Genomic DNA, 72,089 nt, shown 5'->3' with positions numbered 1-72,089 from the left:
GGTCAAAGGGTGAACGTGGCGTGACGTTTCACCACACGGGGTCAAAGGGTGAACGTGTCATGACGTTTCACCACACGGGGTCAAAGGGTGAACGTGTCGTGACGTTTCACCACATGGGGTCAAAGGGTGAACGTGTCATGACGTTTCACCACACGGGGTCAAAGGGTGAACGTGTCGTGACGTTTCACCACATGGGGTCAAAGGGTGAACGTGTCATGATGTTTCACCACACAGGGTCAAAGGGTGAACGTGTCGTGACGTTTCGCCACACGGGGTCAAAGGGTGAACGTGTCATGACGTTTCACAACACAGGGTCAAAGGGTGAACGTGTCATGACGTTTCACCACACGGGGTCAAAGGGTGAACGTGTCATGACATTTCACCACACGGGGTCAAAGGGTGAACGCGTCATGACGTTTCACCACACGGGATCATAGGGTGAACGTGGCGTGACGTTTCACCACACGGGGTCCAAGGGTGAACGTGGCGTGACGTTTCCGCTGAATTCCACTTGATGAGTCAGTTTAGTGGAAAAAAAGTGTTTGACCCTTTCAAACAAGATGAAATATGATGAACAAAATGCAGGCGTGTTTATCTCAAAACGAAACAACTGTATATTTTCATGACTAAAGAATGGAAAAATGTGCTGAACTTCATTTTAAAGTGAAAGATTGTGTTTCCTCGGCCTCGTCTTCTCCGCGTTTGGCTCGCACACAGTTCTGTCGTATACGCACACAAACGTTACAGCTGTGAAGAGCTCATTTATGTAATGCATAAATCCACATTACAGTCATCTTTGTAACCGTAGCAACTCGACTGGTCAGCGTTTGTGGTTTTGTGGTATTTATGAATACTATTCATAAATATTCTTTTGTATTTCACAATGTCACTGTCTTATTGTTATGAATGTTTTAGAGTGTGGAAAGTCCAGATTACACTATAAAAGCATCTTCATCGTCATTGTTTACTCCTTCATTGTTTACTCCTTCATCGTTTTCATCGTTTACTCCTTCATCATTTACTCCATCATTTACTCGTTCATCATTTATTCCTTCATCCTTTACTCCTTCATCGTTTACTCCTTCATCGTTTACTCCTTCATCGTTTACTCTTTCATCGTTTACTCCTTCATCATTTACTCCTTCATCATTTACTCCTTCATCATTTACTCCTTCATCGTTTACTCCTTCATCGTTTACTCCTTCATCATTTACTCCTTCGTCGTTTCCTCCTTCGTCGTTTACTCCTTCGTCGTTTACTCCTTCATCATTTACTCCTTCATCGTTTACTTCTTCATCATTTACTCCTTCATCATTTACTCCTTCATCGTTTACTTCTTCATCATTTACTCCTTCATCGTTTATTCCTTCATCGTTTACTCCTTCATCATTTACTCCTTCATCGTTTACTCTTTCATCGTTTACTCCTTTGTCGTTTACTCCTTCGTCGTTTACTCCTTCATCAGGCGTATCAATGTTCATAACGGCATGTTCTCTCTGTCCAGTACCCAGACTGGGACAGCGCCGCCCTGCTGGCCTCAGACTTTGAGCGCGGCGTGGAGGTCGGTTGCTCCGACGATGAAGACGACGGAGACGGACTCTTCGGCTCCGAGCTGCTGTCGCCGAGCGGTCAGAAGGACGTCCAGACACTCGCCATCATGCTGCAGAAGCAACTGGAGGCTATCAACAAGGAGATCAAGTGAGGACTGGACCAGGACCGGGACTGGACCTGGACCTGGACCTGGACCTGCCCTGGAACCGGGGACCAGGACTGGGACCTGGACCGGAAAATTGGGATTGGACCGGGACCGGGGAATGGACCTCGGACTGGACCTCGGATTGGACCGGGACAAGGACCTCGGACTGGACCTGGGACCTGGAACTAGACCTGGGACTAGACCTGGACTGGTGGTCGGTCGGTGGTCGGTCGGTGGTCGGTCGGTCGGTGGTCGGTCGGTGGTTGGTCAGTGATCTCGTACGTCTGTCCCGCTCTCAGGTTGATCCAGGAGGAGAAGGAGAACACGGAGCTCCGGGCGGAGGAGCTCCAGAGCCGGGTGAGCGTGTCCCTGGACAGTCCGCCTCAGGCGCCCTCGTCGTTGGGCAGAGATGCGGCGGGACGAGCCTACATGTCGTCCTCCATCACCTCGTCCACGCTGGCCTCGCCCTCTCCGCCCAGCTCGGGTCACTCCACGCCGAGGCTGCCACACTCGCCCACTCGGGAGTCGGACAGACAGGTAAAAGAGAGACGGACAGGTAAAAGAGAGACAGACGGGTAAAAGAGAGACGGACGAGTAAAAGAGAGACGGACGAGTAAAAGAGAGACAGACGAGTAAAAGCAGACGAGTAAAAGAGAGACGGACGAGTAAAAGAGAGACGGACGAGTAAAAGAGAGACAGACGAGTAAAAGAGAGACAGACGAGTAAAAGCAGACGAGTAAAAGAGAGACGGACGAGTAAAAGAGAGACGGACGAGTAAAAGAGAGACAGACGAGTAAAAGAGAGACAGACGAGTAAAAGCAGACGAGTAAAAGAGAGACGGACGAGTAAAAGAGAGACGGACGAGTAAAAGAGAGACAGACGAGTAAAAGAGAGACAGACGAGTAAAAGCAGACGAGTAAAAGAGAGACGGACGAGTAAAAGAGAGACGGACGAGTAAAAGAGAGACAGACGAGTAAAAGAGAGACAGACGAGTAAAAGAGAGACAGACGAGTAAAAGAGAGACGGACGAGTAAAAGAGAGACAGACGAGTAAAAGAGAGACCGGTGCCCAGGCGGTATAACATGTGTATTCAGTAGAGTTTCACCCCTTTGACCTCTGACCTTTCGTCCCGTGCGCTGATATAAACAGAGGGAGGACGAGCGCTCTCTGGCACTGCTGGACTCGACTCCGCCTCCCACGCCGCGAGCTCTGCGCCTGGACCGAATGACCCTGACTCACCCCGGGGCCCTGCTGGACGACCCCAGAGACTTCCGCAGGTAACAACCTTTCAGGACACTGTGCACAAAGACACCCGGCAACCAGAAGGTCACAGGTTCTGTCCCGCCCATCCCCCGATCTACACCGAAGCACCAAACGGCACAGCGAACGCGGAGGAATAACCTGGCATATGAATGTGGTCGGACGATGTACAAAACGGCAATGTCACACGTGCTGTTGTCTTATTTATGAGAACATAGATCAACAACAACAAGACAACAACAACAACAACAACAACAACAACACAAAGATAAAAAAACACACAAACATACAAAAAGCACATAAAGAACACACAAAAAACCCACAAAGAGCAAGCTGGACCAGTTAGAGCATAAGGCAAGTAAAGGAGTAAAATTAGAAAATAAGGGCGTGGCATTAGAAGAAAAAGAAAGAAAAAGAGAGGAATTAAAGCCTATTCATTTCTGAATAATTGTGTCTATTTTTGTGTTTTTGTGTGTGTATTTTGGCTGTTATGACATGAGTTTTCAGTTTCAGCGTCTCTAGCTTTTATAGCAGAAGAAACACACACATTAGACATTAGATTAGTTTTGGCCCAGTGTTTGCTGGGTATTTTCCTAGTGTGATGTCATCAATTACAAACAAGAAGTGAAATCATAAACCTAAAATCTGTGCTATTCTGTGTCATATTTTAAAGCGAAATTCTTATTTATCTTAACTGCATTTTAGTTCAATGAGTCGTCCGACCTGCAGGGGGCGCTTTAACCTCACACAAGGCTGGAGCGGTCTGAAGCTCCTGTTCTGCACCTGTCGATATTGTGGAGGGGGATGATGATGTCAGAGCCTCTGACCCCTCTGTTCTTCTTCTCTGTTCTTCTCTGTTCTTTTTCTTTGACGCTCGCAGTCTCTCGATGGACGGCAGCGGCACCAACATCAGCACGGACTCTCTGCACAAGAAGAAGAAGAGCATCAAGTCCTCCATCGGACGCTTGTTTGGGAAGAAGGAGAAAGGACGAATGGGGCAGCCGGGCCGCGACGGGGCGTCCTCTCTGGGTGAAGGACACTTTAGTCAAAGCAAAAGGACTCAGACATACGTGAGCGTCCTCCAGGGGGCGGCGTCACACGTGAGCGTCCTCCAGGGGGCGCGTCACACGTGAGCGTCCTCCAGGGGGCGCCGTCACACGTGAGCATCCTCCAGGGGGCGCCGTCACACGTGAGCGTCCTCCAGGGGGCGTTGTCACACGTGAGAGTGTCCTCCAGGGGGCGCTGTCACGTGTGAGCGTCCTCCAGGGGGCGCTGTCACGTGTGAGCGTCCTCCAGGGGGCGCCGTCACGTGTGAGCGTCCTCCAGGGGGCGCCGTCACACGTGAGCATCCTCCAGGGGGCGCCGTCACACGTGAGCGTCCTCCAGGGGGCGTTGTCACACGTGAGAGTGTCCTCCAGGGGGCGCTGTCACGTGTGAGCGTCCACCAGCGTGTCACATGTGAGCGTCCTCCAGGAGGCGCCATTACACGTGAGCGTCCTCCAGGGGGCGCCGTCACACGTGAGCGTCCTCCAGGGGGCGCTGTCACATGTGTGAGGGTCCTCCAGGGGGCGCTGTCACACGTGAGCGTCCTCCAGGGTGCGCTGTCACATGTGTGAGCGTCCTCCAGGGGGCGCTGTCACATGTGTGAGCGTCCTCCAGGGGGCGCCGTCACATGTGTGAGCGTCCTCCAGGGGGCGCTGTCACGTGTGAGCGTCCTCCAGGGGGCGCTGTCACGTGTGAGCGTCCTCCAGGGGGCGCTGTCACATGTGTGAGCGTCCTCCAGGGGGCGCTGTCACGTGTGTGAGCGTCCTCCAGGGGGCGCTGTCACATGTGTGAGCGTCCTCCAGGGGGCGCTGTCACATGTGTGAGCGTCCTCCAGGGGGCGTTGTCACATGTGTGAGCGTCCTCCAGGGGGCGCTGTCACGTGTGACCGTCCTCCAGGGGGCGTTAGGGGGCGTTGTCACATGTGTGAGCGTCTGAGAACTGTTTTCTCTCTCGTCTCCTTTAACGTGACTCTTTCTGTCCCTCAGCCTCGACTCCGTCCGAGGACATGGGCCCCGGGGACTCCATGACCCTGAGTAAAACGGGAACTCTGGGACCGGCCGACAAAGACCGACGCAACAAGAAGAAGTGAGCTGCTTTTCCCGTGGGGCGTTTGTGTTCTGCAGGACCAGGTTCTTTCAGATCTGGTGTTCCTGCCCGTTCAGCTGGGGTCAAAGGGTCTGCGTCCTGTCCCGAATGCCCCTCTCACTGCTCTGTTGTTGTTGTTGTTGTTGTTGCCACAGACACGAGCTGCTGGAGGAGGCCTGTCGACAGGGTCTGCCCTTCGCCTCCTGGGATGGCCCCACCGTCGTGTCCTGGCTCGAGGTGAGAACCACTTCAGCGTTTGAAGGGGTTTAGAACGTTCTAGAAGCAAAGAACATCTGAGCAGCGTTTGGAGGAAAAGACCTGAGCCAAACGGGCTAAACGTTCACTAATAATAAAGTAATAATTAGACAAAACCAGCGACTCAAATGTGACGTTTGAGTCTAATGACCTCTGTTGTGCCCGTGCCAGCTCTGGGTGGGACGTTTGAGTCTAATGACCTCTGTTGTGCCCGTGCCAGCTCTGGGTGGGACGTTTGAGTCTAATGACCTCTGTTGTGCCCGTGCCAGCTCTGGGTGGGACGTTTGAGTCTAATGACCTCTGTTGTGCCCGTGCCAGCTCTGGGTGGGACGTTTGAGTCTAATGACCTCTGTTGTGCCCGTGCCAGCTCTGGGTGGGACGTTTGAGTCTAATGACCTCTGTTGTGCCCGTGCCAGCTCTGGGTGGGACGTTTGAGTCTAATGACCTCTGTTGTGCCCGTGCCAGCTCTGGGTGGGACGTTTGAGTCTAATGACCTCTGTTGTGCCCGTGCCAGCTCTGGGTGGGACGTTTGAGTCTAATGACCTCTGTTGTGCCCGTGCCAGCTCTGGGTGGGCATGCCGGCCTGGTACGTCGCCGCCTGTCGCTCCAACGTGAAGAGCGGCGCGATCATGGCGAACCTGTCGGACACGGAGATCCAGAGGGAGATCGGCATCAGTAATCCTCTGCACCGGCTCAAGCTGAGGCTCGCCATCCAAGAGATGGTGTCACTGACCAGTCCCTCTGCCCCGGCCAGCACGGGATCGGTGAGGACGGGGGGACAGAGGACGGGGGGACAGAGGATGGGGTACTGGGGATGGGGACAAGAGACAAGAGGGGACTCGGGGACAGGACAGGGACTGTAATGGGGAAATAAAGCAGAGACTAAAACTATAACTAAAACTGTGGATAATCTAGGACTAAACCCGGTCTAAACCCGGTCTTTTTGAATGCAGACAAACCCAGTCTAAACCTAATCTAAACCAGGTCTAAACTTGGTCTAAACCCGGTCTAAACCCGGTCTAAACCCTGTCTAAACCCGGTCTAACCCGGTCTAAACCAGGTCTAAACTCTGTCTAAACCCGGTCTAAACCCGGTCTAAACCCGGTCTGAACCAGGTCTAAACTCGGTCTAAACTCGGTCTAAACCCTGTCTAAACCCGGTCTAAACCCGGTCTAAACCCGGTCTAAACCCGGTCTAACCCGGTCTAAACCAGGTCTAAACTCTGTCTAAACCCGGTCTAAACCCGGTCTGAACCAGGTCTAAACTCGGTCTAAACTCGGTCTAAACCAGGTCTAAACTCGGTCTAAACTCGGTCTAAACCAGGTCTAAACTCGGTCTAAACTCGGTCTAAACCAGGTCTAAACTCGGTCTAACCCAGGTCTAAACTCGGTCTAAACCCGGTCTAAACCAGGTCTAAACTTGATCTAAACTCGGTCTAAACCCGGTCTAACCCGGTCTAAACCAGGTCTAAATCCTGTCTAAACCCGGTCTAAACCCGGACTGAACCAGGTCTAAACTCGGTCTGAACTCGGTCTAAACCAGGTCTAAACTCGGTCTAAACTCGGTCTAAACCAGGTCTAAACTCGGTCTAAACCCGGTCTAAACCAGGTCTAAACTTGGTCTAAACTCGGTCTAAACCAGGTCTAAACTCGGTCTAAACCAGGTCTAAACTCGGTCTAAACTCGGTCTAAACCAGGTCTAAACTCGGTCTAAACCAGGTCTAAACTCGGTCTAAACCCGGTCTGAACCAGGTCTAAACTCGGTCTAAACTCGGTCTGAACCAGGTCTAAACCCGGTCTAAACCCGGTCTGAACCAGGTCTAAACTCGGTCTAAACTCGGTCTGAACCAGGTCTAAACTCGGTCTAAACCAGGTCTAAACTCGGTCTAAACTCGGTCTGAACCAGGTCTAAACCCGGTCTAAACCCGGTCTGAACCAGGTCTAAACTCTGTCTAAACTCGGTCTGAACCAGGTCTAAACTCGGTCTAAACTCGGTCTAAACCAGGTCTAAACTCGGTCTAAACCAGGTCTAAACCCGGTCTAAACCAGGTCTAAACCGGGTCTTGAAGTGCTCAGTGTGTGGATGACGACGTCTGCTTTTCTTTAACAAACATCTGAAAGTCGTGATCAGACGGTTTAAATCTGCTCCAAAAGAGTCTGTTCAAAGCAGCTTCTGCATTTGACCCGTCTAAACCTTTCTCCAGATGAAGAACATTTGTAACAAATCATGACTAATAATCCACTAAAATAATTGTTTCATTAATCATTATCTGGACCGAACAGACTCTAAAACACGACAAAGACACTTGGTGTGTTTACATGCAAAAGAAGAAACCGAATCGTTGCTTTAATGCGATACTATCAGACATCTTACTCCAGGAGAAATTGGCCCAGATTATGCGGTTGTGTTCGGTTTCCTCGTGGCATGAAAACGCCTTAATCGTACTAAAACTAGACAAGGCGCATGCTCCACGGCCCCCGCTGACCTATGACCCCGGAACAAAACCACACAAGGAAGAACACAACAGCAGGGTTAGCGCGCACTTTATCTGCACAAGAACTAACGCGGACATTACATACATCTCGTATGTAATAGTTGTTTATATGTGACACAACATGAATGGGGGGCATCATGAACGAGGCATATCGCCCCCTAGTGTCAGGAGGACCACACGCTCTCGTCTCCTTTACTTGGACAAGGACAGAGCTTGTCCAAGACCTCAAAACCGAATGTTATAAATAACGTTTTTTTCGTAATCATGTGAACGCACTGAATGACATGATCAAAATGTCAAAAAAGAATAAACACTTTGAAATAAACTGATTTTAATCAATAAAACACTTTATCTGTAAATTACCTCTAGAAGCCTTAGGTCACCACATTTACACCTGAATCCTGTTTCACTCTTCAATAGAAATAACCCTTTGGCCTTCTTGGCTCTTCTCTCACTCTTCTTCCTCTCACTCTTCTTCCTCTCACTCTTCTCTCACTCTTCTTCCTCTCACTCTTCTTCCTCTCATTCTTCTTCCTCTCACTCTTCTCTCCTCTCACTCCTCTCTCACTCCTCTTCCTCTCACTCTTCTACTCACTCTTCCTCTCACTCTTCTCTCTTCCAGTCGACCAGTAACGTGTGGATGACTCACGCTGAGATGGAGTCTTTGAACGCTGCCACCAAACCTCCCGTAAGCCCCGCCTCTTGCTCCTCCTCTTTTGATCATCATTCTTTTATTGTCATTTATGATTTGGAATGATTTTGATTTTTTGTGCGCTCTCATTTCTGTTGTCTCTTCCTCTCTCCTCCCTGCCCTGCCCCGCCCCGTTTTTACTTTCTGTTTCTCTTTTTGACTCAGCCCTGTTCACTTTTGTGGCTTTGTGTTTGTGGCACGACTTTAAACTGACACAATTCACAGTGAATTCTGACGTGAGAAGGATTTACTTTATTCACACATGTGACATCAGAGCTCAAGACACTGGATCTGACTTTCATTTAACCCACACACTTTCACCTCACTTATGTGACTTTACAAGATAAACCAGGTCCTGGTCCTGGTCCTGGTCCTGGTCCTGGTCCTGGTCCTGGTCCTGGTCCTGGTCCTGGTCCTGGTCTTGGTCCTGGTCCTGGTCTTGGTCTTGCGTTTGTTGTTGCAGATGTTTCGAACAACAACTAACTCCTGTGTCCCACACATTCTGCTCTTCACCTCCTTCTCCTGGGACATTTCCTCTTCTTCTTCACCTCCTGCTCCTGGGACATTTCTTCTTCTTCTTCTTCTTCTTCTTCTTCTTCTTCTTCTTCTTCTTCTTCTTCTTCTTCTTCTTCTTCTTCTTCTTCTTCTTCTTCTTCTTCTTCTTCTTCTTCTTCTTCTTCTTCTTCTTCTTCTTCTTCTTCTTCTTCTTCTTCTTCTTCTTCTTCTTCTTCTTCTTCTTCTTCTTCTTCTTCTTCTTCTTCTTCTTCTTCTCTGTGTCTCTGCAGGAGCTCAAGGAGTTCAGCTGGGACCAGGTAAGAAAGGCTTTATGTGTTAAACGTTTGATGGTGTGTTCTGCTGGTCTAAAGTGCGTTCCTCCTCAGAAACATCCCTGGAGTCTTGTGTTTGTTTCAGTTTCCTGCCGATTAGTCTCCCTGTCTCTGGTCTGGTCCTTTTCTTGGATCTAAAGTGGGCCCTGAGAGGTTCTAGCTCCTAAAGTGCTCTGGTTCTCATTGGCTCCAGGTAGACTTCAGCTCAGGAGGAGGAGCTTCACAGCACGCCCAGATGATTGGACCAGAGAGAACACAGACTCAGGCCAAAACAAGAGGCAAAAAGCAGAGAATAACACAAAATAATCATTTTTCACCAAACAATAAAAGCAACAAAAATCTGATTAAGAAGAGATGAAAACATAAGGACTGAGACTATTGCCGTTATTGCCGTTTTCTGTTTATGTCCGCACGACACTTGCTTTGTCAAGAGCCACAATCTGATATTTCCAGGTCATAATGCGTCTCACAAGAGAGGTTCAAACTCGGCGTAGAAGCTTTGAGAGAAGTCAAAGAAATGAGGCAAAACTGTTCCTGTCCACGCTAGCTTTAGCCACGCCCTCACACACGCTAGCTTTAGCCACGCCCTCACACACGCTAGCTTTAGCCACGCCCTCACACACGTTAGCTTTAGCCACGCCCTCACACACGCTAGCTTTAGCCACGCCCTCACACACGCTAGCTTTAGCCACGCCCTCACACACGCTAGCTTTAGACACGCCCTCACACACGCTAGCTTTAGCCATGCCCCTCACACACGCTAGCTTTAGCCACACCCCTCACACACGCTAGCTTTAGCCACGCCCTTCACACATGCTAGCTTTCGCCACGCCCCTCACACACGCTAGCTTTAGACACACCCTCACACACGCTAGCTTTAGCCATGCCCCTCACACACGCTTGCTTTGGCCACGCCCCTCACACACGCTAGCTTTAGCCACACCCCTCACACATGCTAGCTTTAGCCACGCCCCTCACAAACACACTTGGAATTACTAAATGTCTTTTTATGAACCGCTGAGATCGGATTCATTCAGGTCTGATTTAGAAGGATGTTTTTGAGGAAAACACCACATATTAATGAGCAGAGTATGAATGACCACCAGTTTATGTCCAGAAGATGTCCTTGTATGTTCTCCTATGTCCTTGTATGTTCTCCTATGTCCTTCTATGTTCTTGTATGTCCTTGTATGTCCTTATGTGTCCTTGTATGTCCTTGTATGTCCTTGTGTGTCCTTGTATGTCCTTCTATGTCCTTGTATGTTCTTGTATGTCCTTGTATGTTCTTGTATGTCCTTCTATGTCCTCGTATGTCCTTGTATGTTCTTGTATGTCCTTCTATGTCCTTGTATGTCCTTCTATGTTCTTGTATGTCCTTGTATGTCCTTCTATGTCCTTGTTTGTCCTTGTATGTCCTTGTATGTTCTCGTATGTCCTTGTATGTCCTCATATGTTCTTGTACGTCCTTCTATGTCCTTTTATGTCCTTGTATGTCCTTCTATGGTCTTGTATGTCCTTGTATGTTCTTGTATGTCCTTGTATGTTCTTTAATGTCCTCGTATGTCCTTGTATGTCCTTGTATGTTCTTTAATGTCCTCGTATGTCCTTGTATGTCCTTGTATGTTCTTTAAAGTCCTTCTATGTCCTTGTATGTTCTTTAATGTCCATGTATGTTCTTTAATGTCCTTGTATGTCCTTCTATGTCCTTGTATGTCCTTGAATGTTCTTTAATGTCCTTCTATGTCCTTGTATGTTCTTTAAGGTCCTTGTATGTCCTTGAATGTTCTTTAATGTCCTTCTATGTCCTTGTATGTCCTTGTATGTCCTTCTATGTTCTTGTATGTTCTTTAAGGTCCTTGTATGTCCTTGAATGTTCTTTAATGTCCTTCTATGTCCTTGTATGTCCTTGTATGTCCTTCTATGTTCTTGTATGTTCTTTAAGGTCCTTGTATGTCCTTGAATGTTCTTTAATGTCCTTCTATGTCCTTGTATGTCCTTGCATGTCCTTCTATGTTCTTGTATGTGCTTTATGTCCTTGTATGTCCTTGAATGTTCTTTAATGTCCTTCTATGTCCTTGTATGTTCTTTAAGGTCCTTGTATGTCCTTGAATGTTCTTTAATGTCCTTCTATGTCCTTGTATGTCCTTGTATGTCCTTCTATGTTCTTGTATGTTCTTTAAGGTCCTTGTATGTCCTTGAATGTTCTTTAATGTCCTTCTATGTCCTTGTATGTCCTTGTATGTCCTTCTATGTTCTTGTATGTTCTTTAAGGTCCTTGTATGTCCTTGAATGTTCTTTAATGTCCTTCTATGTCCTTGTATGTCCTTGTATGTCCTTCTATGTTCTTGTATGTGCTTTATGTCCTTGTATGTCCTTGTATGTTCTTTAATGTCCTTGTATGTCCTTGAATGTTCTTTAATGTCCTTCTATGTCCTTGTATGTCCTTTTATGTCCTTCTATGTTAATGTCCTTGTATGTCCTTGAATGTTCTTTAATGTCCTTCTATGTCCTTGTATGTCCTTGTATGTCCTATGTTCTTTATGTCCTTGTATGTCCTTGAATGTTCTTTAATGTCCTTCTATGTCCTTGTATGTCCTTTTATGTCCTTCTATGTTAATGTCCTTGAATGTTCTTTAATGTCCTTCTATGTCCTTGTATGTCCTTGTATGTTCTTTATGTCCTTGTATGTCCTTAAATGTTCTTTAATGTCCTTCTTTGTCCTTGTATGTCCTTTTATGTCCTTCTATGTCCTTGTATGTTCTTTAACGTCCTTGTATGGTCTTTAATGTCCTTGTATGTCCTTCTATGTCCTTGTATGTTCTTTAATGTCCTTGTATGTCCTCATATGTCCTTGTATGTCCTTTAACGTTCTCGTATGTGGCGTGCTCCTTAGATCCTGGCGTACGGCGACATGAACCACGAGTGGGTGGGGAACGAGTGGCTTCCGAGCCTGGGTCTTCCTCAGTACAGGTCGTACTTCATGGAGTCTCTGGTGGACGCGCGCATGCTGGACCATCTGACCAAGAAGGAGCTGAGAGGACAGCTCAAGATGGTCGACAGCTTCCACAGGTGAGACCCAAACCCTGGTGTTTAGTCCTGCTGGTTGTGACCCCCGCGTGACCCTGTGTGACCTCTGACCTCCGCAGGGTCAGCATGCATTACGGCATCATGTGCCTGAAGCGGCTGAACTACGACAGGAAGGAGCTGGAGCGTCGGCGAGAGGAGAGCGCCGCCGTGAACAACGGTGAGGAACCAAAACTCACTCACACTCAAGTATCAAGTATCAAGTATCAATACTGACAAGATACTACTACTCAACTAGAGTATACAGAAAGTACTATCACTTTGTGGTGAAAAGTACAATTGTGTCTTTATTATTTAATGTAGTTATTTTTCACAATAGCTCCAGAAAAAAATAAATCAGAACAATCGTGACTAGTCGACTATTAAAACATTATAATTATATATTTATAACTGATTTTGTTCTCTGGACTCAACTGACTCTAAAACACAGTGACAGCAGCAGTATTCAATCAAAAACAATACAACTATCTCTGATTTTTCTCAGTCTTTTATTATTTATTTGTTTATTCCACAGGAACATTATTAAACATCAGTAAATGAACCAAACTTGGCCAAAGTTTCAACATGTGCGGATCATAAATTAGGAGATTTCGTCTGAAACGTATCCCGTATATTTTGCTAAACAGATTTATATCTCTCACTTCAACAGTGTTTTTATGTTGTTTCCTCCTCAAAATCTGACGTGGAGCAGATCTAAGTTTGAGTAATCCTGTAGATCTAAGTTTGAGTAATCCTGTAGATCTAAATTTGAGTAATCCTGTAGATCTAAATTTGAATAATCCTGTAGATCTAAATTTGAATAATCCTGTAGATCTAAATTTTAATAATCCTGTAGATCTAAATTTGAGTAATCCTGTAGATCTAAATTTGAGTAATCCTGTAGATCTAAATTTGAATAATCCTGTAGATCTAAATTTGAATAATCCTGTAGATCTAAATTTGAGTAATCCTGTAGATCTAAATTTGAATAATCCTACAGATCTAAATTTGAGTAATCCTGTAGATCTAAATTTGAGTAATCCTGTAGATCTAAATTTGAATAATCCTGTAGATCTAAATTTGAATAATCCTGTAGATCTAAATTTGAATAATCCTGTAGATCTAAATTTGAGTAATCCTGTAGATCTAAATTTGAGTAATCCTGTAGATCTAAATTTGAATAATCCTGTAGATCTAAATTTGAATAGTCCTGTAGATCTAAGTTTGAGTAATCCTGTAGATCTAAATCCTGTAGATCTAAATTTGAATAATCCTACGGATCTAAATTTGAGTAATCCTGTAGATCTAAATTTGAGTAATCCTGTAGATCTAAGTTTGAGTAATCCTGTAGATCTAAGTTTGAGTAATCCTGTAGATCTAAATTTGAGTAATCCTGTATATCTAAATTTGAGTAATCCTGTAGATCTAAGTTTGAGTAATCCTGTAGATCTAAATTTGAGTAATCCTGTAAATCTAAATTTGAGTAATCCTGTAGATCTAAATTTGAATAATCCTACAGATCTAAATTTGAGTAATCCTGTAGATCCATGTTTGAGTAATCCTGTAGGTCTAAATTTGAATAATCCTGTAGATCTAAATTTGAGTAATCCTGTAGATCTAAATTTGAGTAATCCTGTAGATCTAAATTTGAATAATCCTGCAGATCTAAATTTAGAACCCCATTGGTCACAAAAAGCACCGTCACTGTTTGAAAACTCATCTAAAATGTCTGGAGGCTCATTCTTGGCTCTTTGTCTGAGAGCGGTGGGCGTGTCTCCAGGTGGGCGTGTCTCCAGGTACTTCAGGACATAAATCCTTCATGTGTGTAATTTAACTGTTTGCTCTAAAGACTCTAATTAACGCTGTGAATAAAAGTCGCAAGAATGTGAAGAATTTTCAGTTTTCTGGCTTCAAGAAGGGGATTTTCGATGTGCCGCCCGGCCCTCACGTTACCCTGGGTTTTGGGCACTATAAATACTGTAAACACTGTAAACTCTGTAAACTCCTTATTAGCGTGGTAAAAACACCTCAGTCGTCACGGCTGGGATCAGCCCCGAAGCGTTACATAATTCCTGGTGCATTCCTGGAGAAAGCAGGTGTTGGGCCGCAGATTTATGACGAGCGGCTCATCCCCGGGAACCAGGCCAAAACTGAACAGCTGCAAGTGTCCGACACGTGTTAGCGACGCAGGCTAACGGCTAACAACACTCACGTCTGTGTAATGCCAGAGATTTGACATCCCCACTCTAAACGCTTAGCATCAGTTTGACGTCTCCTTTCTGTATATGCACAAAGAATCTTATTTAAATAATAACTAATAAAATATATATGTTCTTATAATCATAAAAAATAATGACTAATAATTGTTTTTAGTCAACTACCGATTAATCAACTAAACGACTAAAGAACGTCAACAGAAGACATTTTTTAAACAAATTAAACTACATTCAGTGAGTTAAAGGTGTACTGTGTAACTTTTCTGCTGGAGGGTCGGCCACCTGCTTGTCTCTGCAGGTGTCGCCACAGTTACAGGTCAGATCTGTGAGGAGGCAAGCCCACTCACAGTAGGAATATGTGTCTTTTAGGGTGTTTTTGATTTGCAATACAAACATCTGTAATAACAGTTTAATGTCATGCTGCGAAACATTCAAGACAAATCAATAACCTCAAGCAGGAGGTTAACTGTCAGAAAAGTTACATAGTGCACCTTTAAATATAGATGAATATTCTTGTCCAGTTTGTTTTCAAGTTTTCTTATTGATTTGATCTTGTGTATTTGTGTTGAATCCTCAGACGTGATGGTTTGGTCCAACGAGCGCGTCATGCTCTGGGTGCAGTCCATCGGGTTAAAGGAGTACGCCGATAACCTCCGGGAAAGCGGTGTCCACGGGGCCCTCCTGGCTCTCGACGACACGTTTGACTTCACCGACCTGGCCCTGCTGCTGCAGGTCCCCAACCAGAACACACAGGTGCGGTTAATGCTAATGCTAAAGGCTAGAAACACGTCCAGAACACACAGGTGCGGTTAATGCTAATGCTAAAGGCTAGAAACATGTCCAGAACACACAGGTGCGGTTAATGCTAATGCTAAAGGCTAGAAACACATCCAGAACACACAGGTGGGGCTAATGCTAATGCTAAAGGCTAGAAACACAACCAGAACACACAGGTGCGGCTAATGCTAATGCTAAAGGCTAGAAACACAACCAGAACACACAGGTGCGGCTAATGCTAATGCTAATGCTAAAGGCTAGAAACCCAACCAGAACACACAAGTGTGGCTAATGCTAAATTTGAAGGCTAGAAACACATCCAGAACACACATGCTAATGCTAAAGGCTAGAAACACATCCAGAACACACAGGTGAGGCTAATGCTAAAGGCTAGAAACACATCCAGAACACACAGGTGAGGCTAATGCTAAAGGCTAGAAACACAAACAGAACACACAGGTGGGGCTAATGCTAATGCTAAAGGCTAGAAACACATGGGTGCGGATAATGCTAATGCTAAAGGCCAGAAACACACGGCTGCGGCTAATGCTAATGTATAGAAACAAATCCAGAGCATACTGTGCGGCTAATGCTAAAGGCTAGAAACACAACCAGAACACACAGGTGCGGCTAATGCTAATGCTAAAGGCTCGAAACACAACCAGAACACACAGGTGCGGCTATTGCTAATGCTAAAGGCTAGAAACACAACCAGAACACACAGGTGCGGCTATTGCTAATGCTAAAGGCTAGAAACACAACCAGAACACACAGGTGCGGCTATTGCTAATGCTAAAGGCTAGAAACACAACCAGAACACACAGGTGTGGCTGCTAATGCTAATGCTAAAGGCAAGAAACACAACCAGAACACACAGGTGCGGCTATTGCTAATGCTAAAAGCTAAAAACACAACCAGAACACACATATTTTTCGGCATTATTTTTTTTATTATGCGCTGTCTTTGCCATAAAACATCTTTTGGTACAGGTCATTTTTCCTTGCTGACTGGTCACGATTATTCTGACTAATCTTTGCAGCGTGTGTTAAAATGAAAACCTAATGTACATGACAAAGACACAGTTTGAGCCTCTGTCCTTCTGCGGTGGAGCTGATGGAGCTGGTTGGAAACGGTCGGGACGTTCTGACCTCACGACCATCAAAGCCGCCGTTGTCGCCGTCTCGTCTGAGCAAAGCCACATGTGGAACACGCCTGAAACGTGGAGTGCGACGGGTGAACTAGAGCGAGGAAGATGTTCACACTCAGATGAAGAGGAAACCACCGTTAAAACCCTGCGACGGACAGGGCCTGTGAATCAGATGCCCTCAAGGGAAATAATATGTAAATGATATATAAGGATAGTAAAAACAAATGGGAAAGATGAAGAGTGGGAAGTGTGTACATCCCAGAGGAAGAGCTCAAAATGACACGTCTGGAGGGAATTTTGCGTGAAAAATGTGTCACGTTTTTCCATAACACAGTGTCAAATGTAACTGTTGGAGAAAGTGTGGCACCAGGAGGAAAACCACTGGGTCATCACTAACACAAACATCACCAATGGTCAAGGACTGGACTGACATCGGAGCAGACATCAGGCAAACTGACTTCGAACTGAAGTTAAATTTAAGGTGCAGCTTTAGGGCTTAAACTCCTCCCCCCTCTCTGTCCTCAGGCTCGTCAGGTGCTGGAGCAGGAGTATAACTCTCTCCTCTCGATGGGCACCGAGCGGCGACCCGACGAGGTGAGCACAGCAGGGCAATACCAGGGGTAACACCAGGGGCAACATCAGGGGCAACACCAGGGGCAACATCAGGGGCAACACCAGGGGCAACACCAGGGGCAACACCAGGGGCAAATCAGGGGCAACACCAGGGGTAATACCAGGGGCAACACCAGGGGCAACACCAGGGGCAATACCAGGGGGCACATCAGGGGCAACACCAGGGGTAATACCAGGGGCAACATCAGGGGCAACACCAGGGGCAACATCAGGGGCAATACCAGGGGCAATACCAGGGGCAACACCAGGGGCAATACCAGGGGCAATACCAGGGGCAATACCAGGGGGCACATCAGGGGCAACACCAGGGGCAATACCAGGGGCAATACCAGGGGCAATACCAGGGGGCACATCAGGGGCAACACCAGGGGTAATACCAGGGGCAACATCAGGGGTAATACCAGGGGCAACATCAGGGGTAACATCAGGGGCAACATCAGGGGTAATACCAGGGGAAACATCAGGGGCAACACCAGGGGCAATACCAGGGGCAATACCAGGGGTAACATCAGGGGCAACATCAGGGGTAACATCAGGGGTAACATCAGGGGCAACATCAGGGGCAACATCAGGGGTAACATCAGGGGCAACATCAGGGGTAACATCAGGGGCAACATCAGGGGCAACATCAGGGGTAACATCAGGGGCAACATCAGGGGTAACATCAGGGGTAACATCAGGGGCAACATCAGGGGTAACATCAGGGGCAACATCAGGGGCAATACCAGGGGCAATACCAGGGGCAATACCAGGGGCAACATCAGGGGCAACACCAGGGGCAATACCAGGAGCAATACCAGGGGTAACATCAGGGGCAACATCAGGGGTAACATCAGGGGCAACATCAGGGGCAACATCAGGGGCAACATCAGGGGCAACATCAGGGGTAACATCAGGGGCAACATCAGGGGTAACATCAGGGGCAACATCAGGGGTAACATCAGGGGCAACATCAGGGGTAACATCAGGGGCAACATCAAGGGCAATACCAGGGGCAATACCAGGGGCAATACCAGGGGCAATACCCAGGTTCAGACCCGGTTCAGACCCGGATCATATCCGGTTCAGACTCTAACCTGCTGCCGCTGCTTTTCCCCAGGACGGGGCAAAGTCCTTCACGCGCTCGCCGTCCTGGAGGAAGATGTTCCGTGAGAAGGACCTGCGCGGCGTCACGTCCGACTCGGCCGAAACGCTGCCGGCAAACTTCCGTGCCTCTGCCCTGGCCACGCCCTCGGTCACTCTGAGGAAGGTCAGCGACGGTGAGTTCTGCTCCAGGTGTTCGATCATGACAGCGTTCAGCCTGTTCAGTTGAGTCGGGTTGAGTCGGGTTCAGTTGAGTGAGGTTCAGTTGAGTTGGGTTCAGTTGAGTCGGGTTCAGTTGAGTCAGGTTCAGCTGAGTCAGGTTCAGGTGAGTCGGGTTCAGTTGAGTCGGGTTCAGTTGAGTCGGGTTCAGTTGAGTCAGGTTCATTGAGTCAGGTTTAGCTGAGTCAGGTTCAGCTGAGTCGGGTTCAGTTGAGTCGGGTTCAGTTGAGTCGGGTTCAGTTGAGTCGGGTTCATTGAGTCAGGTTTAGCTGAGTCAGGTTCAGCTGAGTCAGGTTCAGTTGAGTCAGGTTCAGTTGAGTCAGGTTCAGGTGAGTCGGGTTCAGTTGAGTCGGGTTCAGTTGAGTCGGGTTCAGTTGAGTCGGGTTCAGTTGAGTCGGGTTCAGTTGAGTCGGGTTCAGGTGAGTCGGGTTCAGTTGAGTCGGGTTCAGTTGAGTCGGGTTCAGTTGAGTCGGGTTCAGTTGAGTCAGGTTCAGGTGAGTCGGGTTCAGTTCAGTCGGGTTCAGTTGAGTCGGGTTCAGTTGAGTCAGGTTCAGCCTCCAGGGCAGTTTCTGTTCAGACAAAACACTGTGGAATCTGAAGAATGACCGGCACGTTTCAGCCTCAGGGTTAAACCAAACTAATGAATAATCTTAACATTTTATATAAATTTTCTACACATTTTACTTAAAAAGTCCACAAATGTTATACCTATTTTCCACCAATGGAAAATCTTTACACATTTCAACAATTTTCCTCAAAAAACACTTAAAATGATCCACAAATTTTCCTCAAATTCCTCAAAAAAATAATTTCCTCACCAATAATTTGAAGTGGCTGTGCTTCTCTGGCTCTGCTTCTGTTTGTTTTCTTCGGTGCTGTTGCTTCGACTTAAGGAATGTGTTGCTTCCTCTTCGTCTCTTTAACAAGCTCCTCCAGGTGCTTCAAAGCCGGAGAAAGACTATTATCCAAAGAACTCTCATGTTAACACAGAGTTTCCTGGATAATTAAGTTTAAAACTCATCTCCAGGAGACTGTATTTTCTCTTCACCTCCCGATCTGCTCTTCACCTCCCGATCTCCTCTTCACCTCCCGATCTCCTTCACCTCCCGATCTGCTCTTCACCTCCCGATCTCCTCTTCACCTCCCAATCTCCTCTTCTCCTCCCGATCTCCTTTTTACCTCCTGATCTCCTCCTCACCTCTCGATCTCCTCTTCTCCTCCCGATCTTCTCTTCTCCTCCCAATCTCCTCTTCACCTCCCGATCTCCTCTTCACCTCCCGATCTCCTCTTCACCTGCACCAGAGCTTCAGCCTCAGGAGAAAGCTTCACAAACAGATCCATCATCCTCCCTCTCCATCACATGTGACGTCTCCAGCTGCAGGAGTCATTCTTGGTGTGAATAATGAATAATCTCTGAATAATGAACAATCTCTGCGTTTTTAGCCAACGCTGGAGCTCGAGTGGAAGCAGCATCTGTGAGGACCTACTCCTGCTGAAGCATCTGTGAGGACCTACTCCTGCTGAGGTGAGACGTGTCTTTGTGTTTGAGCCAAAAACAAATATTCCCGTGAGCTACAGGTGCAGTGAAAGTGTCTGTCTTAAGTCCCTGCTCTGGTCCATTTCTTGGATCCAAAGTGGCCCCTGAGAAGTTCTAGCTCCCAAAGCGGTCTGGTTGTTGGGCTCCAGGTGGACTTTAACTCAGGGGGAGGAGCTTCACATCACAGCCAGATGATTGGACGAGAGAGATCACAGACTTAGGCCATGACAAGAGGCAAAAAAAATAATTCGTCATCAAACTCTGACTTTATCTCGTGCTAAAGCGCTGTATTTCCACTGATGCTAACTTATATGTGGAGCCTTAGCAACACAAAGCTAGCAAAGCGTGTTAGCATCAGCTGTTTCTTGTTTATGTCCGCACAGCACTCGCTTTGTCAAGAGCCAAACTCTGATATTTCCAGGTCATAATGCGTTGAACATTAGCATTAGCATTAGCATGACATAAAGAGAGGTTCAAACGCGGCGTAGAGGCTTTGAGAGAAGTCAAAGAAATGAGGCAAAACTGTTCCTGTGCACGCTAGCTTTAGCCACGCCCCTCACACACGCTAGCTTTAGCCACGCCCCTCACACACGCTAGCTTTAGCCACGCCCCTCACACACACACACACACACACACACACACTTAAACTGTCTTTTTGCTTTTGTGAATTGCTGAGATTGACCTTAAGATTAAAAAGTATAATTCAGGTGCAAGTTTGATTTTATTCTTAAAGTTTTTTCATTTTTGGCCACATTTTTTGTAAAGTAAAAATCACAGAGTCACGAAGCTTTGACAAGAGTTAAATTTTTTGGTTCAGATTGAATCCAGACTCTGTATAAACTCCTTTTGTCCTCAGGGCGCCGGGACTGGACCCTCTCGCTCGTCCACTGAAAACAAGACGAAAAGCAATGAATTTTCTCCTGAAAAATCAGACAATTCTGCAATAACAGGACAGACCACAGGGGGCAGCACCGAGGGGACGACCGCCAGGACGGGCCACGACTTTTCCCGAGGAGCGACGCAAAGACGGAGATCCGCAGTGTTCGGTTTGAAGAAGGATCTGTGGAGACTCAGACTTGTTTTATCTTTTATTTTCAACAGTCATTTGAAGAAAAAAGAAATATAACTATTCGACTTGATCAGAAAATTGTGTTAAAAAGCTTGATAACAGAGACAAAATATCGATATCGGTGAAAATATCAAACTAAGTCAACCTAAAGTTGTCAAAAAAAGATGAAATTCTGAACTGAAGTCGTCACGAATCATTCAGGTTTCCAATGTTTGTCGTGTAATAGTTTTGTCTCACTGCAAAAATATCAAAAAATACTGTTCGAACGTGTCAAAAGGAGGTGAAAAAGGACATTACAGCGAAACAACAAAAGCCAGTGCAGAACCTTTAAGGATACGCGTTCGTGGACAATATCGTGGCGTCAGATTCCCCTTTATTCACTCCACAATTGTCCTTTTTAAACAATATCGTGTCACCTCCACGTTTAAAGGTGGAAATCTCGAATAAAAGCCGTCAATCGTAACTTAATCCACGTCAAGAAACACATAAATATCTAATATCGGCGGACGACAATGGCCCGTGTGTCCCATGTGTCGCCGCGGCCCGAGTCGGTTGAAGTCAAGTCGTAAATTGTGGTTGAAAGCCTCCTCGGCCCGGACCACATCACACGCGGGGGGCTTTTGTCCCGGCAGGGCCGAAAGCCGAGCCCCAATCCGTTTGTTCAGAAAGGGTCCGGTTTCGGCGCGGATGAAAGGGCGGACGTGATGGTTATTGTGCGATTGAGCGCAGCTGTTTAGCACAAGGTAGAACTGTGCCGCGCTTTAGCTTTAGCTCAGAGTTTACGCAACACAGAGTCGTGCAAAGGGCTTTAAAGAGCAAGAAAACAAGCGGTAAAATCACAAACTAACAAACAAAACGTGAAAAATCTGTGAGAAATTGTGTTTGGAGCGGAAAGGGAAAGGGAAAAAAAGGGTATTTTTAGGTTTCAGATAATTTTTTTCTTAGGCAGAGCAAAAAAATACTTCTTTGTCTTCTTTGCCGTAACCCGACCGACTCGGAAAAAAATTGCCGACCTTGGTAGGGTTACAGCAAACATACAATGTATTTTGGGCAGCCTAAGTTTGATTTTTTTCTTCACCTTTGGATCATCTTTTTAAGTTTCAAGTCAAGTCCAACAGGCAAAGAAGTTTGAAAAAAATATGACTTGAAACTTGAAATAATGATTTCCACGTTGAATCTGAAACCTGAAACTAACTTCTAAACCTAAAAATATATGGGTTAGGGTTATAGTGTCTTGTCTTGTTGATTTCATTGACAAACAATTTTGGAAATTGGAAAACATTTGTTGAAATCACAGAGTAAAAATACACAAACAAAATAGAAAAAAATAATCAAGAATTATTAATTGAAAACATTTTGTTAAATTTGTTAAATTGTAGTCGATTACAGCCCCGTTTCCATGGAGACGTGGACTTTGCAGTGAGACAAACGCGCTCCTCGTGCGTCCGCGGTCGTTTGAACGCACACAAGCCATAAGTGAAGCTGGACTTTGTGGATTTTCATGGCAAAAAGTATAAATATGTGAAGAAAAAAAAAAGTTTAAGAGTCGGAGTGAGAGCGATCTTCTGTGTTTACGCTGCATGTCGAGCTGCATTGGCAAATCTTCGGTGGTGTCGGTAAAACGGGCGGGAAGGGGTGGGGGGTGAATTTGTAAAATGTGTGTAATTTTTTCAGTTGTATTGTTGATTTTTTACGATAACTATTTATTTACTTTCTGTATTGAATAACTGTACGTACATGTTCAGTTTGGCCCTTTCTTTGGACTAGTTTTAAAGGTAAATCTGTAAAAGAAGCGACTCCGCTGCTGTGCCGGCGGTGGAGCTCATGATTTCAGTGATCGTCTTCAGTGGAACCTAAACGTGACGCGCAGTGACGTCCAAATAAAGAGTTCCTCCCGGATCTGCTCATGACCCCGCCCCCTGAGACTTTATTTCAACTAGCACAGAAACTACACTGCAAAAAGTTATAATGAGCAGCAATAATGTGTAGGTAAGTTAAAATGACTACTCATAGAATGTCGAGTAAAAGGAAAAGTCCTATTGGGCCTAAAATAGGAAAATAAATGTGACTCTTGCCAGATCTGGGTCTCGTTCATAAAGAATTCTTACTGGAATTCTTACCGCTTCTTCTGTGAACGCTCTGATGTTTTTGGACGGGTTTATATTGTTGTTTTAAAGATAACAAATGAAATATGGAAAGTTACATAATAGTTTCAGTAAAAACTTTAGTTTAGTTTTAGGGACCACGTACAAACCCGATCAGAATCAGAAAAGGTTTATTGCAATTGTCAAGGAACAGAATTCACAAACATAGGAACTTTCTTTGGTGATTCGGTGCAACATAAAACAATGATAAAAACAAGATTTTATATACAGTGTATATATATAGTGATATATAATCACAAAAGGCATGCGTTAAAGACAAATCATTTAAATTTCCTATAGGATAAAAATAGGCCTACTATGTTCACACATTTACAGTTTGATTTACATATTTAGTGCGGAAAGTGAACAGTGAGTGATTAAATGATGGTTAAAGTGACAGTGTTTAAGAAGTGTTCGTGAGTTCAACGGCAGAGGGAAAGAAACTTATTGTGGCAGGAAGTTCTGGTCCGGATGAGGGGAGTGGCCTCCTGCCTGAGGGGAGTGTCTCAAATAGTCCATGTCCAGGGTGAGAAGGGTCGGCTGTGATCTGACCTGCTCGTCACATCAAATCTGCAGTAGGAGTTGAGTTGCTGAGCCAGTCGTCTGCAGCGTGGGGGGGCTCTGGGCTTGTAGTTGGTGAGAAGCCGGAGCCCACTCCACACAGAGGTGGGGCCACTTCACACAGAGGCGGGGCCACTCCACACAGAGGCGGGGTTGTTGTTGGAGAACTGCTGCTTCAGACGCGTATTGTACTGGGATCTAGCTCTCGACACCTCCCTGCTAAATCCATACTTTGCATCTTTGTAGCGTTCTCTATCACCGGCCCTGTGCGCTGCCTCCTCATGCCGCCTCCTCCTGCTGCCTCCTCATGCCGCCTCCTTCTCCTGCCTCCTCCTGCTGCCTCCTTCTGCCGCCTCCTCCTGCTGCCTCCTCCTGCCGCCTCCTTCTCCTGCCTCCTTCTGCCGCCTCCTTCTCTTGCCTCCTACTGCCGCCTCCTTCTGCCGCCTCCTTCTCCTGCCTCCTTCTGCAACCTCCTTCTCCTGCCTCCTTCTGGTGCCTCCTTCTAGTGCCTCCTTCTGCTGCCTCCTTCAGCCGCCTCCTTCTCCTGCCTCCTTCTCCCGCCTCCTTCTGCTGCCTCCTTCTGCTGCCTCCTTCTCCTGCCTCCTTCTCCTGCCTCCTTCTCCTTCTCCTGCATCCTTCTCCTGCCTCCTTCTCTTGCCTCCTTCTGCTGCCTCCTTCTGCTGCCTCCTTCTGCCGCCTCCTTCTCCTGCATCCTTCTGCCGCCTCCTTCTGCTGCTTCAACTGCCTCAGTTTTGGTGTAAACCAGAAGAGCTCTTCACAGGTGTAAGAACACGCTGACACGCACTTTACGCACAAAAACAGACAAAACAAAGTGCACAGAAACACCAGTGCATCCGTCTGCGGCGCCATCTTGGTTTATACACTGATAAAAGAGAAGATCCTTGTCTCCAGATTCGAGCTTCTTTCCATCTGCCATCTCCATTGTCAACAGTGTATTTAATATTTGTAACATATAATTTAACTTGAGTCAATCAATTCATTTCTGACAAATTTCAAGCAATATTTCTCTAAGGGTCAAAGTGCACTGTAAATTAAACAAATCAGGACTCAAACTATTTATTAATTATAAATTATAAAATTATTTACTCATTCATTAATTTTCTACCGCTTGTTCCCACTGGGGGTGTCGGGTGACTAGTTCAATTATAATCAAGATCAATAATTCTGAATTTGTGTACATTTTTTGGTAATAATCCAAAATTCCTCAAACGCATCTTAAATTAAACTCACACTTTGTAGCGTTTCTGGTTGTCGCCGTGGAGATGAAGTTATAAAAAGAATAAGAAAGGGTTTATTGCCATTGCCAATGAAATGCAATAACGTGGAACATTCCCGGCCGCGTCCACCAGGGGAAGTTACGAGTCAGATCTGTTGGCTGAGATGTTACGCACTGGGGCTTTAAGTTTAATACTTTACCAAATGATCAAACAAATGTGACTCTGAGTACAAAGATCCTTTATTGACACATTTAGACAAACATAAACGACGATGGAAGAGTGGGAGTTATTTGAAAAGTCCTTTTGACCTATATTTGGTATATTTGGTAGATCGATTAGGATTTGATTTATTTCAATTTATTTCTTACTGGTTTGAAGAAAAAAAAAGGTAAAACTTTCACCAATCGTTGAATTACAAAAAAAATATGAAATGAAAATACATTGAAACAAATCAAATAATCAACATTTAGTCATTTAAAAAAATATATATAATACATTTACTCACATCTTAAATCAAATAATGTATTTTAAACTCTACAATATATTTGTTTTTGCATTGGGTAGTTTCAAGGTCTAAAAATACTCAATATTTGCGGAACATTTTTTCATTCGTTTAAAAAAATAAGCCCAGTTGTGAGTGACGTTAGGAGCAGCAGTAACGTGCACTCTCAGTAGGTGGCGCTGTCCTCTTTGCTATGGCTTCACACCACAGTCTGGGTTTGTCATTAAGGCCATCGCAGAGTCTGGTCTATAAATACAAGCCGATATACAGAGCGCCAAATGTACAAAGGAATTAAACGGTATAAAGAATATATTAATATCAAATACATGCAGAGACTAGCACGAAATAACTTAGAATATGCAACGAAAGCTCATACAAAACAGTCAGATCTCTAAGTCGTTTCCTATCTAGAGTTGAGGTCTTTTTGTGTGTTTCAAAAGCCATTGTCTTTGGAGGAAGAGGCTGAGTTTCAAACGGCCCAATAAAGGATTCATAAAACTATTATTTATTCCCATCAGAAATGTGCCAAAATCACAAACATGAAGAATGGGAATTTTTTTTAATATAATATATATTTAAAACGCTAACAGTTTAAACGTGTTTCTGTGGCAAACCAAAACATGTTTATTAGTGTGTTGAGGAGGAAACATCAGAACATGGAACTGTCCACCACACGAAGACCAGAGACAAGCCAAGTCTAGAGACTCTAGAGACTTTAGAGACTTTAGAGACTCACAGCTCCTTTAGAGCGTGGAAAGTGAGTTGATACAGATTCTCTAAACTGCAGTTGGATTGTGTGGCTGGAGTTTCCGCGAAAGGAGTTTTGTTTCAGGCAGAATCCACATGAATTTTTTAGAGTGAAGTTCAAACCGTTTAACCGTTTAAACGGTTTAAACGGTTTAAACGGTTCAAACGGTTCAAACCATTCAAACCGTTTACACCGTTTAAACGGTTTAAACTGCTCAAACTGCTCAAAATGTTCAAACTGTTCAAACTGTTCAAACTGTTCAAACTGTTTAAACTGTTTAAACTGATCAAACTGCTCAGGAGAGATCGCATTTAAAAATTATATAACAAATTTGGACACATTTGGCCGTTTTTGAATGAGACTAGACTTTCACGATCGCTAACATAGTCCAGGTTAATGCTTTTACATGACTCCATCTGCACATTTTGGCCGATTAGAGCACTTTTTGTACTCGATTTAAGCCATCACTGAACATGTGCACAACAGCACTGAAATGTGCTGATACAGTTTTCTCCGACTCAACAACTGGAACACGAGGTCTGAGCTTCGAGGAAAACTCTAACGCAGCTCTAGCTTTGACAGTCATCCATTTGAAACTCCGCCTCCTCCTTTCTCACCCCCTCCACCGCCCGATGGCCTCCCTTAGCCCCTCCCTCAGCCCCTCCCCCGCCCCGACGGCGCCTTGTTGTTGGTCCGCGACAGGAGCACGCACACGCAGGACGCGTCGATGCGGATCCACCTCCAGCCCATGCGGTTGCTAGCGTCTTTGGTCAGCGCGCGCACAAACGACGACTTGGCCACGCACTTGCTCTTCCACTGCTTCTTGTCGATGCCGAGGCAGCTGGCGCCGTCCACGCCCGTCTCCTCGTGGCGCCCGTCCTGCGGCAGCTGGCGACACCGCGTCTCGTAAAAGTACTGCTTGATGGGCCCGCTCTGCGTCTGGATCTCCTGGATGATGCTCACCTTGTTCCCCTTGTTGTCCACCGCCGTCGTTTTGTCCATGACCCAGGCGTTGACCGACTCGCACACCGACCTCTGGCCCCAGCGCGCCTCCGTCAGGTGCGACCGCTTCTCGCGCCTCGCCCCGTACCCGTCCGGCGAGAGCGCGTTGTCCCAGCCCAGCTCCTCGTCCGCCGGCCCGCCCCCCTCTTCCAGCATCAGCAGCAGCGGCGGCTGCTGCGGAGGCGACGGCGAGAACAAAACGCGCGGGTGAGCGTCCAAAAACATGTCTCCTTCGAGTAATCCGTCCAGCTCCAAACGCACCGGGTCCAAATTGTCCTCAAAGCCCTTTTCTGTCCTTTCCGAATCTGCCGTGTGCGTCGGACTTGCAGCAGTAAGCGAGTCTTGCACATTGTTTTTACTGTTAAAATCCACATTATTTTTGTATATTTCAGCATCTGCCGTAACGTCCCGAGTGCGCACCGGCATAGATTCGGTCGGTGGAACCTCCAAAGTGTTCACCGAGTTCCAATTGTACACTCCACTGACGTCGTTTGTCATAAAATCCCTTTGATTCCGTTGTTTGCCAGAGTCATGGTCCACCGGAACAGAGTTGTAGTCCGCCGGGACAGAGTTGTAGTCCGTCGGGACAGAGTTACGGTCCGCCGGGACGGAGTTCTGATCCGCCGGGACAGAGTTGCGGTCCATCGGGACAAAGTTCTGGTCCGCTGGGACAAAGTTGTAGTCCGTGGGCCGATGCGAGTTGTAGTCCGGAGCATGGCGCGGCGGAGGAGGAAGTGATGCGGCTACGATCCGGGTGGCGGTCTCGTGAGGGAAGGGCAGAGCCGAGGCGATCACCATGGCAACCAGGGGAAGCCAGTGCATCACTCCCAAAACAGATCAGCTGAAAAACAGACAGAACGGAGAGTTTTAATCTATGCCTTCCATGAAATAAAATTATGGTCAATATAGAAGAAAATGCAGTCAAAACGCTCTCTCTCTGATCTATTAAATTATCTGGCAAGGGTTTTGCTAGCTTAAACGTGTCAGCAGTGGGCCCCAGCTCGTGTTCCAAAACGAAACCGCTGAAGTTTTCAGGAAAGCTCTGTATTAACCCAATAAACACCAGACGTAGCCTCGGCCGCTGAAGGCAGATTGTGGACCTCAGCGCTTCCAGTAAAACGGTTTTATGGGCGCTCGCATTTTCCTCTTTTACGAGTCTGTACTGTAGGCATTTTGGCTTTACTGTCTCTGGCACAAACACTGGAAACGCGCTTGTACCCGTCCGTCCCCCCAAATACACCATCCATCCATCCATCTTCTGCCGCTTTATCCGGGGCCGGGTCGCGGGGGCAGCAGTCTGAGCAGGGACTCCCAGACTTCCTTCTCCCCAGAAACTTCCTCTAACTCCTCCGGGGGGATCCCGAGGCGTTCCCAGGCCAGCCGAGAGACATAGTCTCTCCAGCGTGTCCTGGGTCTTCCCCGGGGCCTCTTCCCGGTGGGACATGCCTGAAACACTTCCCGAGGGAGGCGCCCAGGAGGCATCCGAAACAGATGCCCGAGCCACCTCAGCTGGCTCCTCTCGACGTGGAGGAGCAGCGGCTCTACTCCGAGCTCCCCCCGTGTGGCCGAGCTCCTCACCTTATCTCTAAGGGAGCGCCCAGCCACACGGCGGAGGAAACTCATTTCGACCGCTTGTATCCGCGATCTTGTTCTTTCGGTTACTACCCAAAGCTCATGACCATACCCAAATACACTTTAATGACAAAATGTGCACAAAACACGACGATGTAAAAGCAGCGTCCTTAACCGGGGTCAGGGCTTTTACGACGCAAGAGGAAGTGACAAACAATGCGGGACAATGGCTTTAATAGCAGGGTAGAGGCTAAATGCTAACACAAGCTAATAAATCTAAATTGACACGCTATGGTAAGTGCAGGTGTGAAAAGGACGTCCTCAGCTTCAGGGACAGTTTCAGGCGTCACCACATTGTTTTCATTCCTTTCGATTCAAAGCCGGTAATTGTGGGATAAAATAGTGTCAGTGACTTTTTGAGCTGTCATTATATTGTTTTCTTATTCAAAAAACAACAAAAACAAACTAGATCATTGTGCAATGGCTGAAGCCATTGCGAGTGTTGTTGTTGTTGTTGTTGTTGTTTTATGGCGGTTGGCATCCAAGTGTTGCATTACCGCCAGACTTTATTCCTCAGACTTGTTGTTGTTGTTGTTGTTTTATGGCGGTTGGCATCCAAGTGTTGCATTACCGCCAGACTTTATTCCTCAGACTTTGTCGTAGTCCTCAGACTCTGTCGTCGTAGTCCTCAGACTCTGTCGTAGTCCGTAAAAGTAACTTGTAACTTTGGTGTTACAAAGCCCATGAGGTCATGATATGTCTTTGTGACCGGCTTTATTCCAGGGAGACTCTTCTTCATCTTCCTCTCCTTCTTTGACGTTCGGTGCTTCCACCGTACAGCTTTATTCTTCAGGCTTCATTCTATAGGCTTTAATATGTCCACTGATGTCGCCGCTTGGTAGCCGTGCGTCTACGAGACTGGGCGAGGACAGGAGACCACCCCCACCCCCATCTCGTCACTCTGATCACTCTGACTCCCCACAAGCAGACCCCCATCACTCCGACTCCCATTTAGCGCCTTTAGCCTGTTTTCTATATCTGCCCAATCAAGCTCCTTTGTTCCAAGGAATCTCCCTGCAGCTTTAGCAATGATCCTGATCCTTTCAGTTCTGCTTTGAGTCTGAGCAGCACAGTTTACAACATCCACCATAAAGAGTACAAAATCCTCTCTATCCACAACCAGGGTATTCTCATTAATTCTGGAACCTGCACACATGGGACCTCCACTCTTGAAACCTTCACACTTCTTGGGAGCCACGCTGGCCTCTCTCATTTCGCCCTGGCTGGGAGCAGCGCTGGCTCCTCTCTCTGTATTTACTCTAAACTCGTTACTTGAAACTTTCTTGACTGCATCTGCATAGGATATACCTTGAGAGACCTTTATTTTCTGCACCTCAGCAGCTCTTTTGCTAAACCTGCATCCCCCGTAGGCAGAGCTATGTTCTTCCCCACAGTTACAGCACTTCAGTTTTGCACCCACGTCACACTTCCCATACTCATGATCTCCTGCACATTTACCACACCTTTGCCTCCCTCTACAGACCGCTGCAATATGCCCAAAGCGCTGGCACTTAAAGCAACGCAGGGGCGGCGGAACATATGGCCTGACGCTATAGCACATGTACCCAATGAACACCTTACTAGGCAGGCACCTCCCTTCAAGTGTTACCATTACCGACAAGCTGTCACATCTTACCCCAAACCGGGTCACCTTCAAACGCCTAGCGTCCACCACAGTAACTCCCGTCAAATTCTCCTTAACTTCATCCACAGACGTCGCCGTAGGGACACCTATGATAACTCCTCTGACCGTGTTTCTTTCAGCATTAGACACAAGAATGTCCTTTCCACCCAGACGTTTAGTTCCAATCGCCTTCCGTTGCTGAGCCGCGTCCTTGCACACGACCAGCAGCGAGCCATCTCTAAGGACACTCGCACTCTTGATCACTCCCACAGCTACAGTTAGGCTCTTTGACAATGCCACTGAATTCCACTCCTTAAAGGATGCACTATCCTGTGCAAGCTTTATGATCACCTTACAGTCTCTGCTCTCACCCCGGACATCAATAGCTTCAGCCTCATCCTGCTGCTCATTCCCAGAACCCTCGGACGAGCTAAGGGACTTTTTACGTTTCCGGGCACGTGCAGCCAGAAAAGGCTGCTCCTCCACGCCGTCCAGAACGTCTTCCATCCCCGATCCACTCTCCTCCGCCATCTCCCGTCTCTCCAGACCGGGTGTTGAGCAAGGTCTCCTCACAGTTTTGTTCTTCCAGTGCCTTGACTTCCAGTGAAACAACAACAACTATTCTAGTCACAAAGACAAATCATGACCTCATGGGCTTTGTAACACCAAAGCAATGGAAGGAGTACTTTTACGGACTACGACAGAGTCTGAGGACAAAACACTGGAAGTCAAGGCACTGGAAGAAGAACTTTTAGGACTACGACAAAGTCTAAGGAATAAAGTCTGGCGGTAATGCAACACTCGGATGTCAACCGCCATAAAACAACAACAACAACAACAACATCTATCAACGTTTACCCAGCCCTGTGCTATATAAGTAAGCAACCACAGCCTGACACAAACCCTGTGACTGGATCGCCAGAACGTTCCGCAGATTGAACTCCTGCCCATTATTCCGAAACCACAAGGCCAACCCGGCCCTTTCTCTATCATAAGCCTCACAGCAAATCAGCACATGCTCGACAGTCTCTGGCACCCGACAGTGACCACACAGACCGGTCGGATGTTTACCTATCCTACTCAGTGACCAATTGAGTCCAGCATGGCCAATCCTCATGCGGGCGAAGGCCCGTTCCTCCCACGCGTTTCTGCCCATAGACCTGCAAGGACCCACACTACCCTGTATGTGATAGAGATGCCGTCCAGTAACACAGTGGCTCCAAAATTCCTGCCAAAGGCCGACCACATGACTCTTGATAACGGGCTTGATTTCAGATTTGCTTAACTCAACCGCCACATCAATTGATGGCCGCCTAAGGGAAAGTTTAGCCAGTGTATCAGCCATTTCGTTACCATCCACCCCCACATGCGCAGGGACCCAAATGAAGGAAACCCTCACATCCTTCCTGGACAGGGAGAGCATCAGACAGAAGATGCCATTCAACACATCCTGTCTGCAATCCGATTTCCCAGATTTAATGCTTTGCAATGCAGAAAGGCTGTCAGAGGCCACCACAATGCCGCAACACTGCAAAGCAGATTCCGCCCATTCCAATGCCAACCGTATCGCTATGAGTTCCGACGTGAAAACAGAAAGGCGATCTGTCAACCTCTTCTTGACCGCCAACCCCAGGTCAGGCACAAAATAAGCAGCGCCAGTACGCCCACTCTCAGGATCCCTAGACCCGTCGGTATAAATAAACACATCACCTGAGTGCCTATCGATGAGCGCTTGAACGGCAAACTGCGGTGCCCTCCCAGCGACTCCTCTAAGCTTGCCATGCAAGCTAACATCAACAGGAGCCGGGACAAACTACCACAAAGCTATAGCAGACAAAGCCACCGACGGGCTCACACGCAGATCACCAACCCCCGCAAGCCGAGCCTTTGCATTTCCTATCTGGCTAAAAAACATACTGCCAGCCTCATTCTGCCCCCCATCAACCCTGAGAAAGTCCCTCACCGGGTGAGAGCTCGTATGACCTTGCACATTCACCCAGTAAGCCAACAGAAGTTCTAGCCTCCGGAGCCGTAACGGCAATTCCCCTAACTCAACCTGCAGCGCCGAGACAGGGGAGGTCCTAAAAGCCCTACAGCAGATGCGCAAGGCCTGGGTTTGCTCCACATCAAGCTTCTTTAAGTTAGTCTCAGCTGCAGACATGTAGGCTATACAGCCATAATCAATAGCCGCCCTCATGATGGCCCGATAAATACCCAGGAGCGACCTTCTGCTGGCCCCCCAGTCCTGGCCGGATAGACAACGAAGCAAGTTATTCACCCTTTTGCATTTACCACTGACCTCATCAATGTGCTGACGCCAACTAAGCCTCTCGTCAAAGGTGACCCCCAAGAACCTCACCTCCCTGACCTGTTCGAGTACCTGCCCAAGCAGTCGAAGGGAGACGTCCCTATGCCCATTGAAGAAACAGATCACTTGAGACTTCCATACGGACAGTTTAAACCCCCACTTCAGGGTCCACTGCTCCACCTGCTGTATTGCCCTTTTCAGTTTCGCCTCGTAAAACCGGAGATTCCTCCCTCTCACCCATAGAGCGCCATCATCAGCATAAAGGCTCCTCCCAACAGACCCATCCACGTCGTCAAAGATGTCCTTAATCATAACATTGAACAAGATAGGGCTGCACACATTCCCCTGCGGGATCCCATTCTCTACCTCATAGACCCCAGAGTAAGCAGCGCCCACTCTGGTTTGAATACGCCGGCCAGACAGAAAGCTCCGGACCCAGTTAAACAGTTTACCCTTCACACCACACTTCCGCAGCTTAATGAGGAGCCCATCCTTCCAAAACATATCGTACGCCTTCTCCACATCAAAGAGCACCGCAATAACCTTTTCTTTCTGAGCCCTGGCCAGCTGGATATCAGATTCCAAACACAACACGGAATCCATGGTGTTGCCACTCTGGTGTGCGGGAAGCAAACCCTGACTCTCCAAGAAGTAATCCAACCTCTCGGTAACTTTTTATGGCAGTTGGCATCCAAGTGTTGTTGTTGTTTTTGTTGTTGTTTTATGGCGGTTGGCATCCAATTGTTGTTGTTGTTGTTGTTGTTTTATGGCGGTTGGCATCCAATTGTTGCATTACCGCCAGACTTTATTCCTCAGACTTTTCGTAGTCCTCAGACTGTCGTAGTCTGTAAAAGTACTCCTTCCATTGCTTTGGTGTTGTTGTTGTTGTTGTTTTATGGCGGTTGGCATCCAAGTGTTGCATTACCGCCAGACTTTATTCCTCAGACTTTGTCGTAGTCCGTAAAAGTACTCCTTCCATTGCTTTGGTGTTACAAAGCCCATAAGGTCATGATATGTCTTTGTGACTAGAATAGTTGTTGTTGTTTCAGAGACCTACCGGCTTTATTCCAGGGAGACTCTTCTTCATCTTCCTCTCCTTCTTTGACGTTCAGTTGTTGTTGTTGTTGTTGTTGTTTTATGTTGTTGGAATAAAGGATTATCTTATCTTATCTTATCTTAAGTGTTGCATTACCGCCAGACTTTATTCCTCAGACTTTGTCGTAGTCCTCAGACTCTGTCGTAGTCCGTAAAAGTACTCCTTCCATTGCTTTGGTGTTACAAAGCCCATGAGGTCATGATATGTCTTTGTGACCGGCTTTATTCCAGGGAGACTCTTCTTCATCTTCCTCTCCTTCTTTGACGTTCGGTGCTTCCACCGTACAGCTTTATTCTTCAGGCTTCATTCTATAGGCTTTAATATGTCCACTGATGTCGCCGCTTGGTAGCCGTGCGTCTACGAGACTGGGCGAGGACAGGAGACCACCCCCACCCCCATCTCGTCACTCTGATCACTCTGACTCCCCACAAGCAGACCCCCATCACTCCGACTCCCATTTAGCGCCTTTAGCCCGTTTTCTATATCTGCCCAATCAAGCTCCTTTGTTCCAAGGAATCTCCCTGCAGCTTTAGCAATGATCCTGATCCTTTCAGTTCTGCTTTGAGTCTGAGCAGCACAGTTTACAACATCCACCATAAAGAGTACAAAATCCTCTCTATCCACAACCAGGGTATTCTCATTAATTCTGGAACCTGCACACTTGGGACCTCCACTCTTGAAACCTTCACACTTCTTGGGAGCCACGCTGGCCTCTCTCATTTCGCCCTGGCTGGGAGCAGCGCTGGCTCCTCTCTCTGTATTTACTCTAAACTCGTTACTTGAAACTTTCTTGACTGCATCTGCATAGGATATACCTTGAGAGACCTTTATTTTCTGCACCTCAGCAGCTCTTTTGCTAAACCTGCATCCCCCGTAGGCAGAGCTATGTTCTTCCCCACAGTTACAGCACTTCAGTTTTGCACCCACGTCACACTTCCCATACTCATGATCTCCTGCACATTTACCACACCTTTGCCTCCCTCTACAGACCGCTGCAATATGCCCAAAGCGCTGGCACTTAAAGCAACGCAGGGGCGGCGGAACATATGGCCTGACGCTATAGCACATGTACCCAATGAACACCTTACTAGGCAGGCACCTCCCTTCAAGTGTTACCATTACCGACAAGCTGTCACATCTTACCCCAAACCGGGTCACCTTCAAACGCCTAGCGTCCACCACCGTAACTCCCGTCAAATTCTCCTTAACTTCATCCACAGACGTCGCCGTAGGGACACCTACGATAACTCCTCTGACCGTGTTTCTTTCAGCATTAGACACAAGAATGTCCTTTCCACCCAGACGTTTAGTTCCAATCGCCTTCCGTTGCTGAGCCGCGTCCTTGCACACGACCAGCAGCGAGCCATCTCTAAGGACACTCGCACTCTTGATCACTCCCACAGCTACAGTTAGGCTCTTTGACAATGCCACTGAATTCCACTCCTTAAAGGATGCACTATCCTGTGCAAGCTTTATGATCACCTTACAGTCTCTGCTCTCACCCCGGACATCAATAGCTTCAGCCTCATCCTGCTGCTCATTCCCAGAACCCTCGGACGAGCTAAGGGACTTTTTACGTTTCCGGGCACGTGCAGGCAGAAAAGGCTGCTCCTCCACGCCGTCCAGAACGTCTTCCATCCCCGATCCACTCTCCTCCGCCATCTCCCGTCTCTCCAGACCGGGTGTTGAGCAAGGTTGTTGTTGTTGTTGTTGTTGTTTTATGGCGGTTGGTAGAATAGTTGTTGTTGTTTCAGAGACCAACTTTATTCCTCAGACATCGTTGTAGTCCTTAAAAGTTCTTCTTCAGTGCTTCCACCGTACAGCTTTATTCTTCAGGCTTCATTCTATAGGCTTTAATATGTCCACTGATGTCGCCGCTTGGTAGCCGTGCGTCTACGAGACTGGGCGAGGACAGGAGACCACCCCCACCCCCATCTCGTCACTCTGATCACTCTGACTCCCCACAAGCAGACCCCCATCACTCCGACTCCCATTTAGCGCCTTTAGCCCGTTTTCTATATCTGCCCAATCAAGCTCCTTTGTTCCAAGGAATCTCCCTGCAGCTTTAGCAATGATCCTGATCCTTTCAGTTCTGCTTTGAGTCTGAGCAGCACAGTTTACAACATCCACCATAAAGAGTACAAAATCCTCTCTATCCACAACCAGGGTATTCTCATTAATTCTGGAACCTGCACACTTGGGACCTCCACTCTTGAAACCTTCACACTTCTTGGGAGCCACGCTGGCCTTTCTCATTTCGCCCTGGCTGGGAGCAGCGCTGGCTCCTCTCTCTGTATTTACTCTAAACTCGTTACTTGAAACTTTCTTGACTGCATCTGCATAGGATATACCTTGAGAGACCTTTATTTTCTGCACCTCAGCAGCTCTTTTGCTAAACCTGCATCCCCCGTAGGCAGAGCTATGTTCTTCCCCACAGTTACAGCACTTCAGTTTTGCACCCACGTCACACTTCCCATACTCATGATCTCCTGCACATGTACCACACCTTTGCCTCCCTCTACAGACCGCTGCAATATGCCCAAAGCGCTGGCACTTAAAGCAACGCAGGGGCGGCGGAACATATGGCCTGACGCTATAGCACATGTACCCAATGAACACCTTACTAGGCAGGCACCTCCCTTCAAGTGTTACCATTACCGACAAGCTGTCACATCTTACCCCAAACCGGGTCACCTTCAAACGCCTAGCGTCCACCACCGTAACTCCCGTCAAATTCTCCTTAACTTCATCCACAGACGTCGCCGTAGGGACACCTACGATAACTCCTCTGACCGTGTTTCTTTCAGCATTAGACACAAGAATGTCCTTTCCACCCAGACGTTTAGTTCCAATCGCCTTCCGTTGCTGAGCCGCGTCCTTGCACACGACCAGCAGCGAGCCATCTCTAAGGACACTCGCACTCTTGATCACTCCCACAGCTACAGTTAGGCTCTTTGACAATGCCACTGAATTCCACTCCTTAAAGGATGCACTATCCTGTGCAAGCTTTATGATCACCTTACAGTCTCTGCTCTCACCCCGGACATCAATAGCTTCAGCCTCATCCTGCTGCTCATTCCCAGAACCCTCGGACGAGCTAAGGGACTTTTTACGTTTCCGGGCACGTGCAGGCAGAAAAGGCTGCTCCTCCACGCCGTCCAGAACGTCTTCCATCCCCGATCCACTCTCCTCCGCCATCTCCCGTCTCTCCAGACCGGGTGTTGAGCAAGGTTGTTGTTGTTGTTGTTGTTGTTTTATGGCGGTTGGTAGAATAGTTGTTGTTGTTTCAGAGACCAACTTTATTCCTCAGACATCGTTGTAGTCCTTAAAAGTTCTTCTTCAGTGCTTCCACCGTACAGCTTTATTCTTCAGGCTTCATTCTATAGGCTTTAATATGTCCACTGATGTCGCCGCTTGGTAGCCGTGCGTCTACGAGACTGGGCGAGGACAGGAGACCACCCCCATCTCGTCACTCTGATCACTCTGACTCCCCACAAGCAGACCCCCATCACTCCGACTCCCATTTAGCGCCTTTAGCCCGTTTTCTATATCTGCCCAATCAAGCTCCTTTGTTCCAAGGAATCTCCCTGCAGCTTTAGCAATGATCCTGATCCTTTCAGTTCTGCTTTGAGTCTGAGCAGCACAGTTTACAACATCCACCATAAAGAGTACAAAATCCTCTCTATCCACAACCAGGGTATTCTCATTAATTCTGGAACCTGCACACTTGGGACCTCCACTCTTGAAACCTTCACACTTCTTGGGAGCCACGCTGGCCTCTCTCATTTCGCCCTGGCTGGGAGCAGCGCTGGCTCCTCTCTCTGTATTTACTCTAAACTCGTTACTTGAAACTTTCTTGACTGCATCTGCATAGGATATACCTTGAGAGACCTTTATTTTCTGCACCTCAGCAGCTCTTTTGCTAAACCTGCATCCCCCGTAGGCAGAGCTATGTTCTTCCCCACAGTTACAGCACTTCAGTTTTGCACTTTTAGGACTACGACAAAGTCTAAGGAATAAAGTCTGGCGGTAATGCAACACTCGGATGTCAACCGCCATAAAACAACAACAACAACAACAACAACAACAGATAAGAGTAAAGTACTATTAAAGGCATAATGGACGATTTGTTTGGCCCAAATCTGAGTCTTATTTCCTCGTGGCGTGGACTGCTGATTAGTCCTGCCACGAATCAATCATAAAACGCACCTACTGCTCACCTGCAGCTGCGTCCGGCTCGTCCCAGGAGAGCAGCACATTTCAGCGTGTCTAAGCGCATGGATCTATCAAAATATAGTTCCCTCAGTGTACGGGACAAAATTAGGACGGAGAAAGACAGTTCGAGCTGTCTCTGAGGAGACGGATATCTACGGGAGACGAGAGATGCGATGCGATCCGTCGCGCTAATAAACAAACGCACGTGTGTGTTGTATCAGTCCGCACGGGGGAGGGCGCATGCGCACTTCCACCTGATTTCTCAAATCGCCGATAAATCGTCCATAACGCCTTTAAGTAAGGACAAAGTTGTGGTCCGAGAAATAATTAAAAACTAAAAAGGTATTTGGGGAAACTATTACTCAAGAATAATTTTAGGGGCGACTGTACGGACATAGCATCTGATTCATCATTTAACGTTTATGTAAAGTAAAACATTAAATAAAAGTACAAAAAAGTAGACAAGACAAACTCAATCATTTCTGAAGAACACACTCAGTGAGAAAAGAAACAACACTGCAATAAGTAAAAGTACAAGTATCAGAAAGTTACTTCAAGAAGTACAAAGTTACTCAAGTAAATGTGTCTGAGTACTGCCACCTTACTTTCCGCATAAAGTAAGGCCCTTCCTTAACTTAGCACTTGCATTCTAAAGGTTGGTACGCTTCCATACATTAGCACCGAGCTAATGCTAACACCGAGTGTTAGCATTAGCCTCCAAATGTCACAAACTGTGAAGCACCAGTTTTGGCGACTGGAAACCACTCAACCACACGTGAGTAACACTAGAGCCTCGGCAGAAAACATGACCGCGTTTAATAGTGTATGGTTTATTCACGGTAGCGAATTAGCATACATGCTAACGACCATGTAAAAAACATGACTTGAATCTAATGTCATGCGGGGCAACAGTTTGACGATTACATAGTTTTATTTCATCAAGTCTCACAAATCTTGTCGACATTAGTGACCTTCAGAAACCAGAGATAGAAGTTAGAACCCAAAACATTTCCCTGTGGTACAATCCTCCAGCGAAGGTTTGTCCTGACCAAGACAAGCACAAAGATCTGGGGATGGAACCCCACTGCCCCAGAGAAGTATGTGTCAAATACAGACAAATCACCCTACGGGATCAACAGTGTGACCCTTAACCTTTTTGTTGACTTGTGTAACGAACATAAACGAAAGTAACTGTAACTCTGTATTTTGGTTTCTACCCTGTTCATGTCCTTGGTGTTTTATTTTGACATGTCTGTTGTGTGCTTGTTTTTCAGTTTAACTTCCTGTCTGTTGATTGCCCTCATGTGTCCCATGTGTTGTGTCTAGAGAGGCACCGATCAATCGGCCGCCGATAAAAAAAGTCGGTTTTATGTCCAATCGACCCCAATCGGTGACCGGCCGGTCACTGTCGTAATTTCCGGTTTTCTGCCGATCAAACTGACCCGCATGCGCGGTGCGTAGCAGCTCAACGCGCCCAGAGCAAAACAGCTAAAAACGAGCAAGACTCTTTCAGACCGCGGCGGCCAAAGCGTCCAGTTTACATTCAAAGTCTATGTAAACGCGCGTCGAACACCTCCTGCGTTTTCCGCTTAGACAGGCGCATAAGCTTCAAGGCGTTAAAATTAAAAGGAGCGTCATCTCTGATGCCGCAGAAAAGTTGAACAAATCTGAAATTTTCTGCGGCATCAGAGATGACGCTCCTTTTTGTTCCTGTTCTGTATATATATAGTTATTTATTTTTCTATTTTTCCACAAAATAAATTACATTTTATATTATAAAACGTGTGTCCTGTATACATGCCCCTTTTTCATATATATAATACTGGGTAGTTTGTGGTAAAATCAGTGATGTCATAGAAAATAGATAGAAAATCAGCATCGGAAAAAACGGTTTTAGCAGGTCCGACCTCCTTAAAAAACGGAAATGAGTATCGGCCAAGAATTTTGAAATCGGTCCATCTCTAGTTGTGTCTCCTTGTGTGTTTAAGCCCCATGTTTCACCTTGTCCTAGTCCTTATCCTAGTCCTTATCCTAGTCCTTGTCCTAGTACTAATCCTAGTCCTTGTCCTAGTCCTTATCCTTGTCCTAGTCCTTGTCCTAGTCCTTATCCTAGTCCTTATCCTTGTCCTAGTACTAATCCTAGTCCTTATCCTAGTTCTAGTCCTAGTCCTTGTCCTAGTACTAATCCTAGTCCTTGTCCTAGTCCTAGTACTAATCCTAGTCCTTATCCTAGTTCTAGTCCTAGTACTAATCCTAGTCCTTATCCTAGTTCTAGTCCTAGTCCTTGTCCTAGTACTAATCCTAGTCCTTGTCCTAGTTCTAGTCCTTGTCCTAGTACTAATCCTAGTCCTTATCCTAGTTCTAGTCCTAGTACTAATCCTAGTCCTTATCCTAGTTCTAGTCCTAGTCCTTGTCCTAGTACTAATCCTAGTCCTTGTCCTAGTTCTAGTCCTTGTCCTAGTACTAATCCTAGTCCTTGTCCTAGTCCTTATCCTAGTCCTTGTCCTAGTCCTTGTCCTAGTCCTTGTCCTAGTCCTTATTCTAGTCCTTATCCTTGTCCTAGTACTAATCCTAGTCCTTATCCTAGTTTTAGTCCTAGTCCTTGTCCTAGTACTAATCCTAGTCCTTGTCCTAGTTCTAGTCCTTGTCCTAGTCCTAGTACTAATCCTAGTCCTTATCCTAGTTCTAGTCCTAGTACTAATCCTAGTCCTTATCCTAGTTCTAGTCCTAGTCCTTGTCCTAGTACTAATCCTAGTCCTTGTCCTAGTTCTAGTCCTTGTCCTAGTACTAATCCTAGTCCTTATCCTAGTTCTATTCCTAGTCCTAGTACTAATCCTAGTCCTTATCCTAGTTCTAGTCCTTGTCCTAGTACTAATCCTAGTCCTTGTCCTAGTTCTAGTCCTTGTCCTAGTCCTAGTACTAATCCTAGTCCTTATCCTAGTTCTAGTCCTAGTCCTAGTACTAATCCTAGTCCTTGTCCTAGTTCTAGTCCTAGTTCTATTCCTAGTCCTAGTACTAATCCTAGTCCTTATCCTAGTTCTAGTCCTAGTCCTTGTCCTAGTACTAATCCTAGTCCTTATCCTAGTTCTAGTCCTAGTCCTTGTCCTAGTACTAATCCTAGTCCTTGTCCTAGTTCTAGTCCTTGTCCTAGTCCTAGTACTAATCCTAGTCCTTATCCTAGTTCTAGTCCTAGTCATTATCATTATCCTTATCCTAGTCCGTGTCCTTGTCCTTATCCTTGTCCTAGTCCTTATCCTAGTCCTTGTCCTAGTCCTTGTCCTAGTCCTTGTCCTAGTCCTTATCCTAGTCCTTATCCTTGTCCTAGTACTAATCCTAGTCCTTATCCTAGTTCTAGTTCTAGTCCTTGTACTAGTACTAATCCTAGTCCTTGTCCTAGTTCTAGTCCTTGTCCTAGTACTAATCCTAGTCCTTATCCTAGTTCTAGTCCTTGTCCTAGTACTAATCCTAGTCCTAGTTCTAGTCCTTGTCCTAGTACTAATCCTAGTCCTTATCCTAGTTCTATTCCTAGTCCTAGTCCTAGTCCTTGTCCTAATCCATGTCCTTTGCAGTTTTGGATCGTTCTTTTGATTTCTTCCATGAAACAGGTAAGAGACTGCTACTTCACTGAATTAGATGAGATCCATTTCAAATTTAAATGTTTAGATGTTTAGATTGTTGACTTATTTAGCTGCCGACAGTGAGCGCAGATGTCCTCCACACCTCCGTCCTCCACACCTCCATCCTGGAGAGTTTCGGTCCTGTAATGTCTTCACCTCTTTGCCAAAACATAATCGTCTCATAATTAGCCGCGTGATTAGCCGTGACACGAGGTGATGCGTGCGACGGGTTCCACTCGTTTCACTCTGTTCTTTTCTCTCTTCTCTTACGTAACGCCTCGAGCTGTTGCTTCAGTCTGAATATGTCTCACCTTTGGAGATGTTCCACAGTGCGGCATTAAACTTATCTATGTCCGTGTAGGCAGCGCCGTCAGGACAACTTACAGGTCAGATCTGTGGGGAGGCGATAAAACCCCTCTAATTAAATAAATGCCAAGTTTAAGTTGAATGCTACACTGTGGAATACAAGAAGATAAGAAGATAAAATTATTCAAACAAATAAACGGACAGGACAGGCTATTATCATGAGGTCCCGCCCGGTGGGAGGGGCTTATTCAGAGTAGGATAAATATCAGATTTCACAGACTCGATCCACAGATTGAGAATGAGGATTACTCCGACTTGCTCCTGTTTATAACTATTTGCAGTGCTCCCTCTGGTGGACAGAATGAGCTGTTGTGACAGGTGCAGAAGCGGGTGTGGTTCTGATGACAGGTGAAGAAGTGGATATGGTTCTGATGACAGGTGCAGAAGCGGGTGTGGTTCTGATGATGGAGCACAATCTCTCACTGTCACTCAGGATGTGACGAGGCCATGACGACAGCTTCTCTCAAACGGACACAAAGCCAGGCCAGAGCTAACAAACGGCAAAGGAGACGGCAAAGGAGGCGGCAAAGGAGACGGCAAAGGAGGCGGCAAAGGAGGCGGCAAAGGAGACGGCAAAGGAGATGGCAAAGGGGACGGCAAAGGAGGTGGCCAAAGAGACGACGACCGGGGAGACGGCAAAGGAGACTGCCAAGGAGGCAGCAAAGGAAAACAGGTGCTATCAGGAGCTAAGAGAAGCTAAAAAAGGAGCAAACGGGAGCAGAAACGGGAGCTAAGAGAAGCTAACAGGAACTAACAAAAGCTATTGGGAGCTAACAGGAGTAAACAGAAGTAAAAAGGACATGACATAAGTAAACAGGTGACAAAGGAGACGGCAAAGGAGATGAAAAAGAAACAAAGTGCATTTGGGGCAACATTTGGTGTGAACTGTGATCTGAAAACAAACGTATTGAAATGAAACTTGCGGTTGGAAAACAAAGCGGGAGACTCTTCTTTCAAGGACACGGACTGAGATACATATTTTCATTGAATTATAATAAGCACTCTCACATTGTGACGTCAAGAAGACGTTTTATCAGCACTCTGCCGACACTTTAATAATAACAAGCATCCATTGTTTGAAATGGAAACATAGACTAAAAAGCACTCTTCCCCAGGGGCCAGCTCAGGGCCCTTAGCTCCTGAAGTTTATTCTACACATCCAAACAGAAAATCCAGCCACTAAAGTAAGAAAGTACTTCATAAGCTTTTTAATGAAGTGTCTGGTCTTCAATGTGGATTTGGGTTCTTGCTTCATCGCTGCCACATCATCTCCAGTTTAACTTCAATTTTTATGATTTGGGCAAATAATCCAGTCTTGTCTATGTTTGGCCCTTGGCCCTAGTTTTACCAAACAGGATTCAAAAGAGTGACGGGCCGTACGAGTTTGAGCGTTTGAAAACCAGAGTATCAAAGTTCTCCTGAAGCTCACGAGGCTGCTATGTTATGTTATTGCTTTGGATCAGCTACTGGGAGCTAACGAAAGCTAATGGAAGCCAATGAAAGCTAATGGGAGCAAACAAAAGCTAACGGGAGCTAACGAAAGCTAATGGGAGCTAACAAAAACTAACGAAAGCTAATGGGAGCTAATGAAAGCTAATGGGAGCAAACGAAAGCTAACGGGAGCTAACGAAAGCTAATGGGAGCTAACAAAAACTAACGAAAGCTAATGGGAGCTAATGAAAGCTAATGGGAGCAAACGAAAGCTAACGGGAGCTAACAAAAGCTAACGAAAGCTAATGGGAGCTAACAAAAACTAACGAAAGCTAATGGGAGCTACCAGGAGTACACAGAAATAAAAGGAGATAAACACAAGCAAACAGAAGTAAACGGGAGTAAACAGGGGCAAAGAGGAGCTAAGAGGAGCAAACAGGAACTAAAGAAAGCTAACGAGAGCTAACAGGAGTAAACAGAAGTAAAAAGGACATGACATCAGTAAACAGGTGCTACCAGGAGCTAAGAGGAGCTAAACAAGGAGCAAACAGGAGCAAAAACAGGAGCTAAGAGAAGCTAACAGGAACTAACAAAAGCTAACGGAAGATAAAAGGAGCTACAGAAGTCAACAGGAGCTAACAGAAGCTAAGTATGCGTCTTAAGCCCGCTTCACTGGTAGAACTACATCTGCCACATTCTCCTCGTGCTTTAACTCCATCAGACACAAATACTATTAACACGTTCCTCCACAGCCGAGTGTCTTCACCAGGTCTGAACTCATCAAAAGTATCAAATCAATATCAAAACTATGTGGTAGGTGAGGGGGGTGGAGAGGGGGGAGGGGGGATGGTGACGCGTGCCTGTGGGTATGACGCGGTCTTGCACCCACCGCCCGTCAGTTTGGAGATTCGCGGAAAAGAGATAGTCTGTAATATAGCTAAAAACTGTGGGAATCAATCAAAAAAAACACTCTGGGTACATATATGAAGCACAAACAGCAATGTAAGAAGGTTAAAAGCTCTGAAAAGTCGGATTTGCATGTTATGGGACCTTTAAATGTAAAACGGAAGTCACATGGAAACAAAAGTAGTGCTGCACAATATATCACAATACATATTATATAATACATGCTCAGAACCAGGTCCAGGCTGCTCAGAACCTGGTCCAGGCTGCTCAGAACCAGGTCCAGGCTGCTCAGAACCAGGTCCAGATGCGTTGGACCGCCAGATTTTCCTTTTCTGTCGCGTCACGTGTGGCTGGAGTGGTTTGAATATTTGGGCTGTGAGTCACAAACGCGTCTCAAACATGACTGATCCGTGATGATCCGTGATGATCCGTGATGATCAGTGACGAGGAGGTTTGCTCACATTGAGTCATGACTAACTCCGCTGTAAGAGATCCGGCTGGGCTCGCCAGGTTTTCCCTGCTGTAGGATTCCACTGAGGCGTCGGACACAGTGGAATGTGGCTCGTTTTACATCATCCTCTTATTGTGAAGGCCACACCGGGAATATACCACTCATTTACCTACACGCCACAATAAGAATACTATGCTCTGTAAATATAACTTATAACTGTACAATATTGTAAAAAACGTGAGCTCTAATAAATAAAAAGCAGAATTAATCACTAACATTTAGTTTGTATCTACAATGAGTCGAACGAACAACACAACAACAACAACAACATCAACAACAGGAACTCACAAAGTGTCCGTGATATACGTCGACACAAATGATTGATTGTTCCTTCGATGATTTATTGAACGATAAGTTGATATTGTAATTATTGTGGTATAATGAGACTTGTCCAAATACGGCTGGGCAATTATTGGAATTTTTAATATTAATTCATGTTTTTATTTCTCATAGTTTAGATACAAGTGGAATCGAAGGCAGAAGTGGAATGTAACAAAGTAGAGAAGTAAAAGTACTGTACTCAAGAACGCAGGCGGAAGTGCGCACGCGCCCTCCCCCGTGCGGACTGATACAACACACACGTGCGTTTGTTTATTAGCTCAACGGATCGCATCGCATCTCTCGTCTCCCGTAGATTTCCGTCCACTTCTGCGTCAGCTCGAACTGTCTTTCCCCGTCTTCATTTTGTCCCGTACACTGAGGGAACTATATTATGATAGATCCATGCGCTTAGGCACGCGGAAACATGGGGACGAACCGCACGTGGCTGCAGGTGAGCGATAGGTGCGTTTTAAGAATGATACAGGCCAGGACTAATCGGCAGTCCACGCCACGAGGAAATAAGACTTAGATTTGTGCCAAAAAAATCGTCCATTCAACCTTTAAGGTACAGACTGAAAAGTACTTTTCCTTCTTTGATTTGAAGGGTAATTCTACCTTTTGAGCCAAAAAAACACACACACACACACATAAAATTCTCTAGAAAAATAAGGAAATTGATTCAAATTCTTCACACTTTAACCACTCCCAAAATCTTTGAAATACTTCTTACTCTGAAAGTAAAACTTTTTTTTACTGTACTTCAAGTAGATTTTTAAAGTAAGACTTATACCTTTAACTGTACTTCTACTTAACAAAGCAGAGTACTTCTTTCACCTGTTAGACAGTGGGATGTGAGAATAATGAAAATGTAATGAGCTTCTTCTTTTTGAATTTTTAAAATCAACTTACAAAAACTCTAATCTTTTGTCCACGTGGGCCAGTTATGGCCCAAATGAAGAGGAGCAAAGTCTAAATGAGCCGTTTCTAGGAAAACATCGAGATTCTGAGTGTTTTCTGCAAAAAGTCCATCCACACGAGCCATAGCAACGACACACGCCATTTACCTCTGCACACACACCAGGGACAAGGGACAAGGAACAAGGGACAAGGGACAAAGGACCAGAGACCAGAGACCAGAGACCAGAGACCAGAGACCAGAGACCAGAGACCAGAGACCAGAGACCAGAGACCAGGGACTAGAGACCAGGGAGCAGGGACCAGAGAACGGAGAACGGAGCAGGGGGCAGAGAACAGAAAACAGAGAACAGAGAACAGAGACCAGGGACCAGAGACCAGAGACCAGAGAAAAACAGACCAGAGAACAGAGAACAGGGACCAGAGACCAGGGACTAGAGACCAGGGAGCAGGGACCAGAGACCAGAGACCAGAGAAAAACAGACCAGAGAACAGAGAACAGGGACCAGAGACCAGAGCAGGGAACAGGGACCAGAGACCAGAGACCAGAGACCAGAGACCAGAGACCAGAGACCGGAGACCAGAGACCAGAGACCAGGGACCAGGGACACACACAACTCATGCAGCTGAGTCTGGACCAAGCCAAGACTGGAAACAAGACCATAAACTGAACCTTAAACCAAAGTGTGGAGACACCCTGAAGCTCTGCATCATCATCATAAAACGGTATTATTTATTTTATGTTTTGAGCCCTTATTTTAGTATTGTCAATCATTATACATTACTTTATGTTGAACCTTAAGTTTTCAGTTTGAACTTTCATGATTCTGATCAGACTTTTATAAAGTGAAGGCGCTCGTTCCTCTGAGCTTCATTAAAGACTGTTTCATTTTTCCACGTGAGACAGAAACCTCAGAGGTTACATATTAATTACATATTACAAACAGTATTACATATTACAAGTTTGATTTCATAAATCTGCTCACATATTATTGTAATATTAACGTGTTTTTTAAGGATTTCACTTTTCTTTTGTTATATAATCTTGTACAATCATGATATTTCTTATTAATATTAACTGTGAAATGTTGGGCTAGGACTAAACTAAACCCACTGCACATTTGTGTCGGATGAGGAGCGATTGTCCAAAGAACCTGTCGTCATAGAGTTAGTTTGTCGCGATATCAGTTTTATTTGGTGTATTCATGTCTAATCCGGTCGGTCCCTTTGAGATCTAAATGTCTTTGTGGTCAAAACACAAGTCAGACGAGAAAATGGAACTAAAGTTGTCTCAACTTACAACCGAGCAACATTTAGAGGCACAAACCGTGTTCAGACTCAAAAATACGAGTAAAACGTGATATTCCTGCACTTTTGTGATGGATTTGACCGACGTTTCACGTTTAAACCTGGACTAACACGCTCAAAGACACGTTTGAACACATTTCCGTTGGATTGCCGGCCCTATTGTGCAGCCCTAATGCGTTGTTTAGTGTCTGGAACTCGAAGCATGAGCGCTCGGAGTGTGTCGACCCCAAAATACCTGAACTCCAGTGACCTCAGAGCCACGAGAAGTTAAAACTGCGCTCACATGTCCACGTCCAACTTAATCTGGGACTAGACCTGGAGCCGGGCCCGTGGTGATATATCAATAATGCTGCAGTCGAGGGGTTGAATAATGAGTATATTAAGAGTCATAAATGCTGCTGACTTACTACTGAAGTGTTTCATTCTGCTTTTCATTCACTGCAGCTCATGTTTACAGTTTTGCTCTTTTGGAAAAGGGTTTATTGGGCTGTATAAAAGGCATAAAGGAGTTACAATTTTATCGTTTGATGTGATTTTCCGTGGCAATATACAGAATTTGGTATACTACCTACAGTACCTGGAACTAGACCAGGACTACAGCAGGACCAAACCACGTCTACATCAGGACCAAACCACGTCTACATCAGGACCAAACCACGTCTACATCAGGACCAAACCACGTGTACATCGGGACCAAACCACGTCTACATCAGGACTAAACCACGTCTACGTCAGGACCAAACCACGTCTACACCAGGACTAAACCACGTCTACAGCAGGACCAAACCACGTCTACATCAGGACCAAACCACGTCTACATCAGGACCAAACCACGTCTACATCAGGAACAAACCACGTCTACATCAGGACCAAACCACGTCTACATCAGGACTAAACCACGTCTACGTCAGGACCAAACCACGTCTACATCAGGACCAAACCACGTGTACTTCAGGACCAAACCACGTCTACATCAGGACTAAACCACGTGTACATCAGGACCAAACCACGTCTACACCAGGACTAAACCACGTCTACGTCAGGACCAAACCACGTCTACACCAGGACCAAACCACGTCTACATCAGGACCAAACCACGTCTACGTCAGGACCAAACCACGTCTACATCAGGACCAAACCACGTCTACGTCAGGACCAAACCACGTCTACATCAAGACCAAACCACGTGTACATCAGGACTAAACCACGTCTACATCAGGACCAAACCACGTCTACATCAGGACCAAACCACGTGTATATCAGGACCAAACCACGTCTACATCAGGACCAAACCACGTCTAAATCAGGACCAAACCACGTCTACGTCAGGACTAAACCACGTCTACATCAGGACCAAACCAAGTGTACATCAGGACTAAACCACGTCTACATCAGGACCAAACCACGTCTACATCAGGACCAAACCACGTGTATATCAGGACCAAACCACGTGTACATCAGGACTAAACCACGTCTACGTCAGGACCAAACCACGTCTACATCAGGACCAAACCACGTCTACATCAGGACCAAACCACGTCTACGTCAGGACCAAACCACGTCTACGTCAGGACCAAACCGTGTGTACATCAGGACTAAACCACGTCTACGTCAGGACCAAACCACGTCTACATCAGGACCAAACCACGTCTACATCAGGACCAAACCACGTCTACACCAGGACTAAACCACGTCTACGTCAGGACCAAACCACGTCTACATCAGGACCAAACCACGTGTACATCAGGACCAAACCACGTGTACATCAGCACCCAACCACGTCTACATCAGGACCAAACCACGTCTACATCAGGACCAAACCACGTCTACATCAGGACCAAACCACGTCTACACCAGGACCAAACCACGTGTACATCAGGACCAAACCACGTCTACACCAGGACCAAACCACGTGTACATCAGGACCAAACCAGGTCTACATCAGGACCAAACCACGTGTACATCAGGACTAAACCATGTCTACATCAGGACCAAACCACGTCTACATCAGGACCAAACCACGCCTACATCAGGACCAAACCACGTGTACATCAGGACCAAACCACGCCTACATCAGGACCAAACCACGTCTACATCAGGACCAAACCACGTCTACATCAGGACCAAACCATGTGTACATCAGGACCAAACCACGTCTACATCAGGACCAAACCACGTCTACATCAGGACCAAACCACATGTCCATCAGGACCAAACCACGTCTACATCAGGACCAAACCACGTCTACATCAGGACCAAACCTCGTCTACGTCAGGACTAAACCACGTCTACGTCAGGACCAAACCACGTCTACGTCAGGACCAAACCACGTCTACATCAGGACCAAACCACGTCTACATCAGGACCAAACCACGTGTACATCAGGACCAAACCATGTGTACATAAGGACCAAACCACGCCTACATCAGGACCAAACCACGTGTACATCAGGACCAAACCACGTGTACATCAGGACCAAACCAGGTCTACATCAGGACCAAACCACGTCTACACCAGGACCAAACCTCGTGTACATCAGGACCAAACCACGTCTACATCAGGACCAAACCACGTCTACATCAGGACCAAACCTCGTGTACATCAGGACCAAACCACGCCTACATCAGGACCAAACCACGTCTACATCAGGACCAAACCACGTCTACACCAGGACCAAACCACGTCTACATCAGGACCAAACCACGTCTACGTCAGGACCAAACCACGTGTACATCAGGACTAAACCACGTCTACGTCAGGACCAAACCACGTCTACGTCAGGACCAAACCACGTCTACATCAGGACCAAACCACGTCTACATCAGGACCAAACCACGTCTACATCAGGACCAAACCACGTCTACATCAGGACCAAACCACGTCTACATCAGGACCAAACCTCGTCTACGTCAGGACTAAACCACGTCTACGTCAGGACCAAACCACGTCTACGTCAGGACCAAACCACGTCTACATCAGGACCAAACCACGTCTACATCAGGACCAAACCACGTGTACATCAGGACCAAACCATGTGTACATAAGGACCAAACCACGCCTACATCAGGACCAAACCACGTGTACATCAGGACCAAACCACGTGTACATCAGGACCAAACCAGGTCTACATCAGGACCAAACCACGTCTACACCAGGACCAAACCTCGTGTACATCAGGACCAAACCACGTCTACATCAGGACCAAACCACGTCTACATCAGGACCAAACCTCGTGTACATCAGGACCAAACCACGCCTACATCAGGACCAAACCACGTCTACATCAGGACCAAACCACGTCTACACCAGGACCAAACCACGTCTACATCAGGACCAAACCACGTCTACGTCAGGACCAAACCACGTGTACATCAGGACTAAACCACGTCTACGTCAGGACCAAACCACGTCTACATCAGGACCAAACCACGTCTACATCAGGACCAAACCACGTCTACATCAGGACCAAACCACGTCTACACCAGGACTAAACCACGTCTACGTCAGGACCAAACCACGTCTACATCAGGACCAAACCACGTCTACATCAGGACCAAACCACGTCTACACCAGGACTAAACCACGTCTACGTCAGGACCAAACCACGTCTACATCAGGACCAAACCACGTCTACATCAGGACTAAACCACGTCTACGTCAGGACCAAACCAAGTCTACGTCAGGACCAAACCACGTCTACACCAGGACTAAACCACGTCTAAGTCAGGACCAAACCACGTCTACATCAGGACCAAACCACGTCTACATCAGGACCAAACCACGTGTACATCAGGACCAAACCACGCCTACATCAGGACCAAACCACGTCTACATCAGGACCAAACCACGCCTACATCAGGACCAAACCACGTCTACGTCAGGACCAAACCAGGTCTACATCAGGACCAAACCACGTCTACACCAGGACCAAACCACGTCTACTTCAGGACCAAACCACGTCTACATCAGGACCAAACCACGTCTACATCAGGACCAAACAACGTCTACATCAGGACCAAACCACGTCTACATCAGGACCAAACCACGTGTACATCAGGACCAAACCACGTCTACATCAGGACCAAACCACGTCTACATCAGGACCAAACCACGTCTACATCAGGACTAAACCATGTCTACATCAGGACTAAACCACGTCTACGTCAGGACCAAACCACGTCTACATCAGGACCAAACCACGTGTACATCAGGACCAAACCACGTCTACATCAGGACCAAACCACGTCTACACCAGGACTAAACCACGTCTACGTCAGGACCAAACCACGTCTACACCAGGACCAAACCACGTCTACATCAGGACCAAACCACGTCTACATCAGGACTAAACCACGTCTACATCAGGACAAAACCACGTCTACATCAGGACCAAACCACGTGTATATCAGGACCAAACCACGTCTACATCAGGACCAAACCACGTCTACATCAGGACCAAACCACGTCTACGTCAGGACTAAACCACGTCTACATCAGGACCAAACCACGTGTACATCAGGACTAAACCACGTCTACATCAGGACCAAACCACGTCTACATCAGGACCAAACCACGTGTATATCAGGACCAAACCACGTGTACATCAGGACTAAACCACGTCTACGTCAGGACCAAACCACGTCTACATCAGGACCAAACCACGTCTACGTCAGGACCAAACCACGTCTACGTCAGGACCAAACCGCGTGTACATCAGGACTAAACCACGTCTACGTCAGGACCAAACCACGTCTACATCAGGACCAAACCACGTCTACATCAGAACCAAACCACGTCTACACCAGGACTAAACCACGTCTACGTCAGGACCAAACCACGTCTACATCAGGACCAAACCACGTCTACACCAGGACCAAACCACGTGTACATCAGGACCAAACCACGCCTACATCAGGACCAAACCACGTCTACGTCAGGACCAAACCAGGTCTACATCAGGACCAAACCACGTCTACACCAGGACCAAACCACGTGTACATCAGGACCAAACCACGTCTACATCAGGACCAAACCACGTCTACATCAGGACCAAACCACGTCTACGTCAGGACCAAACCAGGTCTACATCAGGACCAAACCAGGTCTACACCAGGACCAAACCACGTCTACATCAGGACCAAACCACGTCTACATCAGGACCAAACCACGTCTACGTCAGGACCAAACCACGTCTACGTCAGGACCAAACCACGTCTACACCAGGACTAAACCACGTCTACGTCAGGACCAAACCACGTCTACATCAGGACCAAACCACGTCTACATCAGGACCAAACCACGTGTACATCAGGACCAAACCACGCCTACATCAGGACCAAACCACGTCTACATCAGGACCAAACCACGCCTACATCAGGACCAAACCACGTCTACGTCAGGACCAAACCAGGTCTACATCAGGACCAAACCACGTCTACACCAGGACCAAACCACGTCTACTTCAGGACCAAACCACGTCTACATCAGGACCAAACCACGTCTACATCAGGACCAAACCACGTCTACATCAGGACCAAACCACGTCTACATCAGGACCAAACCACGTCTACATCAGGACCAAACCACGTCTACATCAGGACCAAACCACGTCTACATCAGGACTAAACCACGTCTACATCAGGACTAAACCACGTCTACGTCAGGACCAAACCACGTCTACACCAGGACTAAACCACGTCTACATCAGGACCAAACCACGTGTACATCAGGACCAAACCGCGTCTACATCAGGACCAAACCACGTCTACACCAGGACTAAACCACGTCTACGTCAGGACCAAACCACGTCTACACCAGGACCAAACCACGTCTACATCAGGACCAAACCACGTCTACATCAGGACCAAACCACGTGTATATCAGGACCAAACCACGTCTACATCAGGACCAAACCACGTCTACATCAGGACCAAACCACGTGTATATCAGGACCAAACCACGTCTACATCAGGACCAAACCACGTCTACATCAGGACCAAACCACGTCTACGTCAGGACTAAACCACGTCTACATCAGGACCAAACCACGTGTACATCAGGACTAAACCACGTCTACATCAGGACTAAACCAGGTCTACGTCAGGACCAAACCACGTCTACATCAGGACCAAACCACGTCTACGTCAGGACCAAACCTCGTCTACGTCAGGACCAAACCACGTCTACGTCAGGACCAAACCGCGTGTACACCAGGACTAAACCACGTCTACGTCAGGACCAAACCACGTCTACACCAGGACCAAACCACGTCTACATCAGGACCAAACCACGTCTACATCAGGACCAAACCACGTGTATATCAGGACCAAACCACGTCTACATCAGGACCAAACCACGTCTACATCAGGACCAAACCACGTGTATATCAGGACCAAACCACGTCTACATCAGGACCAAACCACGTCTACATCAGGACCAAACCACGTCTACGTCAGGACTAAACCACGTCTACATCAGGACCAAACCACGTGTACATCAGGACTAAACCACGTCTACATCAGGACTAAACCAGGTCTACGTCAGGACCAAACCACGTCTACATCAGGACCAAACCACGTCTACGTCAGGACCAAACCACGTCTACGTCAGGACCAAACCACGTCTACGTCAGGACCAAACCGCGTGTACATCAGGACTAAACCACGTCTACGTCAGGACCAAACCACGTCTACATCAGGACCAAACCACGTCTACATCAGGACCAAACCACGTCTACACCAGGACTAAACCACGTCTACGTCAGGACCAAACCACGTCTACATCAGGACCAAACCACGTCTACACAAGGACCAAACCACGTGTACATCAGGACCAAACCACGCCTACATCAGGACCAAACCACGTCTACATCAGGACCAAACCACGTCTACATCAGGACCAAACCACGTCTACATCAGGACCAAACCACGTCTACGTCAGGACCAAACCACGTCTACATCAGGACCAAACCACGTCTACACCAGGACCAAACCACGTCTACGTCAGGACCAAACCACGTCTACATCAGGACCAAACCACGTCTACGTCAGGACCAAACCACGTCTACGTCAGGACCAAACCAGGTCTACATCAGGACCAAACCAGGTCTACACCAGGACCAAACCACGTCTACATCAGGACCAAACCACGTCTACATCAGGACCAAACCACGTCTACGTCAGGACCAAACCACGTCTACGTCAGGACCAAACCACGTCTACACCAGGACTAAACCACGTCTACGTCAGGACCAAACCACGTCTACATCAGGACCAAACCACGTCTACATCAGGACCAAACCACGTGTACATCAGGACCAAACCACGCCTACATCAGGACCAAACCACGTCTACATCAGGACCAAACCACGTCTACGTCAGGACCAAACCAGGTCTACATCAGGACCAAACCACGTCTACATCAGGACCAAACCACGTCTACATCAGGACCAAACCACGTGTACATCAGGACCAAACCACGCCTACATCAGGACCAAACCACGCCTACATCAGGACCAAACCACGTCTACGTCAGGACCAAACCAGGTCTACATCAGGACCAAACCACGTCTACACCAGGACCAAACCACGTCTACTTCAGGACCAAACCACGTCTACATCAGGACCAAACCACGTCTACATCAGGACCAAACCACGTCTACATCAGGACCAAACCACGTCTACATCAGGACCAAACCACGTCTACATCAGGACCAAACCACGTCTACATCAGGACCAAACCACGTCTACATCAGGACCAAACCACGTCTACATCAGGACCAAACCACGTCTACATCAGGACCAAACCACGTCTACGTCAGGACCAAACCAGGTCTACATCAGGACCAAACCTCGTGTACATCAGGACCAAACCACGTCTACATCAGGACCAAACCACGTGTACATCAGGACCAAACCACGTCTACATCAGGACCAAACCACGTCTACACCAGGACTAAACCACGTCTACGTCAGGACCAAACCACGTCTACACCAGGACCAAACCACGTCTACATCAGGACCAAACCACGTCTACATCAGGACTAAACCACGTCTACATCAGGACAAAACCACGTCTACATCAGGACCAAACCACGTGTATATCAGGACCAAACCACGTCTACATCAGGACCAAACCACGTCTACATCAGGACCAAACCACGTCTACGTCAGGACTAAACCACGTCTACATCAGGACCAAACCACGTGTACATCAGGACTAAACCACGTCTACATCAGGACCAAACCACGTCTACATCAGGACCAAACCACGTGTATATCAGGACCAAACCACGTGTACATCAGGACTAAACCACGTCTACGTCAGGACCAAACCACGTCTACATCAGGACCAAACCACGTCTACGTCAGGACCAAACCACGTCTACGTCAGGACCAAACCGCGTGTACATCAGGACTAAACCACGTCTACGTCAGGACCAAACCACGTCTACATCAGGACCAAACCACGTCTACATCAGGACCAAACCACGTCTACACCAGGACCAAACCACGTGTACATCAGGACCAAACCACGCCTACATCAGGACCAAACCACGTCTACGTCAGGACCAAACCAGGTCTACATCAGGACCAAACCACGTCTACACCAGGACCAAACCACGTGTACATCAGGACCAAACCACGTCTACATCAGGACCAAACCACGTCTACATCAGGACCAAACCACGTCTACGTCAGGACCAAACCAGGTCTACATCAGGACCAAACCAGGTCTACACCAGGACCAAACCACGTCTACATCAGGACCAAACCACGTCTACATCAGGACCAAACCACGTCTACGTCAGGACCAAACCACGTCTACGTCAGGACCAAACCACGTCTACACCAGGACTAAACCACGTCTACGTCAGGACCAAACCACGTCTACATCAGGACCAAACCACGTCTACATCAGGACCAAACCACGTGTACATCAGGACCAAACCACGCCTACATCAGGACCAAACCACGTCTACATCAGGACCAAACCACGTCTACGTCAGGACCAAACCAGGTCTACATCAGGACCAAACCACGTCTACATCAGGACCAAACCACGTCTACATCAGGACCAAACCACGTGTACATCAGGACCAAACCACGCCTACATCAGGACCAAACCACGCCTACATCAGGACCAAACCACGTCTACGTCAGGACCAAACCAGGTCTACATCAGGACCAAACCACGTCTACACCAGGACCAAACCACGTCTACTTCAGGACCAAACCACGTCTACATCAGGACCAAACCACGTCTACATCAGGACCAAACCACGTCTACATCAGGACCAAACCACGTCTACATCAGGACCAAACCACGTCTACATCAGGACCAAACCACGTCTACATCAGGACCAAACCACGTCTACATCAGGACTAAACCACGTCTACATCAGGACTAAACCACGTCTACGTCAGGACCAAACCACGTCTACACCAGGACTAAACCACGTCTACATCAGGACCAAACCACGTGTACATCAGGACCAAACCACGTCTACATCAGGACCAAACCACGTCTACACCAGGACTAAACCACGTCTACGTCAGGACCAAACCACGTCTACACCAGGACCAAACCACGTCTACATCAGGACCAAACCACGTCTACATCAGGACCAAACCACGTGTATATCAGGACCAAACCACGTCTACATCAGGACCAAACCACGTCTACATCAGGACCAAACCACGTCTACATCAGGACCAAACCACGTGTACATCAGGACCAAACCACGCCTACATCAGGACCAAACCACGTCTACATCAGGACCAAACCACGTCTACGTCAGGACCAAACCAGGTCTACATCAGGACCAAACCACGTCTACATCAGGACCAAACCACGTCTACATCAGGACCAAACCACGTGTACATCAGGACCAAACCACGCCTACATCAGGACCAAACCACGCCTACATCAGGACCAAACCACGTCTACGTCAGGACCAAACCAGGTCTACATCAGGACCAAACCACGTCTACACCAGGACCAAACCACGTCTACTTCAGGACCAAACCACGTCTACATCAGGACCAAACCACGTCTACATCAGGACCAAACCACGTCTACATCAGGACCAAACCACGTCTACATCAGGACCAAACCACGTCTACATCAGGACCAAACCACGTCTACATCAGGACCAAACCACGTCTACATCAGGACTAAACCACGTCTACATCAGGACTAAACCACGTCTACGTCAGGACCAAACCACGTCTACACCAGGACTAAACCACGTCTACATCAGGACCAAACCACGTGTACATCAGGACCAAACCACGTCTACATCAGGACCAAACCACGTCTACACCAGGACTAAACCACGTCTACGTCAGGACCAAACCACGTCTACACCAGGACCAAACCACGTCTACATCAGGACCAAACCACGTCTACATCAGGACCAAACCACGTGTATATCAGGACCAAACCACGTCTACATCAGGACCAAACCACGTCTACATCAGGACCAAACCACGTGTATATCAGGACCAAACCACGTCTACATCAGGACCAAACCACGTCTACATCAGGACCAAACCACGTCTACACCAGGACTAAACCACGTCTACGTCAGGACCAAACCACGTCTACACCAGGACCAAACCACGTCTACATCAGGACCAAACCACGTCTACATCAGGACCAAACCACGTCTACATCAGGACCAAACCACGTCTACATCAGGACCAAACCACGTCTACATCAGGACCAAACCACGTGTATATCAGGACCAAACCACGTCTACATCAGGACCAAACCACGTCTACATCAGGACCAAACCACGTCTACGTCAGGACTAAACCACGTCTACATCAGGACCAAACCACGTGTACATCAGGACTAAACCACGTCTACATCAGGACTAAACCAGGTCTACGTCAGGACCAAACCACGTCTACATCAGGACCAAACCACGTCTACGTCAGGACCAAACCACGTCTACGTCAGGACCAAACCGCGTGTACATCAGGACTAAACCACGTCTACGTCAGGACCAAACCACGTCTACATCAGGACCAAACCACGTCTACATCAGGACCAAACCACGTCTACACCAGGACTAAACCACGTCTACGTCAGGACCAAACCACGTCTACATCAGGACCAAACCACGTCTACATCAGGACCAAACCACGTCTACATCAGGACCAAACCACGTCTACGTCAGGACCAAACCAGGTCTACATCAGGACCAAACCACGTCTACACCAGGACCAAACCACGTCTACATCAGGACCAAACCACGTCTACATCAGGACCAAACCACGTCTACGTCAGGACCAAACCACGTCTACGTCAGGACCAAACCACGTCTACACCAGGACCAAACCACGTCTACATCAGGACCAAACCACGTCTACATCAGGACCAAACCACGTCTACATCAGGACCAAACCACGTCTACGTCAGGACCAAACCAGGCCTACATCAGGACCAAACCACGTCTACATCAGGACCAAACCACGTCTACATCAGGACCAAACCACGTCTACATCAGGACCAAACCACGTCTACGTCAGGACCAAACCAGGTCTACATCAGGACCAAACCTCGTGTACATCAGGACCAAACCACGTCTACATCAGGACCAAACCACGTGTACATCAGGACCAAACCACGTGTACATCAGGACTAAACCACGTGTACATCAGGACCAAACCACGTGTACATCAGGACCAAACCACGTGTACATCAGGACCAAACCACGTCTACATCAGGACCAAACCACGTGTACATCAGGACCAAACCACGTGTACATCAGGACCAAACCACGTGTACATCAGGACTAAACCACGTGTACATCAGGACCAAACCACGTCTACATCAGGACCAAACCACGTGTACATCAGGACCAAACCACGTCTACATCAGGACCAAACCACGTCTACGTCAGGACCAAACCACGTCTACATCAGGACCAAACCACGCCTACATCAGGACCAAACCACGTCTACATCAGGACCAAACCACGTCTACATCAGGACCAAACCACGTCTACGTCAGGACCAAACCAGGCCTACATCAGGACCAAACCACGTCTACATCAGGACCAAACCACGTCTACGTCAGGACCAAACCAGGTCTACATCAGGACCAAACCACGTCTACATCAGGACCAAACCACGTGTACATCAGGACCAAACCACGTGTACATCAGGACTAAACCACGTCTACGTCAGGACCAAACCACGTGTACATCAGGACCAAACCACGTGTACATCAGGACCAAACCACGCCTACATCAGGACCAAACCACGTCTACGTCAGGACCAAACCACGTCTACATCAGGACCAAACCACGTGTACATCAGGACCAAACCACGTCTACGTCAGGACCAAACCACGTCTACATCAGGACCAAACCACGTCTACATCAGGACCAAACCACGTCTACATCAGGATCAAACCACGTCTACATCCGGACCAAACCACAAAATTGTGAGATGACCACATTTAGATGATGTTGGTGACGGCGCGTCGTGCTCCGCGCACGCACCCGCCGCCTAATGTTGGCCTAATGCTCGTTGTTGATACGAGTTTTTTAGCATTTCAAAACAATTACTGCCACAACGATGTATTGAAGCTTCAAAGCAACAAGACGAAAAATATTAAGTATTTTCAGCTTCAACCCAATTTGAGATGATCCCTTAGTTTGGTGGTGTAGAACCTGTTTTACTTCCGTTGAGTGAAGTTTGAGTGAAAGAAATTTAGAAAAATAAGAGTTTAAAATGACACATGAGTGTAAGACACACAAACCGTTTACACTCACATTTTTCTGAACCTGGGTTCTCAATGGCAACAATGGCTCTGGCGGCAAGCAGAAGCTTCTCCCAGGTCTTCTTCAGGTTAAACCGTTGTTGGACTAAATAAAGGTGTTTTATGGTCTTATTGTGTATCAGATCAGAACTGTTGTGTCGTTTATGTGGAGTTTGCCTCTTGTTTACGGTCTGGTTGCTAGGTAACAGCTGTGGAATCACCTCTACCTATGTCATATTTACATATATACAATCAGGAAGTACAATTATAAACTCTACAGAAAAAGGCCAAACTGGGACAAACGGGCAAAATGTTTAGTCAAATCTGTATAATTTATAATTGTTGTCACTGCGTTTTTAGTGAAAAGTGTGTCAATTAAATACAAATTCATTTATATATTGAGTAAAATGCTCTAAACTGTCCCTACAAAAAAGGCAGCGCTTACTAACTGCTCTGGGTTCTAATATCGCTGTTCCGGGCCGGATGTAACCGTAGACCAGTCCAGACCAGACCAGTTCAGACTCAATACGTATCATTTAGACAAGAATCGGACCTTAAACCCAACACGACCCAGTATAAGAATTGTTTTTATTTCATTTAAACACACTCAGAATGGAGCCGACGACCAGAACTCGATTTTGGACTAAAAATTGTCTGATGTGGACTTCACACTTTTTAGCTGATACTGATAATCGTGTTGTTGCTGTAGCCGTCGATAATCAATATTTAGATTTTATAATCCATAGCAAGACCTATAATTAACGTTTAACTTTACTAACAATAATAGCAATGTTTGTGTTTATCTGGAATATAAAACATACAAACATATTTTAGCCAAAAGTCCTCTTCTATTTCCATTATTACTTCGACTTCGGACGCCGTTAAAAGTCTGCAAGCCATACTTAAACATCTCACGCTCTCTTTCCTGTCATCAGCGTGAGATCCATGTGGAGTTTTAGAGTTAATCACGAGTCAGATCCGCTCTCTGTCCACTAACGGGATCAGATTCGACGTGGGCTGGTTCTGGTCGTGGCCCATGGTTTATCCTTTTAGTGTCAGAGCGGCTCCTCGGGGGGCGACACTTCCATAGAAAACGGGATTATAGAGACCACCGAATACTCCCACATCAATGGCCAACGGTGAGTCACACGGATGCACTCTCTCACCCCCAAACACTCCTGTCCACGACCATCAGTGTCAGCCACGGCCACGCCCTTTTACCATACTTTACAAAGACGTGTAGTCCTGCGTGGATTACCCAAGTAAGACGTAATAATATAAAGAAATTAAACATTATAGCATTGTCCAGATGACTTTTGAAGTGTTTTCTACGATGGACCAATGAGGGACAACACCGACAAACTGTATCGTCAACGATCTCAGTTTGGAAGCGTTGACCCGGAACATACAGCTCGAGACCCAACTTCACGGTCCGAAAAGCTAAACGTCCATAAACTAAAGAGCTGTGGAGCAACTGGGCGAGCTCAAAATCTCGATGTGGGCGATACACCACCAAACTAAAGAAGATGCACAACTAAAGAAGATGCACAACTAAAGAAGACGTACAACTAAAGAAGACGTACAACTAAAGAAGATGCACAACTAAAGAAGACGTACAACTAAAGAAGACGTACAACTAAAGAAGATGCACAACTAAAGAAGACGTACAATTAAAGAAGACACACAACTAAAGAAGATGCACAACTAAAGAAGATGCACAACTAAAGAAGACGTACAACTACAGTAGGTGGCGATAATGCAACACTTGGATACCAACCGCCATAAAAAGAAGAAGAAGACAAAGAAGAAGCTCAAGAAGAAGAAGCTCAAGAAGAAGAAGCTCAAGAAGTAGAAGCTCAAGAAGAAGAAGCTCAAGAAGTAGAAGCTCAAGAAGAAGAAGCTCAAGAAGAAGAAGCTCAAGAAGTAGAAGCTCAAGAAGAAGATTCTCAAGCGGAAGAAAAAGCTCAAGAAGAAGAAAAAGCTCAAGAAGAAGAAAAAGCTCAAGAAGAAGAAGAAACTCAAGAAGAAGAAGCTCAAGAACAAGAAGCTCAAGAAGAAGAAGAAGAAGCTAAAGAAGGAGAAGCTCCAACTGGACGCTCCGCTAACCACAAGTGCATGGAAACCAAAGATATGACGGGGCCTTTTGTACTGCGTGGGCGGGAAAATGTGTCTTTGTTGCTGCGTTCAAAAGAAAACTAAGTGACTCACGACGTGGGGATTCCACCAGAGCAGATTGTCACAGGAATGTGATCGCGATATGATTTTTGTCACCGCATCGCCCACGTAATCCCTCAGCCGTCAAACTGTGGTAAAAGAAAACCGAACTGACTGAAATACATTTTCTTTGCGCGCATTCCTCTGAACACGGCAGCCGTCTTACTACACAAAAGCGGTTTGTTATGTCATGTTTGTTATTCTTGGAGTGTTCAGCCGTTCAGATTTCAGTCTTGGATGTCACGCTCCTGGACGAGTTTCAACTGTGAATGTTGCATGGATCTTACCACTTAAAACCCAATCGCACAATCGCCGTCACAACGATCGCCAGTAGAAATAGTTCAGCCCTGGCCAGAATACTTTTGAATGAACGATATTGAGTATTTAGCATTTTAAAATCTCGGCTTAACATAAAAAGAGACGTGACGACAGAAATTCTTCCCCTTGATCAAGATCCTGGCTCGAGACCAGGAGATGTTTCGCCGGAGGCTCTGCAGGACGGGTAAATGCAACAGTCAAATATATGATGTACAAAGACAAACGGATGAGAGGAAGATAGGAGTGGCAGCGACACAGAGAACTGTTCCTTTGACACTATTCAGAGCATCACACACTCAACCGGAATGACCGTCTGAAGCTAACGTTTGACCCCATTTCACGGCAGGAACAACAGAAAGCTGATTGTGAAAGACGAACCGAGATGATGGAACGAAGCTTTGCCGTTGTAACCGAGTCAAAACTGTTCAGGTCAGTTAGAGCTCAGGTGTGAACAGATTAATACAATACATAATAAAACAAATGTAATCGTAGGACGTCTGGTGATTGTCGGTTTACGCCAACGTACGTCACATGTCAAGAAAAGAGCTAAATTCCAGATGGTCCGAGACGTATTGTTTCTACGGGAAGTGACGAGTGTTTATTTGTACTTTGCTTTTATGTAAACGCAATCCAACTTTATTTGTGCAGCACATTTTACCAGAACAAAGTCTCCAAAGTGCTGCACAGAGGCCAAAACGAGCACAAAACGACATAAGTAAAATACATGAAAAATAATAACTACAATGGTTAAAAAAATCCAATAAAAACGATTAAAAAACAAAACTTAAAGGCATCAATTGAAGGTGCCATTTTTATGTTGGCAAGCCAAAGCCTGGTTGCAGAAGAAGTAGAAGAAGTATGAGAATTTGGCTCATTGCCTGAAAGGTGTGTTTTTGAAGCTAACGTCACTTTACTGTTACATTGGACTGAACTAGGCTGAAATCTAAACTTTATTTAAACTTCCGAAACCTTTTGTAGAGTCTGTCATCTGTCGATAGAGACAATTGAAACGCCTCTTTTGGCCCGGCGTCTCTACAAGTCTTTATCCGTGATTGACTGATTTGATTGTTGCGTTGATCCAAGTCGGTAAAAGGAGCTGAAAGACGCTGAAGCCCCAGTTCCTGTTCCTGACAAAACACCGGGCCAAACGCCGCCGCCTGCAGAATGTGTGCGGAACGCCTGGGATTTAGCCGCGTGCTCTGGTGACTCAGGGGCCTTTGCCAAGGCAAACACAGGAGCCGCATCAGAAGAGCCGCAAAGTGCCGGATGAGAAGCACAAATGGAGCGCATTTAAGTCCTTATTGAGCCCTGTGAAGTAACAATAAGTACATGTATGGAAGACAGACACCATAGACTGTACAAGGAGTGGACGTTGACAGCCCGTTAGCCCGTTAGCGCCCGTATTGACAGGTGTTTTGGCTGTTTCCCGCTTACATTCTATATCACATGTTTCTATTTCTAAAAAGTCGTTTTCTGGCCGCCCAGTGAATCGATGCATTGTTGACTTGTTGATCGTGCGGGACAATAATTTATTTGAAGTTTTCCAGTCATGGTTCAGAGCCCACCACAGCTGGGTTCAGAGCCCACCACAGCTGGGTTCAGAGCACACCACAGCTGGGTTCAGAGCACACCACAGCAGGGTTCAGAGCCCACCACAGCAGGGTTCAGAGCCCTCCACAGCAGGGTTCAGAGCCCACCACAGCAGGGTTCAGAGCCCACCACAGCAGGGTTCAGAGCCCTCCACAGCAGGGTTCAGAGCCCACCACAGCAGGGTTCAGAGCCCACCACAGCAGGGTTCAGAGCCCACCACAGCAGGGTTCAGAGCCCACCACAGCAGGGTTCAGAGCCCACCACAGCAGGGTTCAGAGCCCTCCACAGCAGGGTTCAGAGCCCACCACAGCAGGGTTCAGAGCCCACCACAGCACTGAAACTGCGCTAGTTAAAGTCACACATGATTTGTTATGAGCTGCTGACGGTGGTCTCGATCCTGGTTCTGTCGGGCCTCAGCAGCGTTCGACACCATCGACCACAACGTTCTACTGCACATTGGTCCAAACCTTTGAACCAAAAGCATGTTTCTCGTCATCGTGGTTAAAACACTGGTGTTGAACATCCAGTTTAATCCTTTAGTGTCAAAATGTATTTGGATATGACGGATTCATTACCACGTCTTTCTCATAGAACGGTGCACATTTTCTAACTCTGAAAATAACTGACTGGCTTCATTTGGAGCTTCATTTTTGAGCTTTGTTTCCGAGCTTCGTCTTCAAGCTTTGCTTTCGAGCTTGGTCTTCGAGCTTCGTTTTCGAGCTTCATCTTCGAGCTTCATTTTGAGCTTCATTTCGAGCTTCATTTCCGAGCTTCATTTTCGAGCTTCATTTTGAGCTTCATTTCAAGCTTCATTTTTTTTAGGTTCATTTCGAGCTTCATTTCCGAGCTAAATTTTCTAGCTTAATTTTCTAGCTTCATGTCGAGCTTCATGTCGAGCTTCGTTTCCGAGCTTCATTTCGAGCTTCATTTGTTTCACACATGGACGCACGATCACATCTGAATCACATTTTCCACGTAAACGCAAACGATAAACCCTAAAACATTTCAAACGAGAACAAAACCTATTAAAGCCGCAAGCGGCATCCAACGGCCCTCGCGGGCCGCCGGCCTTCCGACTCTGCTCTCTGCATTTTACAGAGATGGCGCTAACGCAATTGTCTAAGAACTAAGACAGCGACACATTGGACATGTACAATGCTGTGCTTAACCAGTGCAAATGAACACAAATGTCGGTCAAATGTGCAGCTCCAGCGCACAGAGACCGTGACACTTGGAATAAAAATATGGATAACTTTTGATGCTCCGCTTGTGTAGATTATTTTTCCCAAATATGAGCTTGATCGAGCTATTGCCCACAGAGGAGTTCATTAAAGTGTGAAGCATAAATGTGAACATTTCAAGGATTTGGCGTTTTTCCCATTTGTGACAGTATATTTGCAGCTCCACGGCACAGAGACCGTAGCACTTAAAATCAAAATATGGATAACTTTTGATGCCCCATTTGTGTAGATGATTTCCCCAAATATGAGCTTGATCGGGCAATCGGCCTAGGAGGAGTTGGTGAAAGTGTGAAGCGTGAAAATGTGGTCATTTTGGAGATTTCGCTGTTTTCCCATTTCTGACATATATTTGCGGGTCCGCCACACAGAGACCGTAGCACTTAGAATCAAAATATGGATAAGTTTTGATGGCCCGCTTGTGTAGATGATTTTCCCCAAATATGAGCTTGATCGGACAATCGCCCTAGGAGGAGTTTGTTAAAGTGTGAAGTGTAAAAATGTGGTGATTTGAGCGATTCTACGATTTTCCCATAAGGATAACATGGGATGTTTCTGTCAACGCTACGGTTACGCCGTACAAAATATGACTTTGGCTCTCATACTTGTATGATCAGGATGGCAAATTAGAATTTAGTGCAAAATGTCATGTCATTTGGAAAAACTCTATTGTTTATAGGCCACTCTGAAGGCCAAATAGTCAGAATTCTGGGAAACGTTTGCGGCTCCGTCGCACAGAGACCGTAAAAGTTATCCTTAAAATTTGGATAACTTTAGATGCACCACTTGTCTAGAGGACGTACACCGATTTTGAGGTTGGTGGGCAAAACGCACTAGGAGGAGTTCGTTGAAGTGTAAAACATAAAAATGTGGATATTTGAGAGATTTTGCGGTTTTCCCATAGGGATAACATGGGAGGTTTCTGTCATCGCTACGACTACGCCGTAAAAATTTAGGCATTTTTGTGATTGGCTTTTGTGATCGGGACGGCAAAATAGAATTTTGGGTAAAGTTTAGACAATTTTGGTAAAACTAATTTTTGACCTTCAATGTTAATTTAAAGGTCACTCTGTAGGGGGCGCTATCGCGGCCATTTCAATTTTGTCAGCCTAAACTGGTCCAAACTAGAAAGTTTAACAACTGATTCAAATTTGGTCCTAATCGGACTGGTTTTGATCAAATGGGAGCAATTTTTAGATCTGCAATATTCCAAAATAAGTTGTCCAACTTTGCGGCTGCGCCGCACACAGACCGTTAAAGGTATCTCAAAAAATTGAATAACTTTAGATGCCCCACTTGTCCAGAGGACGTACGCCGATTTTGAAGTCGGTGGGCAAAACGCCCTAGGAGGAGTTCGTCAAAGTTTGACGTGAACAAAATGACTAACACAGCGTATTTTCATTTTCAAAGGAAGATGGCGGCCATAGGGTAAGTCTGGGGGCGTGGCCACAATGATTTTTTTTGTTCGTCCTCACGAGAGGAATGCGTGTCCCGAATTTCGTAGCTTTACGCCAAAGTTGACCTCGGGGCGTCTCCCATAGGCGCAATGTATTTTGACTTTTGTCGGTGGCGCTGTCGCGCCATTTTTTAACGAAAAAAAAAATGGCCCAGAAAAAATCAAATTTTTCGCCGATTCTGAATTTTGGGCAAAGTTTGGTGAGTTTTTGAGCATGTTCAGGGGGTCAAATTAGAGATCAAAAAGCAGAAGAACAAGAAAAATAAAAATAATAATATTTTTAGCAAAAACAATATAGCCGTTTCCACTATAACAACAAATTATACATCGTTTGAAAGCTCTAAGCCTTCCCGATGCCGCCATGGGGTGGAATCATCATTACGAGCGCTTACGCGCTTGTCACTCCCTATTCCGTCGGGATGCCCCGCCCACTCCCCATAGACTTCCATTAATTTGAGCAGATACAAGCATGGCCCATGCCTGCGGCATGGATTCTCGCGTACGGGACGATGCCAGGAGGGTTTTTGGAGGAATGCAGCGCTTCGCGCTGCTGTTGTCAACAATTAGTGAATGGGCTACGCCCATTCACTAATTGTTGACTATTTCTGTCATAGCAGGAGTAAGTATGCATGATCCATGCCTTCGGCATGGGCTAGTTCACTGTACTTGCCAGGGGCAACGCTGCCTTCGGCAGCGTTGCGGGAGCAATAGGCCCTCCGCCCTGCTGGGGCTCGGGCCTAATAACATGTGAACTGGATAAAGCTGAAACCTATAACATGTAAACTGGATAAAGCTGAAACCTATAACATGTGAACTGGATAAAGCTGAAACCTATAACATGTGAACTGGATAAAGCTGTGACCTATAACATGTGAAGTGGATAAAGCTGTGACCTATAACGTGAAGTGGATAAAGCCGAAACCTATAACATGTGAAGTGGATAAAGCCGAAACCTATAACATGTGAAGTGGATAAAGCCGAAACCCATAACATGTGAAGTGGATAAAGCTGAAACCTATAACATATGAACTGGATAAAGCTGAAACCTATAACATGTGAAGTGGATAAAGCCGAAACCTATAACATGTGAAGTGGATAAAGCCGAAACCCATAACATGTGAAGTGGATAAAGCTGAAACCTATAACATATGAACTAGATAAAGCTGAAACCTATAACATGTGAAGTGGATAAAGCCGAAACCTATAACCTGTGAAGTGGATAAAGCCGAAACCCATAACATGTGAAGTGGATAAAGCTGAAACCTATAACATGTGAAGTGGATAAAGCTGAAACCTATAACATGTGAACTGGATAAAGCTGAAACCTATAACATGTGAACTGGATAAAGCTGAAACAACTGGATGCAAAGTACAGAGTGAACAGAATACTTTTTGACCCGCTCCTGGAGGTGGTTAAATAAAATATGTGCCAATAAGAGTTTAATAACGTCCAGACTGACCGTTTTCTGACCGTTTCATTTCCCTTTCGCTCCGACTTTGCCTCGTCTCACTGTAAATATGTGCGTTTCCGCGGCGATTTCTCATGTAATCAAACGGCAGATGTGTTCGGCAGATGTGGATCAAAGCTGGACAAATATTTGAAGTTTACCTTCTGCATGTTCTCTCTGTGTCTTAAAACAATCGGTTATTAAATACTATTACTGCAGTTATTACTTCTACTGATACAATACTTCTGCTGAAACTACACTAGTCTGTTACTATCTACTACAAACAACAGAGTTAAACACATTTTACAGTGCGTCCATCTAGTTTTTTTCACTTTTTAGAGTAAATCTGATGCAGGGGTTCAGCTATTTCTCTAAAAAAGTAATTACCGTATTTTCTGGACTATAAGTCGCACCAGCCAAAAAATGCATAACAGAGATGAAAAAAACATATAAGTCACACTGGAGTATGAAATGCAGTTGCAAGTGTGAAAATAACAATATCACATATCAAGTAACGAGTCGCTCCAGAGTATAAGTATATAAGTATAAATATAAGTCGCACCCCGACCAAAACTATGAAAAAAGGTGTCTGCTGCGTTTTTTGGACATTTAGCATTCGTTATTTCATTATTGAATATTAATCTAAAGACAAAAGTTACCAACAAACTATAAAAAAGTTTGATATTCATCTTCTTTGTGCCATTTTCTTCACGAAGTTGGACTGAAACAAATGAATGGATTAACTGGCGATAAGATTGATCGTCAGCTAGTTTAGAGATGGAGCAATCGTTTTTCTGAACTAAAGTCACAGATGTGATGAATCAAAATGTATAATTGCTGTATTGATTAATTGATTAATCACTGAAATAATGAGTTGTAATTTTATCACCCTCAAACTGGTTAAACTGTGATTTAAAATGCCCAGAATGCACTGCAGAAATGATTAAGAGACGTGTGTTGTTTCTGTCACATCTAATAAAGGACCTGAGAGTATTTTAGTGCAATTTAAACTCAATCAATTGAAAGTTGTAAACGAAAGTCAAACTTCACAAATGTTTGAGTTGTGTGCGAGATAAAGCTGTGCAAAGAGCTGCACCAGAACTTTATCAAAACAGCAATACATCAACTGCAGCTATTAATGTAAATGTTTGCAAAGCATGCAATGTCCCCCTGCTTTAGTCCTGCTTTAGTCCTGCTTTAGTCCTGCTTTAGCTTCTTTAGTCCTGCTTTAGTCCTGCTTTAGTCCTGCTTTAGACCTGCTTTAGTCCTGCTTTAGTCCTGCTTTAGTCCTGCTTTAGCTTCTTTAGTCCTGCTTTAGTCCTGCTTTAGTCCTGCTTTAGACCGGCTTTAGTCCTGCTTTAGACCTGCTTTAGTCCTGGTTTAGTCCTGCTTTAGTCCTGCTTTAGCTTCTTTAGTCCTGCTTTAGTCCTGGTTTAGTCCTGCTTTAGACCTGCTTTAGACCTGCTTTAGTCCTGCTTTAGTCCTGGTTTAGACCCGGTTTAGACCTGGTTTAGACCTGCTTTAGTCCTGCTTTAGTCCTGCTTTAGTCCTGCTTTAGCTTCTTTAGTCCTGCTTTAGTCCTGCTTTAGACCTGCTTTAGACCTGCTTTAGACCTGCTTTAGTCCTGCTTTAGTCCTGGTTTAGTCCTGCTTTAGTCCTGCTTTAGCTTCTTTAGTCCTGCTTTAGTCCTGGTTTAGACCTGCTTTAGTCCTGCTTTAGTCCTGCTTTAGACCTGCTTTAGTCCTGCTTTAGTCCTGCTTTAGTCCTGGTTTAGACCCGGTTTAGACCTGGTTTAGACCTGCTTTAGTCCTGGTTTAGACCCGGTTTAGACCTGGTTTAGACCTGCTTTGTCCTGCTTTAGTCCTGTTTTAGTCCTGGTGTAGTCCTGCTCTAGTTTACCTGTTTCAGTCCGGACTGTTCAGCCAGCGAGGGAAGTCTTTCCCTCGCTGGCTGGTTTGGTTCAGTTTGACTCTTGGTTTAGTCTTGCCTTGTCCTTAGTTGACTTGATCAACTCTTGATTCGGCTAAAGTTTAGTCCTTTTTTAGTCCTAGTTTGGTCCTAGTTTGGACCTGGTTTAGTCCTGGTTTAAACCTGGTTTAGCCCAAGTTTAGTCCTGGTTTAGTCTTGGTTTAGACCTGGTTTGAACCTGGTTTAGTCCTAGTTTAGACCTGGTTCAGCCCTAGTTTAGTCCTGGTTTAGTCCTGGTTTAGTCTTTGTTTAGACCTGGTTTAGCTCTGGTTTAGTCCTGGTTCAGCCCTGGTTTAGTCCTGGTTTAGTCCTTCCCTGGTGGACTTCAGATTTGTCTCAGTTTTAGACCTGATGTTCTCTCATAAACACATGTTTGCACATATTTTCTGTCCAGTGGGATGAGTGAACACACGGTCCCGGGCCGTCCCGCGCGTGCGTCCCGCGCGCTGTGGTGCGTCCCGCGCGTGCGTCCAGCGCGCTGTGGTGCGTCCCGCGCGTGCGTCCCGCGCGCTGTGGTGCGTCCCGCGCGTGCGTCCAGCGCGCTGTGGTGCGTCCCGCGCGCTGTGGACGCAGTGCCGCGCGTGCGTCCCGCGCCGTGTCTTACCGTTTAGGAGAGATTCGGACCGCGCTTCCTTGCAGCTGACACATTGAGCAAAGGCGGCCGGTCCTCTCGTGGAACTATGTCACAAACGACCCCCAAAAGTCATTAAAAGGCATAAAAACGCGTGCAAAAGACAGTTCACTTGCGGTTCATTTCTTCCTCCTCCTGAGCGTCCGCGACATTGCGTGTGCGCCCGAAAACACTCTAAAGTCTGCCGCGTGCGCAAAAGCTTCTCCAAAGAGGCGCGCGCGGAGCGGGAGTACGAGGCGCGTGTGAACGGTGAGAAAAAGTATTCCACGCGGTGTTATTCCAGCTCAAAGTGCGCGAAAGTTTGTCTGTGCGAAGAATGAGCCAGAGCGAAAGACGCGAGCGCTTTAAGGTCCGCCTGGAACGCGTAAAGTCAGACACGTGTCAAGCGCTCGGAAGTCCGCAGCATAGTGCCTGAAAGTGCCTTCAAAATAAGAGCACACATTTTGGAAAGTAAAGGGGATGTTTTATTTTAACGATCCGCAGAGATTTACTTCCGCCGCGTGTGAGACGCGCGGAAACAACAACAGCAACACCTGCTTTTCACGCTCATGTGGAACGTTGTTTTCAGCTGTTTTTAAACGAGTTCTAATTCGCCACAAAATATGTCACATTGGTCAACGTTTTATTGATTTCTAGAGCATTTTAATATTCAATAAGTATTTGTGACAGTATAATTTTACATCGCTAACTTAAATGAAATTACCATTAGCGCAATGAACGTTATCAAGAATTACAAGAGACAACATAGAGTAAAATAGAAGGTTAAATATAATGAGTAATAACGTGATCATGTTCTATGATAATCGTCCACCATGTTTTCTCTATTTCCTCCAGGTGAATGACATTGACTATAATGTTATCTAACTGACGAAGCGTTAGCATTAACATTAGTGTTAGCATTAACATTAGC

General features: G+C 46.5%; 2 protein-coding genes across 2 annotated transcripts in view; one reads left to right on the top strand and one right to left on the bottom strand.

Annotated features, from left to right (window-relative positions):
* Positions 1–23,007, top strand: part of ppfia3 (PTPRF interacting protein alpha 3) — a 41,670-nt gene extending 18,663 nt beyond the window's left edge. Inside the window, exons 15-30 of the mRNA XM_072442721.1 lie at positions 1,505–1,698; positions 1,996–2,233; positions 2,846–2,973; positions 3,837–3,985; positions 4,987–5,086; positions 5,242–5,323; positions 5,905–6,105; positions 8,458–8,523; positions 9,312–9,338; positions 12,247–12,422; positions 12,500–12,597; positions 15,210–15,385; positions 17,082–17,150; positions 18,289–18,448; positions 19,935–20,016; positions 20,885–23,007. Coding sequence (XP_072298822.1) covers positions 1,505–1,698; positions 1,996–2,233; positions 2,846–2,973; positions 3,837–3,985; positions 4,987–5,086; positions 5,242–5,323; positions 5,905–6,105; positions 8,458–8,523; positions 9,312–9,338; positions 12,247–12,422; positions 12,500–12,597; positions 15,210–15,385; positions 17,082–17,150; positions 18,289–18,448; positions 19,935–19,987 — 1,917 coding nt within the window. The 3' untranslated portion in view covers positions 19,988–20,016; positions 20,885–23,007. The remainder of the gene's footprint in view (positions 1–1,504; positions 1,699–1,995; positions 2,234–2,845; positions 2,974–3,836; positions 3,986–4,986; positions 5,087–5,241; positions 5,324–5,904; positions 6,106–8,457; positions 8,524–9,311; positions 9,339–12,246; positions 12,423–12,499; positions 12,598–15,209; positions 15,386–17,081; positions 17,151–18,288; positions 18,449–19,934; positions 20,017–20,884) is intronic.
* A 3,937-nt stretch (positions 23,008–26,944) lies between these two features.
* Positions 26,945–71,471, bottom strand: ntf4 (neurotrophin 4). Its single transcript, XM_072442723.1, has 2 exons — positions 71,153–71,471; positions 26,945–28,133 (listed from the first exon to the last, which is right to left on the bottom strand). Exon 2 carries the CDS (start codon positions 28,112–28,114, stop codon positions 26,945–26,947), a length of 1,170 nt encoding a protein of 389 aa, XP_072298824.1. The 5' UTR covers positions 28,115–28,133; positions 71,153–71,471.
* Positions 71,472–72,089: the final 618 nt, after the last annotated feature.

The sequence above is a fragment of the Eucyclogobius newberryi genome, unplaced genomic scaffold (genome assembly GCF_026437365.1).
Source record: "Eucyclogobius newberryi isolate DKJ021-1_F unplaced genomic scaffold, fEucNew1.0.hap1 SCAF_13, whole genome shotgun sequence".
NCBI classification, from domain to species: domain Eukaryota; kingdom Metazoa; phylum Chordata; class Actinopteri; order Gobiiformes; family Gobiidae; genus Eucyclogobius; species Eucyclogobius newberryi.
This window is presented reverse-complemented; position numbering and strand designations above follow the sequence as displayed.

Coding starts and splice junctions, on each gene's coding strand:
- ntf4 (XM_072442723.1), bottom strand. CDS start 28,114: ATGCACTGGCTTCCCCTGGTTGCCATGGTGATCGCCTCGGCTCTGCCC.